General features: G+C 49.1%; 3 protein-coding genes across 3 annotated transcripts; 2 read left to right on the forward strand and 1 right to left on the reverse strand.

Annotated features, from left to right (window-relative positions):
• The first annotated feature begins 20979 nt into the window (after positions 1-20979).
• On the forward strand, positions 20980-22815 carry LOC135827249 (uncharacterized). The gene has a single exon (XM_065339776.1). It carries the CDS (start codon positions 20980-20982, stop codon positions 22813-22815), a length of 1836 nt encoding a protein of 611 aa, XP_065195848.1.
• A 4856-nt stretch (positions 22816-27671) lies between these two features.
• LOC135827250 (uncharacterized) lies at positions 27672-31967 on the forward strand. Its single transcript, XM_065339777.1, has one exon. The coding sequence runs from the start codon at positions 27672-27674 to the stop codon at positions 31965-31967; it is 4296 nt and encodes a 1431-aa protein (XP_065195849.1).
• A 5160-nt stretch (positions 31968-37127) lies between these two features.
• Positions 37128-41186, reverse strand: LOC135827251 (uncharacterized). The gene has a single exon (XM_065339779.1). It carries the CDS (start codon positions 41184-41186, stop codon positions 37128-37130), a length of 4059 nt encoding a protein of 1352 aa, XP_065195851.1.
• Positions 41187-72089: the final 30903 nt, after the last annotated feature.

Raw genomic sequence — 72089 nt, forward strand, 5'->3', positions numbered from 1 at the left:
ACCACTACACTAATTGTGCATCCCAGTCATAATTCTCTGTCGCAAACTGACAGGTACAACAAATTGCAGAAATGAGTTGCTACCATCTACTGAAGTGTACGTACGATACAATAAGCCATCTTGCAGAACCAGCCGTTTCCACTGACTCCACAGACGTAGAAAGGTTAATGATGCTCCTTTCATAGCACTATCACTGCGTTTAGGCCTGTCTAACAATGCTTGTTGCCAACCAATCATGCAGTCAATGTCACTGTCTTCCGCTTGAGCTCTGCGAATATCTTCTGCACTAAAACAATCTGCCCAATTGCTTCCAAGTAAATTGCTATCATCATTCGCATGTTCTGCAGGTTGTGATTCAACGTCGACATTACCCACGTATGCTTGATGTCCAGAATTCTGCGTCAATGCATCACCAGCTGCTGTATCCGGAGAGATTGATGGCACGGCTGTAGGGACAGGAATGGAAGACTGGGAAGGACAGACAACAGTAATATTTGGATCCATTGCTGAAGGCTCGGCAGTGGCCGATGCAGGATGCTCCGAATTGTCCGCAGGTTGGCTATGGAACCGTGATAATGCATCTGCGTTGGCATGCTGAGTACCTCTACGGTGGACAGCTGTGAAATCGAACGCTTCTAGTTTCTCCAATCATCTCGCCAGGATACCTTCCGAATCCTTGAAAGACTTCAACCAGAGAAGGGCTTTGTGATCGGTTCGCAAGGTAAAGTTTGCAACCAGCAAATAATGTTTGAAGTAGTGCACAAAGAAGACCACTGCATACATCTCACGCCGAGTTGTGCCGTAGTGACGTTGGCTCTTACTAAGTGAACTACCGGCATACGCAATTACCTGCTCTCTGCCCTGATCGTCAACCTGCGATAGAGTTGCACCAACACCAGTGTCAGAAGCATCCGTGTCCAGGATAAACTTGCGGGATGGATCCGGGTACGTCAGGACAGGAGATGACGTGAGCTTCTGCTTCAGGATATCGAACGCTTGCTGACACTCATCCGTCCACGAAAAGCTTGCCTGTTTCTGCATTAGCTTGTGTAGCGGTGCTGCAATTGTCGCGAAGTCCTTGATGAACCGCCTGTAGTAGGAAGCAAAACCTACAAATCGACGAACCTCGGTTGCAGAGCTAAGTGGTTTGAGACTGGTGACCGAACTGCAATTCTTGGGGTAAGGGCTCACACCACCTCCCTTGAACACATGCCCAAGATACGTAACCGACTTGCTCAGAATCTGGCACTTACGAGGCTTGACCTTCAAACCTGCTGCCCGGAATTTTTCAAATACTAGGCGCAGTCTAACCATATGTTCTTGAAATGTTCACACCCACCGCTCCTTCCACAGTCACGCCACTGCCATCAACACTTCGGACTGATGTAGAAATTTTGTTTAATTTTATATGCTTATGTTGTTGATAGAATGCTGAGCTGACAAACGAAATCGAACTTCCAGAATCAACTAACATGTGGACATCAGTTATGCATATTGAACTTACTTTGCCGATAACATACTGGCAACTGTCAACAGCAACGGAATGGCATACTACATCGGAAGGCGCGGCGGGCAGCACTTCCGGGCCATGGTGGTTTGGAGCTGACTCTAGACCCTCTATGCCAACTCCCGGCCGTTTCCCGAAGGGCGCTGACGTTGTCCCCGGGGTGGAGGTGCAGTCGGGCAGTACGCAATCAGATGTTCGGCACTCCCACAATGGTAACAGCGGCGCTGTTGTTGGGGTTGCTGCTGGGGTTGCTGCTGCGGTCGCTGCAAAGATGACAGAGCGGTTTCCAATCGTTCCATCCTTACTAATAAGGCATCCAAACGATCTTCCCTGGCAGCACAGACAGCCGCGGCCACTGGCTGAGACGCACTAGTAGTAGCGTCCGCTTGGAGTATGGCAAGTGCTCGAAGTCCTTGCTGCAGTGCCTGGTCAAGAGTTCGGGGGTCTTGGCGACGTACCTCCATGCGCAACTCTCTGCTGTCCAGACCTTCAATGAATTGGTCACATGCCAGCTGGCCCTTCACGAGCTGCACGAGGTTTGGCAAGGTAGGGTACGCTCTGCGAGACAATCGGCGAATCACCTCGCAGTAATCAGACAACGCCTCCTCACCTCGCTGTCGTCTGGCCTTCAATTCCGCTCTGTGGAGGTCGGTCCTGACGGGTGGAGCAAACCGACCCTCCAGAGCTACCAGTAATTGCTGAACATCCTGGCGTGTCGCGACAGGAAGCGACTGGTAGTAGCACTGCGCATTATCTATAAAGTACAACGGGATGTACTGTACCTGGTCCTGCGGCGTCCACTGATTGACCAGGCAAACTTGAGTGAAGTGGTCACGCCAAGTAGTCCAGTCCGAGGCTGCTCCACCATCAAAACGTTCCGGAGTTGCCCATTGCCGGATGGGTCGAACGGGAGCTTGCTGGGGGGGGGGGGGGCTGAACTGGCCGGGCGGGCTGAACTGGCTGGGCTGGCTGCACTGGCTGGGCGGGCTGAACTGGCTGTGCTGGCTGGGCTGGCTGAACTGGCTGGGCTGGCTGAGCTGGCTGAACTGGCTGGGCTGGCTGGGCTGGCTGGGCTGGCTGAGCAGGCTGGGCCGGACGGGGCGGCTTGGCCGGCGGTACTTGCTGGTTAGGCTGTGCTTGGGCCATTCCGAACCAGGAATCACTTCACATTGTCTCAACAACAAAAACATAGCATGAAAAAAAAACCCGAAACATCCACCGCTGCCACCAGTTGTAGCGTGGCCCAAGTGGTTGGGCACACAACAACCAACAAGTCTCACCAGAGCAAGGAGAAGTGGTTGAAGAAATGAAGGATGATCTTTCTTCAGTGACAGAGCTTTTATATGTGCCAAGACTAAGAGAGTTCAGGTTTCACATAACAACGAGCAACGGTTTAGACCAATCAGGAGATAGAGAGATGGCACAGATTCGGCCAATCAGAAGACATGTATTGGAAGAAAGTAAAGAAAAAAGGAAAGCTTCTTAAAAAGGTAGCATCGAACTTCACATGCAAAGGACACTAGTCTTATTACTGTACAGGTTTTAACACACCAAGCTACAGTGACACAGCCGGTAGACTACAATGCAACAGGTACAAGGTTGAAGAATCTGCATACTCTACACAAACAGTAAATAAATGAATAAATAAATTCTGGACAGCACAAAGCCATCAGTGGTGGAGCATACATGATCAATCTAAGAGAAGAAAAACTTGTAGTATCACCTAGGTTAGAACAATGAGGTTGCACAGACTTTCGCTGGGACTTGAAATATTCTACTTCGAAGTAAATTATCGCACCCCACGTGAGTGTCTCCATGGTTTGAGTCAATCAGCGGCCTTACTGAGCGTGCATTATTCCCCAGTACACCGCCAGTCAATGTGGATGCACTGCAGTGCGATATTGCACCCCGGCGAGTGAGCGTGCAAATAACCTATATTTGCACGCTCACTTCGAAGCGAGCGTGCAAATAATTATATTATAGGTTATTTGCACGCTGACTTCGCTACGCTCGCAATATCGCACTGCAGTGCATCCACATAGTCATTGGCTGGCGGTGTACTGGGGAATATTGCGAGTCGCTCCGCCAGGGAGTCGCTGCTGACTTGCTGCAGCACACCAAATAATAATTGGTCGAGGACGCTGTCGCGGAAGCGAATGTGGACCCGGCTTGTGTCCGCCAAGTCAACTCCACAAGCTCCGTGAGAGTCGAGACAGCAGACGCCCACGTATTAGAGAAGACTGTCGACAGCCGATTTGAGAAACTGTCCCACACCGTCATCGACAGCCTCGTTTCTGAGCAGAAAAAAAAACACAGAGCAGGCAACTGACAAATGGCTCCGCTTATTCGACGAGTATTGTAAAGACACAAGCTGGAAAGGATGGACAAAATGGCCGACAAGGAGACTGTTGCAAACCACCAGTTCTCAATTGGGAAAGGCCTTCACGCTTATGGCATTGTATTCGTCGCAATGTTGTCTTTCGACTCCGCTGTACCGCTGATGTTGCTGCATGGCATACGTTATATGCGCTGTGTGTGTTTTGCTGTATACGCTGTTATGTCCAGTTTTATATGCGTATGTTTTTGCATGCTATAAATAGCTGGTGTTATTAGTGTTCATTGTTAATTATTCGATGAAGTGAAATATACTGTGTAAAGGAAAAGAGTTGTCCTCGTGCCGTGTGGTCGTACGATCCTGACAATTTAGAGAATCTTAGAGGGTTCATAACAGAGACGCTGGTCCAAGAGTAAGAAGAGAATGTGTACTTTGTCAGCGAGATAATGTCCCATGACATACTGTGGGCAGCACGTAAACAAATTCTAGAACATTAGTAGGACACGTCGCTGTGACCTGAGTACGGTTACGGCAAGCGACCTAGCTTACATTCTGAGACATGCATACGTCGAATTCCGTCCGAAGAAAGCTGGAGTGAAGTTCTACTCTGCATCAAGCTTGCTCGGTTTCCGTTCCGTAATACATCGCAAGCTAGTCGAGTTGAAGCGGCCCATGAACGTCCGCAGTGACCCAGCGTTCAAGGACGCAAACATTGCATTGAAGGCTTTCCTCATGAAGCCAAAGAATGCGGGAGTAGTCAAAGCGGTGGAGCACAAACACCCCATCAACGACGACGACATGAGCTAGTTGTCCCACTACTGCCAGGATCTCCCGTGTATAGACAGTAGCTGCTCGAAAGAAGTCTTCCTCTAAAAATGAACGTGACTGGTTGTGCTGTGTTGTACGACTGTGAAATGATAGCAGGGTTGCATGCAGCATGCTAGGGTTGCACCAGACTGTGTCTAATGTTGTGGTGACAGACTGTGTGGCGGCAGGGGTGCGATAAATGTATTACTGCACTCGGACGCGTGCAATACCGGCGTCGATATCGGCCGGTATTGCACTGGTCCTTGTGCAGTAATACATACTTATTGAATACAGGTAACACACATGACCCTTGGCAGACAAAGCATGCTCACTTGAATAGGAAGTCAAAGTTGAGGCTTGGTTGCTCGTGAGACACAAGTAGCTGGGCCATGACGAGGTTGCCAAGAGCAGGCAAAATAAACTTAGAGTGGTCCGTGGTGAGCAGTGGAGTTGGGGAACAAATTTCATCTAGATAAGAACGATGTATTGCCCATTCACGACCAGGCCGCACAATAGTCCAACAGCTTCGGTTAGATTTAAAAAGAGAGGACCATAAGTTTACAAGTTATCCGTTTCGTCCAACACTAACGATTATAAGCAGGATATAAAATAAAATAAAAAATATTCCAAGTAAAAAATTCGAAGGGTTCGCGTACCGGGCAGGTCAAGAACAAGGAGTCATACAACTCCCTGGTCAAGAACCACCTTTCCGCTTCCGTGGAACGCCACCACCCCATGATCAGGCGTCAGATGGGCTCCTAAACGGTGGGGGAGGATAAATCAGATCCACCAACCAGAGGCCAAAGGCCTCAATCCCATTTGCCACATCCATGTATAACTCATGCCAGGCCACGAGTTCCCAATTAATTTAACTGTGGGTCGCAGCACGGTGGGAAAAAATCCTTCCGCTTAGTTCCAAGCAGGACTTGAACCTGGTACCTCTCGTTTCTCAATCATGATCTTAGACCAACCCACTGTGCCTGCCTGCACATAAGTAGGATATGGTGAGTCAAAATGTGTGACAATTAGCACAAAAATGACAGATGTGATACTGACATTCAACGAACTGGTGCTTAGCTGCATCACATCTGGAACGCGCAACCCAACAGCCTTCCAACTTGCAAGGTTCTAAGTTTTAAAATAACGTAAGAAAGGGGATGGTGAGCGCAGTGCAGAAGAAAAAAAGCTAAACATCACAGCGAACTAAGAATGTTAGCTATGACAAGATGATGAAGTAGGACAAAGGACTATTCGAAATATCGAAATAGCTTTGTCAAAATCGTACTGGTCTCGTCATCGTCCAGTAACAATCGACATTCTTTGTTCCGATGGGACTGTAGCTTTTGCTCGTTTTCGTAGCGCTTGCCTTCCCCTCTTTGGTCTTTCCATAACCTTGAACCTTCCAAGTTGGAAGGCTGTCGGTTAGCACTACGGAGATGTGTTGAAGCTAGGTGTCAGGACGTCGAATGTCTCAGTACTCTGTCAGTTTTGTGCCTAGTTATTGATAATGAGGAGCGTAGTAACGAGTTTCTTGACGTGTTAAATGGTATTCACCCTGCCCTTCGTGTCACATGTGAGCATGAACAGTCCAACAAGTTGTCATTTCTAGATGTGCTGGTGGAAAAAACGAGTAATGACGTTCTGACAACCGTTTATCGTAAGCGGACGTTTACTGGTCAGTACATTGTATATGACTCTTATTGTTCGTCTCAATATAAAGTAAACTTATTGTGTAACCTTGTAGACCGTGCCAAGCGTATTTGTTTCGTCCTGTAAGCCGCAGGAAGAGCTTGGCTTTCTCCGGTCAGTTTTCGTTAAGAACGGGTACCCTGAGTTTTTGTTGCAGAAGTTGTTGAAAGTCGAACAAATTACTAAGGCTCTTTGTTTGGTCCTGCTCGTTGTCCCGTCTATTTATGTTTGCCTTGGAAAGGACAGGAGTCGACTAAAGTTTGTAGTGCAGTCAAGTCCGTTGTTCGTCGAACATACTATGCAGCACACTTTGTGCCAGTTTTTACGACGATGCGTGTGTTTACGGTGCGGAAGGATGTCCTACCAGCCCTTCACCTTAGTCATCTTATTTACAACTTTTAATGCCGACAATGCGCTAGTCGGTGTGTTAGTAGGACTGTTCAGCACCTGAACGCACGCATCAAACAACATACACCACGTCACATACTTCCACCTTGCGCACAACAGGGCGACCTAGAAAACAACCGTACCTACACAACTTGCGGATTCTGGCTCACAGACTGTGCTTGCTCCGCCGTCGCTGGTGGCGGTGGTGGAGGAGAGCGGGCGTGGTGGCTCATCGGGCCGGTTTGTGTCGCCGCCTTTGCTCCTGCCGTCAGTGGTTCCTTCATCAGTGCTCCCGGCGGCATTGGCTGGGATGGTGCCGCTTGCGGTCCCGGTCCCACTGCCTCCTCCTGATCCTCCGCCGTCGGCTCTTGAGGCAGTGGAGCTTGCCAGTGACAGACCGCGAGCAACACCTGCAGGGGCATTGACACTACAATTGCCAACCCAAAAAGACTCACCTTGCGTATTAGCAGCTCCCACACCATCACCAACACAGCAATCTACAGCAACTACAACTAATCCACCCTCCAAGCCCACTATTGAAAGACCAGGACGATCAACAGCCAACTACAACAGAAACTACGCACTCAACAACATTTTCATCGTTTTATTGCACATTGTCTCCACAGTTTTACAATACATGAATACAGTGTACACAATTGTCGATCCAGCTTGTATTACTGATTGCGGCTAAAAAATTTCATCGTTATTTGACCCAGATTCAGAAAACGCTACAAAATTTACTCGCGAAAATACGCCTTTCTACAGTATAGTATGTACAATTCGTTCAAGTGATTTGCTGCACTGAAATCACAGCTAAGTTGGGTAATATGGCACAAACGGAAAGGGTTAATAGTGGTGTGTTTAAAGGAGAAAATATTTTTCATCAACCACCACAAAATTAATGCGCTCCCCAGCCGACCTGGACACTTTGCCACAGCACACCACCAGCAAAGCGACACATCGGTTGATACTGAGGTCCTTCATGCACCTGTTTCGAGTATAAGTTAAAAGTTTCGTCAGTGAAGGTAGATATCATAGCTGTAGAATTGCTTAGATAGTGAAAATCAGGCTTTGTCCTGCAAGGGAGTTAACACACTGTGAAAAACTAAGCTAAAACTCGGATGTTGAGCCGTTATCAGTAGTAAAGAGAAAGGAACAATAAGTTACAAGTTTTGAATAACAGTCCAGAAAGGTAACGAGATCTTACTCGGTCACATTGTTCAACAGCAAGGCACAAAAGTGACAAAACTGCCATGGATACTCAGATATTCAACGACATTCAACGACCTGGTACCTACAAGTAGCTCCAACACTTCTACAAAGCGAAAATCAGCAATCTTCAAACTTGGAGGGCTTGGGTGCGGAAAGTTCAAATAAGGGGAAGGGATGTGACATGAAGATGTGCATGAGGCATGTCCCTCGGCAACAATGAATGTCGAACATTACAGGATGATGACGACGGGATTAGTATTTCATAAGTAAGAACATTGGATACACAAGTCTGACTACACCAACTACAACTCGACGACGCAAGGCACCAGGCTGCACAAATTGGATTCTTAAAAGGTACATGTATGTAAAGTATTCAAAGAAGGCAAGTCAAGCGAAACAACTATTGTAGTAGGATATTGACTTTTGGTTTGTGACAGTTCCTCTTGGCTTGGCTTCCCCTCTTTATGTACTCTGTGTATAACTTATCAAAGTGTTTCGAGTACGAACAAGTGTTATACTCATCTCTTCGTAGAAATCAGATCTCTGCATAACGTGTGATACTGAGATGGCATAATTGTATATCTGTTCTACTCTTGTTTGTTGCTGTAGATACACAAGCAGCTTCTATAGTGTGTGACTCACACAGGTTTACATACCACAGCATCTCATTGTCAGCAGATGATGCATACTGGGCGTGTCGTCAGCAGTATGGTGGTTGGCCATTGTCTACAGACATTCAGCAACTCACCTGTGCCTCACAACTGCTGAACACTTCGCAAGTCTTGAGTAACAACAATGTCAGCCACATACCGGTATACACCAACGTTACTGATGGGTCTCGTTGCACTACCTACCAACCATCAACCAACACAACACATCAAGACTTGTGCACCGCACCACGTCCAACAATCTGTGTGTCTAGTAAGTTTCCTGCTCTGTTACTATCAAGTGATACCCTATGAATGTGTGTGCCCAACTCTGCTCAGGATTTCAACAAATGACAGTCTGAGCAATCTCAGCAGTTGTTTTGTATCACGTTATACAGAGCAATACACTATCATGGTTGTGTTTCAGTGACTGAGCGTTTAGTTGCACAGAGATCAATGTCTGCTTTTTTTCACACATACACATACATATGCACGTACACATAAATATACACGTACCCAATGCTGTAGACAGCAAGCTGTTTCGGCCATAAAGGCCTCATCAGTACAGCTACGAGCTAAATAGGCCGAGCTACCTTACACATACACATACACATACACATACATAATACACGTACATTATACACGTACGCATACTTCCGAGCTGTCTTATCTGATTAAAAGTGGCATGAGAATGGGTGTAGTCGTCAGCATACCATCATCAGTGGACATCGGGGGGGGGGGGGGGTGTAACTTGTGTAAGTGGACAAGGGGGGGGGGGTGTAAGTGGACAATGGGGGGGGGGGGGGGTGTAAGTGGACAGGGGGGGGGGGGGGTGTAAGTGGACAATGGGGGGGGTGTAAGTGGACAATGGGGGGGGGGGTGTAAGTGGACATGGGGGGAAGGGGTAAATAAATGTACATGGGGAGGGAGTGGCGGACATGGGGGTACGTGAACAGGGGGGGGGGGGGGGTATGTGGAAATGGGGAGGGGGTAGTGGACATGGGGGAGGGAGGGGGGGGGGGGGTGGAGAGGGGTGAGTGGACATTGATAATGAAATTGATTGAACGGAAAGGACGTGATTAAACCTTTCCATTCTGGCCTGGCCCCTTTTACTCCAGCAAACTGCCTTTCCAGCTCACTGACTCTACTGGTGTCGTTCTCGCACATAGGTGCGGGCGAATTTTTCTCTCGATTCAGTTTACCGTGCTGGATTTTCATCATCGTGGGCTTGTTGGAATGATCAAGAGCAAGCCAATCCATCATGGTACTTGTAGCTCTCAACTCAATATGCACAGTGGTGCAACTTCTACGTCCTCTTGAAGCTACCTCATGATGCCTCGGAAAGACACAGGAACCCGATCTAACATTCTTTTTCAGTTTCTTGCTCCAGGTCAGCCGATTTTCACGATTGAAACTGCACTGCAAAGCTGAGATCCACGTGCTTCCGCTGGTGTCCATTACACATGCGCTGTGCCCAAGGGAAATCCCTGGTACGTAATAGAAAACTGCAAACTAAGTGATAAAAAAATCACGATTGATGAGTGCCGTGAATTTCGTGTTAACTCTGTCGCTGCACGGTCAATCTTTCTCCTATCGCAAAGAACTTTATATCGTTGGAAAGCTGAGCTCAGTACTTTCCAAAGGTATAATGATCGTCGTGACAGACTTATTTTTGATGGAGTTACGAAAGTTTGTACACTGATCTATACACCGGGATGTACTGCGCAAATCTCATGACGTCTATAGACATCATTAGTTGTATGGCGCACAGCGCGCATGATGTCTATAGACGGTCATTACCGAGGAAAGGGTTTTAAAAGTTATTGAGCAGATACCAACCAGGTTCCACTTTGCTCAACATTATCTGGGTGATGGAGAGCGGTGCTTCACCAGAAAAGCTCTGTTTCTTTTTTCTTTTTTTTACTATGTTCACATACCCAACTCATAAATAATACAGAAGACAATGGTACTGAGAAGGGGCTGCACCGAGGTGCAGCAGTGATGGTGGGGCATTGATGGCTCTGCCGACCTGAGGTCTCGGCATCACGGCCAGAAACACGCACCAAAAACAAAAGATAGCGCTGTACGGGTCAGCAAAAATAAAAAGAAAGCAAGGGCAAGCAACAGCTATTCGATCTCTTCCTCTATTTCCCGCGAATATTTCACGTGGATGTCTAACCAGTTGTGCAACAACCATGCAAAATGTTTTGTTGTACACGTTGCTCACGGACACCATGGAGCTAAAGTACACGTTCAGTGCACACAATAAAGAACAGAATTTTCAGTCCGTGGTTGGTTTCACCATCACTTCCTTGTATTGGCTATTTTCATGAAGTGCAGACAGTAAATAAAATAATAACTTGTTCACTTTTATTTTACATCACCAATTGCACAGGCATGATTGCCTTCTTACCGGCCCATAGGTCCGGTTCTCACAGAAAGATGAAGGAAATTATATGAAAGTAGAAAGGAAAAGGACATAATTATGGAAACGAGTTAAGAGTAACTCTCCACCACTGTAACTAGATACTATATACAGTCAGAAAGTGCAACAACTAGGCACAAAACTGACAGAGTACTGAGACATTCGACGTCCTGACACCTAGCTTCAACACATCTCCGTAGCGCTAACCGACAGCCTTCCAACTTCGAAGGTTCAAGGTTATGGAAAGATCAAAGAGGGGAAGGCAAGCGCAACGAAAACGAGCACAAGCTACAGTCTCAACGGAACAAAGAATGTCGATTGTCACTGGACGATGACGAGACCAGTAGGCGATTTGACAAAGCGGTCTAACTACAATTCAAAGCAGCAAAGCAGCACACCACCCAACTTGGGTGGGTCAAAAATATCAAAGATAAGTTCCGTTGAGACTGTAGCTTGTGCTCGTTTTCGTAGCGCTTGCCTTCCCCTCTTTGGTCTTTCCATAACCTTGAACCTTCCAAGTTGGAAGGCTGTCGGTTAGCGCTACGGAGATGTGTTGAAGCTAGGTGTCAGGACGTCGAATGTCTCAGTACTCTGTCAGTTTTGTGCCTAGTTGTTGCACTTTCTGACTGTATATAGTATCTAGTTACAGTGGTGGAGAGTTACTCTTAACTCGTTTCCATAATTATGTCCTTTTCCTTTCTACTTTTATTATTGGCTCAATACCCGAGTTTGAAATTATATGAGGAAATGTATAGAGATAAAGACATGCAAGCGGTATAGTTGTTATTATAGATATGTTTGTTATGACATTGTGTGTATGCTGACACTCAATTTGTGTGAATTTTTAAATTGCGATAACAATTAATATGTAGTGGAAGCTATTCATGAAAATATATGTGTGAACATTGGCAGCCTTGGATGGGCACAAATTTTTGCAGTACAGGGAACATAAATTACAGCGAGAGGTGTTTAACTGTTGGCATAGAGCTTACAAGTTAAGAAGGTCAATATCAGATCGGGCTCTCTTGAATTGATCAGCAGCAGTTATCGATCTTACATCAGCCGAGAGGGCGTTCCATGCAATACTGCCGTGAAACATCATACTCGAGCGACCAGCAGGCCCGCGAAGGAAAGGGACTTGGAGATAGTTGGGGACTTGGCCCCTAGTGATGAGCTGATCGTTTAGCACAGTGTTTGGAGCAGTCGTTGTAAAGAGTTGCTGTAGGAGTGGGCTACAATATCCATTGATACAGCGGTGTACAAAAATTAGAACTTTCTGAGTGTATGTGTGTGCCAGGCTGACTATACTAAGAAGTGCCAGAAACGGTGCGGTGGGGGTGAGAAAGCGCTGTTGCAAGGTTGCACGAATGCCGGCTTTGAAACTCTTCTCCAGACGTCCAAGCAACTGGGCAGAAAGCCCAGTAACAAAGCTATTCGAACCATAGAGAGGACCATGCTAAGGAACCAAGTGCGTCTTGCGCGCAAACTGAGTCCTTGACCATGCCTCCAGAGCTGGCCAATGGTCCTAGCAGTCTTGTGGCTCAGGTGTGCAATTTGGGGCTTCCAGGATAGCTCCTCCTCGAGTATTACCCCGAGATACTTAGCCGAAGGTGGGACAGCAAGTTTGTCAGCATGGCAGAACGCCTCAGGCTGTGTGTCATCTGCGCCACGATGAAGAGAAGCTGAGTTTTTGCTGCATTCAGCAGCAAACCAATATCTTCTAGCCACATGGCGAGGCTTGTGATGGGTAACTTTTATAGTACTATTACTTCCTCCGAACACTAAAACTTCGTGACTTTTTTGGAAGGCATCACACGGCTCTGGAATTGTTCTGTTTGACTTGAAATCACACGTGTTATTGTCTAACTTGTTTACAAGCTTTATACACAGAAGAAAAGAAACTCAGACGAAGGAGATTGAGATTATTATTCTGTATGCTTCGTGTGCCTATCTCGTCCCTTGACATCCAGGGGGTTGTTTCACGACGAGCTATCTCGTCCGTGGCACTGAAAGGGTTAAAAGAAAGTGAGGTGGAACTTCTCCATGTGCGGTAGAAGCGACACCATTTATTTTGCGGCACTATTCCGGGGATGGCATTTCCCCTACATCGGAAGTACATTGTAGCAAAGAGGGCACTTGATTTGTCTAATGGGCATGGCAAAGTAAAGAAAAAAATGAATTATCATATACACCAATACATCAGGGATGGGAACACAAATTTATGACAGTACACAGCTGACTTCTTCTTGGCAATACACCCAAAAGCGGATGAAACAGATGTTGAGGAAACGGAAGATGAACGTTGTTGTGAACCCTCTGGTTCTCTAAAGTGTCAGGAACGAACGACCCCACACGGCACGAGGACAACTATTTATTCTCAACAGTATATTTCACTTCCATCGACGAACTAAACAATGAACAATGAATGAATGAATGTATGAATAACACTAAAACCACCAGGTAGTTATAGCGTGAAAATTACAGCGCATATGAGAAAAGCATACACATACAACATACAACTACAGCTCACACAGCAAACCGCATGTAGCGTATGTAGCGTATACTACGTCGAAATCATCAGCAGTACGGCGAAGTCGGGATACAGCTGCATTGAAACGAACACAATGTCACAAGCGAGAAGGCCTTTCACTCTCGAGAACTTGTGGTTTCACAACATTCCCCCTATCAAAGGGCCGTAAAACAACTCACAAGTCAAACGATTTGGGGCTTACTACGCGTTATCTGCTGCTGCGGTGGTGGCCATGGTAGAATATCACTAATGCCCACCACTTTGGCCAACTCTATTTCGCGAAGCTTGCCGCTGTGGGCTGTTGCACACGACACTGTCACCGATCCACTTCGACATGGGGCAGACGCTGGCCCAGACAACACACAACCGATAATGTCATAAAGCTCGGCGATCTGGGCTGTCACACACGACTCGGTCACTGCCCCGTGGGGCGGACGCTGGATCAGATAACATAATTATATCTGATCTCACAGTCTCGCTGCTCACTTCTTCCGTGCTAACCAGTATCGCCCTTCTCATGTCCTTAGCTTCTACTCCTTGCGCTTCTACGTCTTGCGCCTCTGCGTCTTGCGCCTCTGCGTCTTGCGCCTCTACATCTTGCGCCTCTACGTCTTGCGCCTCTACGTCTTGCGCCTCTAACTCTTGCGCCTCTACGCCTTGCGAGTCTACGTCTTGCGCCTCTACGTATTGCGCTTCAACGTCTTGTGTCTCTACGTCTTGCGCCTCTACGTCTTGCGCCTCTACGTCTTGCGCCTCTAACTCTTGCGCCTCTACGTCTTGCGCCTCTACGTCTTGCGCCTCTAACTCTTGCGCCTCTACACCTTGCGCCTCTACGTCTTGTTCTTCTACGTCTTGCGCTTCTACGTCTTGCTCTTCTACGTCGCTCGGCCGAGACTCCAACTGCTTCTGAGCGTCTCCGACAGATGTCGCCATGCACTGTACCGATGCAGTGGGCCTTGGATCCGATCCTCCCACTGGCTTCAAATACTCTTCTGACCGCTGCTTGTCTGTAAGCAAAGTCTTACACGCCTTTTCCGGCGTCCTTCTGGGCGAGGCAAGCAAATCTCGCTTTGCTTCCTCATAATATGTACTGACGGCGATGCACTCGTCCATCTTCTTGAGCTTTTCGTGAAACTCTGTGCGGAGCGCACCCTCTTGCCGTCTAGCACTGCGCTCTTCAAACTCCTCGCTCTGTCGGAGCCTCTTCTCCACGTATTCTCTCAACCTATCGCCTTTAAATCCATACCGAATTCCGCTAGCGATAAAGCTGCCTTCAATGATCCATAGTTCCTGTGCCATGCTCGCTTCGTATCCTGGCGTGGTCGCCAAATGTTGTGAACCGTCTGGTTCCCTAAAGTGTCAGGAACGAACGACCCCACACGGCACGAGGACAGCTATTATTCTCAACAGTATATTTCACTTCCATCGACTAACTAAACAATGAACGATGAATGTATGAATGTATGAATAACACTAAAACCTAAGGTAGTTATAGCGTGAAAATGACAGCGTATATGAGAAAAGCATACACATACAACATACAACTACAGCGCACACAGCAAACCGCACGTAGCGCATGTAGCGTATACTACGTCGAAATCATCAGCGGTACGGCGGAGTCGGGATACAGCTGCATTGAAACGAACACAATGTCACAAGCGAGAAGGCCTTTCACTCTCGAGAACTTGTAGTTCACAACAAACGTGTTTGGGAAATCATTGGAGGAGGGAAGAGGAAGATTCGAATGCTGACAGTTAGGAGAAACAGGAGACGGATGAGCAGGCGCGTACGCGCCGGGGGGGGGGTCCGTTGCCCGGAACCCCCCAAAATGCTCCAAACAAGCAACGTTTTGAGCATTTTTTAGTAGGCTGCGCGATCGATCTGAATAAAATGCAAACCTTCAATAGATCGTTGCTCATTCAAATCTCGCTCCAATCCAACGATCCAAATATTGAGATCAAATAGAAAACTCTCAGCTATCGGTGGAAACAATTCGCGACGCTCCGCGAGCAATGGTGTGTGAGATATACCATTTGTAAGTTGAGCCGCGATCTCAGCAATTTCCAAAGCGAGCCGTGCGACTTGAGTATCGAGAATTTGAGATTTTTCGTCACGTTGGCTTGCTCAAATTTGCGGGGGCTTCATATTGGATATTCTCAAAAGTACAAAGGAAAAATCACGTTTGTGCCTTTGGGGCATTTTGCGCACCTTTGCTGCACTCTAGCGCTGGATATACTTGTGCAGTGTCCTGGCTAGCATGGTTGACCTCATTCTCTTCCTATCCCGGATAACTTTCCACTTCCAGGAAGCCCAAGACTACGAAGATTGATTAAGTAGCACTGAAGTTATAATCGAAGGAACACGAAAAAAATTTAATGCATAATTTTGAAAAAAATCCTGGCTTTTGCGATAGGAGAAACGATGATAAAGATAATATTATGGCGCTCAAAAGTTGGATCGCGGCACTAATTAATTTTGTTCAAACTGCTCAAAATCAATTTTTTTATCGCGTGCTTCGGGGTTTTCCCGTGTATGATGTGGTGTGCAGCCATCTCATGACGTGCGGCCGTAATGACGTAGAATTGACTGATTGAGATGCAAAAAAAATCCAGAGCTGTGCGAGAAACTTTCCACTTCCAGGAAGCCCAAGACTACGAAGATTGATTGAGTAGCACTGAAGTTATAATCGAAGGAACACGAAAAATGCATAATTAAAAAAAATTCCTGGTGTAATCGCTTTTGCGATAGGAGAAACGATGATAAAGATGTGGCGCTCAAAAGTTGGATCGCGGCACTAATTATTTTTGTTCAAACTGCTCAAAATCATTTTTTTGTATCGTGCTTTGGGGATTTCCCGTGGATGACGTGGTGTGCAGTCATCTCATGACATGCGGCCGTAATGACGTAGAATTGACTGATTGAGATGCAAAAAATCCAGAGCTGTGCGAGAAACGACTGCGAAATGGCCTTGGGACAAAATTTAGAATTTCTTTCACCACGAGGCCCAACATTTGGCGATTCGCTGCGCTCTGGAGCAGGCTTTGTGGCAACCATGGAGTTGAGCATAGCCTCATTATCTTGGCAGTGGAAAGAGCGTTTCAAAGAGCCCCAGATTGTCAAAATCAAGCAAACAGAACGTAAGTTATGGTGGAAATGGTGAAGTGAACTACAATTGCATTGCACTGAACTACAATTGCATTTTTCACCCGAACGATGGACCCTCAACGGGTTCAAAGAGTTATAAACTCGTTGTTTTTGATTCGATTGGAACCCCCCCCCCCCCCCCCCCCTGGAGGTTACCCTGCGTACGCGCCTGGATGAGGAGTTGGTCAGTGAATCGTCAGCCCTGGACACGTACATGCATCTGTTGTCTGTCCTGACTTTCTTCGGGTGAATAATATCGGTACTTTTTGTCGTTATGGCAACCTGTTGAAAAATCATTGAGGCAATTTGTATTAAAAAAACTCGGATATTGAGCCATTCGTAATAAGTAAAGAGAAAATGACCTATAAGTTAGTAGTTATGATTAACAGTACACCAAGGAGACAAGGTAAAGGTAACCCTAGGTCACTTCTCCTCATTGGAACTTTCCACACCTGAGCCTTCCAAGTTGCAAGGTTGTTGGTCTACACTTTGTAGATGTGTTGGAACTAGGTGTCAGGTTGTCGAATGTCTCAATATCCTTGTCAGGTTTGTGGCACTATCTGACTGAATAATATCTCATTACCTTGGTGGACTTTTAGTCATAACTAGTAACTTATAAATTGGTATTCCTGGGCATAACTTAACTAAATAAGAATGCGAATATGAGGCATAGGGTTTACATCATTTTTTGAATAAGCAGAATCTGTGTTGCCTATTTCTCTGTTGTTGGTTACTGCTCCTGGCTCAGTAAGATATTCAGCAATAACCGGACATGGCTTATTCAAGGAAATGACAAGAAGCATCCAGTTTGCTCTTGCCATACTTTTGGGAGATTGACTTTTTAAGCATTGATCTTTCTCTGTGTACCTCCACTCCTCTACAGACCCTGTCACTGTGGAGGAAGTCAGTAGGACTGCAGTCACGTTTCGTTTGCAGGTAAGAAGCTAGTTTGGGTGTCATGTCACTGCGGGGCATGGTGAGAACTAGCTGATCACATCAGGGGTACCAATAGTTTGTCACAGACACTCACAAGACAAAAGCAGACAGGTCATGCCATAGCAAGCTAGGGGCCAACACAAGCAATGCGTTCACCAGCGTGTGTGTGTATTTTTGGTCTAACGACGTCATCCGTCCTTTCCTCGGGACATTAGTATTGTACACGTGGCTACGCGTGTAGCTCTTTGTCGTACATGCTGCTGCGTTTGCGTCTCTTTGTCGTACATGCTGCTGCTTTGCGTCTCTTTGTCGTACATGCTGCTGACCCGTGGTACACGCTGCTGCGCTATCTTTGAATGCTTGGTACATGCGGCTTCACAATCTCCTGTCCCCTTCGTATGCACTCTTTCTCGTCTTGTCCCTGTTGTATGCTAATCAGCATGCGAGTGAGTGTGAGTGCTGCAGCAACAGACAATGCTGATCAGTACATGTGTGCAGAAGGCCTGCAGAACATGTTTAAACATTCCCGGGGAAGTCAGCAGCTACTGGTGAGTATGAGCATTGACAGAATAACCACTGAAGGGGAGCAGAGTATCCACCAGAACAGAGCAGAACACTGAGCAGAAAACCGGGCAGAAAACCGGCCAGAAAAAAGGAGCAGAAAACGGAGCACAAAGCTGAGCACAAAATCGAGCAGAGAACAGAGCAGAAAACTGAGCAGAAAACGGAGCAGAAAACGGAGCAGAAAACGGAGCAGGAAACTGAGCAGAAAACGGAGCAGAAAACTGAGGAATGGAAATGAATGAAAAAAAGAGAAGAAATCACAAGCACATTCTTCTCTTTTATCTTTTTTTTATTGGCTCATTATTCCCGTAGCTATGCAAAAGACGTTACACAGCTTTAATTCCGTGTTTGTTGGTTTATGCCATCGGCATGCCTGGCGCTATCCCGTACCTGTCCCGCACCGTACCGTACCACGAAGAAGAGCACGAGCTACCCATCACAGCAACAACGAATGCCGAAAAACTTGAGCCTTCCAAGTTGGGTGGTCTGTTGCTTTGCGTCGTCGAGTTGTAGTAGGGCCAGTCTGTCCAATAGTCTTACTAGTTTCGTCATCATCCAGTAACTTTTGGCATTCTTTGTTGCCGTGATGCGTAGCTCGTGTTCTTCTTCGTTGCACTTTCCTTCCCCTCTTGGACCTTTCCGAACCTGAGTCTTCCAAGTTGGAAGGTTGTTGGTTTGCGCCTTGGAGAAGTGTTGGAGCTAGGTGTCAGGTTGCCGATTGTCTCAGTACTCCTTGTCAGTGTTGTGCCATTTTGTCGCACTCGCTGACTGTATAAGATCTGGTTACGTTAGTGGACTGTTTGTCATAACTCGTAACATTTTGTCCTCTTCCTTTCTTCATAATAACTATATTGGCTCACCATCCCAGTTCAAATAATAATAATAATAATAATAATAACGTATTGTCACGTCACGTGGTAGATGTGCGTTGCATCTGGCTGTGTTAGAAGCTTTGTATATACGTAAGTTAGATCCTGAACTTTGCGTACAGAAAGAAAATGTGTTGTCGCTACAATTGTTTGGTGTTACTCCTCGTCGAGGTGTTAACAATGTAACTTAATTTGCTCACCAGGTTGGTGTCACTGTTATTATTTTTCTTCGAGTTTTTGTGTCGTGCTGAACTTGATAATTTTCCACCTTGTCACGAGTGTTGTTATCTCATTATCTTTACGCTATATAAGTTTTAGTCTTTCCAACTTGAGCCATTCCCTGTATATTCCTTGATGAGAAGGGACCGAAAACGTTCGGATACGTTTGACAAGTGCCTTATTTTGACTGAATGTGTGTGTGCGTGGATACTTGCGACCCGAAACGTACCTTCGTTTTTAAAGTATTATCCGCCTGCCATCATCAACACCAGGCAATCAAGCAATGATTGCATACGCATCAATGGAGGACGCTGTGAGGCACAGCAGGGGAGCTCCAAGGTCCTGTTTAGTCACCACCCTCCAGCAAGACGTCAAGTTTACCGCCGTCGCATTGAAGACGAGTGGCCACCTCGAAACCCTAAGAAGTTGTGCAGTTGACCGGCAGAAGTGGAGTAACATTTGTTCTGCGGTGGTGTGAACACACATGACCGACTGTGATGATCAATGATTTCATTTCATTTATCTTATTTTATTTTATGATTTTTTACGCACGCGCAAAAATATGTTAACACAGAAGGCGCATGCTCTGTTCCCAACAAACTCTCACACGCTCATTGTTCTCCGAAGTCCACTGTTCCTGACTTCAGTTCTTGCTTTGTCCGCATTGGCAGTGGATTTCTTTCTCAACCTTAATCTCAAGGTTTACCACAGCTCACGGAGATGCCCCGTGCATGTAAGCAGTCGGCTCCCGGGCCCAGGCGTTCCAGTCGCAGGCGCGCCTCGTCGTCCCCGTATGCCGACACTCCAAATCGAGCCCCTGCGGACCATGCGGCCGATCGTTCCGGCAATGCCCGTGCGGATCGTTCCGGCAATGCTCGTGCGGAGCAGGACGATATCCCGTCCGCCGTTCCCCAGCCGGCCAGCTTACTCACAACTGGCCTAAATCCACGTTCCGTTACGGCGGCCGTGTCGACGGCCCTGCACCCCCTGCTGGCTCGAGTCGAGCGCCTTGAGGAGCGAATTTCAGCTCGCCAGGATCCGGACGGCCATGCTCAGGCGGCGGTCCCCTCAGTGGCAGATGTGGTCAAAACTGCGTCCAACACCGTCACCCATCACCCGCCGCAGGTCGACTCCGGCCCCATGGACATTTCCCTCGTGCAACCCGCGCTGCCTCCGATCGCAGCGCCCATGGCGAACACTCGTGAGTCCAGCTCTATTGTTCCCACGGTCCCGCGTAAGTTGCTTGACAAAATCACACGCGGCGAATATATTGAGCTGGAGGATCTCCTCCCAGAGAATGTGGGCGCAGGGTCCGAGCCCTTGGAGCTCAGCACCGCCAACGGAGAGGGCCGGCGTGTGTCCCTCAATTTATGTGTGACTAAGAAGCGCTCCATTGTCGACTTCACTGCCTGGCTGGAAGCCTACACAATCTACATGGCCTGCGCACTGAAACATGTGCCATTCCGAGCACTGGAACTGGTGACGTACCAGCACATTATCTGTACTGCCAACCAGCAGTTTGCGACCCCAGCTGTACTGGGGTATGACCGTGCCTTCCGTGCAGCGGTGGCAACAACCTCGGCTCGTTGAGACGCAATCGACCAAAGCCTCTGGAGCCTGCACCTGATCCGGGCACCCCGACCATCATGTCCGCGCTGCACAACGCACCACAGCCGTGACCGTTGCCCACAGTATTTGGCAGGGCCACATGCTCCAGCTGGCACCAACACCAGCTGTCCTACGCAGCCATTTCTGGCCGGGGCGGGCAGCACCCGCCAGATCTGCCTCAACTTCAACCGTGGCCGCCCATGCCAACACCAGCCCTGTGAACGCTTGCACGTCTGCTCAACCTGCGGCGACCGAGGTCATCCCGCCGCTCGCTGCACCAACGACGGTCGCCGGGGACCCCGCCAGACGGACAAGCCCGTCGCAGCGAAGGAGTCTCCCCACGCCTCTGTACATAGCCCGCCTAATGACTCTTCTGCCTCGTATTTCTAATCGTGTCCTCTCTGACTTTATCCTTCATGGCTTGCAACACGGGTTCCCCATTGGCCACTCTGGTGCTTCTGTATCTATCATCTCTGGCAACCTCCCAACTGCCATTGAACATGCTCAGTTTGTACAACAACAAATTGCTGACCGGGTCCGACATGACGAATCGGCCGGTCCTTTCTCGGTCCAGCCTTTCCACCCATTTGTATGCTCTCCGCTCGGCATAGTGCCCAAGAACAACGGGAAATTCCGCCTCATTCACCACCTGTCTTACCCTGACCGTATGTCTGTCAATGATGGAATAAACAAGGATTCGTTCTCCCTACATTATGTCACAGTGGACGATGCCATTGAGCGTCTGCAACGTCAAGGTACCGGTGCCTTGATGGCGAAGCTCGACATACGCAATGCATTTCGACTGGTCCCGGTCGCACCCACTGCATACCATTTGTTGGGTTTCCAGTGGCAGGGCCAATTCTACTATGACAAAGTACTGCCATTCGGGCTGAGGTCCGCACCCTACTTGTTTAACTGCATTGCGGACGCACTTTGCCAGATAAGCTGTGAACTGTTCCAGGTTCCCCACCTCCTGCACCTTCTGGACGACTTCTGGCCCTGTGGCCCTGCAAACTCAACGCTATGTGCGCAGCGTCTGAACGTAGTCCTCTCCGTATTCCGCTACCTGGGAGTTCCCATTGCCGACGAAAAGACAGTCGGCCCAACCTCCTGTCTCACCTTCCTGGGCATCGAACTGGACTCCGTCCAGAAAGTGGCTCGTCTCCCACAGGACAAGGTTGACGACATCCGCTCCAGACTATTGGCCTTTCGCCAACGCCAATCCTGCCGTCTACGGGAGCTCGAACAGCTGTTGGGCAAGCTGAACTTTGCCAGCCGCGTCATCACGCCGGGCCGTACATTCATGCGCCGACTGTATGACGCCACGCGCAACGTTTCCAAGCCCTACCACCGCATCCGTCTCTCTCCAGAATGTCATCTGGACCTTCTTTGGTGGTCTCACCTACTCGATGGCTGGAATGGCAAGTCATTCTTCCTCGATCTCCAGGAGACTCTGGCCAGCGACATCCTGATAGAAACTGACGCATCTGGCGCCATTGGGCATGGCGCAGTTTACGGCACGCATTGGTTCGCCGACACCTGGTCACCACAACACACTCCGCTCTGCATTACGTTCAAGGAGCTGTATCCCATCTGCATTGCATGTGCTACGTGGGACCACCAGTGGTGTCGCAAGCGTATCCGCTTCCATACCGACAACGAAGCTGTCGCCGCTGTTCTCAAGTCTGGCACCAGTCGCTGCCCTAATGTGATGTCACACCTACGGCAGCTCTTCTTCATCTGCGCCAAGGGTAATTTTATGGTCACCGCCCGTCACATACCGGGAACTACCAACATCCTTGCTGACGCTCTCTCCAGGCAAGATTTCAAGCGATTCCATTCGTGCCACCCTACCGCCGCTCACATGCCCACTCCCGTGCGTGCTCTTCCGTCCATTCCTGGGGAGACTTCGGCCGTGCCTTGCACAGCCGAGTGACGGACGCCCACATGCAAACTGCCATGAAAGCTGGCAGCACCGGTCCTGGGTAAGCGCTGATCAGACAGACTGAGCTCACTTATTGTGGGTGCCAGAGCATAACCGAATGTCACCTATGTACCGACTGTACACTCAGTAACTCAATATCACTCTACTATTGTCCACAATCTGTGGCACCCCCTCTACAGTTAACAGTGAATAGGAGGTTCTCTATTTGGGGAGTCAACCTTGCTTACCAGGCTCCTCATACGGCTCATTCAGCCTCTCACACTCAGATGGCTCACTCAGCCTCGGCTCACTCAGCCTCTCAATACGGCTCACTCAGCCCTGCCCGGCTGCCTCCATACGGCTCACTCAGCCTCCGCAGCAGGGCCCTGCCCAGCTGCCATACACACACATTCACACAGCTCTAAGCTGTCACTCACTCGGAGCCTGGCAAAGCAATTGACAAACCCTCCTATTCCCCAAACTGGTTGCTCGTTGTGTGAGTGCGGCATGCAGATGCTTGTGTTAAATGATTTTTTGCGCACGCGCAAAAATATGTTAACACAGAAGGCGCATGCTCTGTTCCCAACAAACTCTCACACGCTTATTGTTCTCCGAAGTCCACTGTTCCTGACTTCAGTTCTTGCTTTGTCCGCATTGGCAGTGGATTTCTTTCTCAACCCACCCACCCACTCCACTATTGCCATCATCATGTTTCCTATTCTAGTTCTCTCCTGTCGGTATCCATTATCATACCGGCCTACAATAACTACACCGATGCCGTCTACCGGCGAAACTCTGTAAATACATGGAGGGGAGTCAACCTTGCTTACCAGGCTCCTCATACGGCTCATTCAGCCTCTCACACTCAGACGGCTCACTCAGCCTCGGCTCACTCAGCCTCTCAATACGGCTCACTCAGCCTCCGCAGCCGGGCCCTGCCCGGCTGCCTCCATACGGCTCACTCAGCCTCCGCAGCAGGGCCCTGCCCAGCTGCCATACACACACATTCACACAGCTCTAAGCTGTCACTCACTCTGAGCCTGGCAAAGCAATTGACAAACCCTCCTATTCCCCAAACTGGTTGCTCGTTGTGTGAGTGCGGCTTGCAGATGCTTGTGTTAATTATTATTTTATTTTTCTAAGAAAGAGCTTTGCTGATGTGGTGTATTGGAACTCATGTGAAATCTACACCGTGATTGTTTTCGTCAAATATTATATCTTCTCTTTTCTCTCTCTGCCGCGGTGCTTTTTGTCACTCCATTGTCGTGAGTTCCCTTTGGAACGTAGACGAGAATTATTATTATTATTATTATTATTTACCATAGCTCAGTGGTTAGAGGATCGCTAGCTACAAGCGAGGGTCCCTGGTTCGAGTCCTGGTGGTGACAGTCAATTTTTTCTTCAGACTTTTACCGTTTGTCTCTTTCCCTCAAACTAGTGAAGACTATTATTATTATTATTATTATTATTATTAACTGGTTATTATTAATATTATTATTATTTAAAAATTCGACGAGGAGACAATAATTTTAATATGGCAATAAGTAGGACGAGGATAGTTCCCTGCCGCTGTCTGCCGCTCCCCCTCTGACATCTGTGTTGGACGGGCTGGAGCTTGGCAGCTCTTTGGAGGTGCGTGCGGAACCGCCATTGGTGCAGCCCTCGGGTGTGCCTAAGTCTGTGCCTCTGGGTGCTTTGCATGGGGCTGTGCCTCGAGTGGTGACAGCACCTCTGCCTCCCCCTGACCCTCCTCCTTCGAGGTCTGTGTTGGTGGGGAGCACCCCCGGCGGTCGATTTGTCCCACCGGAACCAGAGCTGGATCCAACAGAAAGACCAACAACCATGGCTGCAACAACAACACCAGCTGCACATCCAACAACAACACCAGGTTCACATCCAACAACAACAACAACTAATCCACAAAACAAAGCAGCAAATGACAGACCACGGAGATCTACAGCAGATTACAACCGGACCTATGAATTCACGGTAAAAATACAAAGGAAACAATCGGAAAGGACGACGACTGACGTGAAGGCAACGGCATTCAGGGTTGGCGTGGGTGGTGAAGGTGAGACGCAGGACGATGCAAGTGAGGAGGAGAGTCAAACCGCGGTGGATGACGGAGCAGGTTCTGATTCGGACAGTGAGGGAGAAGGTGAGCTGAGTGAGGGTGAGAGTGAGTGTGAGGGTGTGCGCGTGAGTCGAGATTGTGTGCGTCCGTCTCGTAATAACAAGTCTTCAGTATACAATCATTTGGTTTCTAGTACTGACTGTTGTCGTACTTATTCTGATTCCTGTTTTTCTGTTTTGTGCCGTGCTCGTCATGGTTATCTTTTGCAGTTACAAGTTTTGGAAGCTGTTTGTCAGCGCATTCATAAGCCGAATTTGTGTGTCCAGAAAGATAGTGTTATTACCTTAAAATTGTTCAAATAATGTTCTGTTGTGTAGTGTGGCAACGTTGTTGCCACTTGTGCCTAAATGTGTTTTGTCACCTTCTTGTTTATTATTGTTATTATTATCATTCGTTCTCACTTTTTTGTTTTTGTTGCTGATACACACTTGTCACGCTTAGTTCTTACTTGTATACCCTTGTTTTCTGCACACTTTTGTGAGAAATCGCACCTCGATATTCTAGTGCTGTCATTGTATCGTGTCACCCTACCTTGATTGCTATATTATTTCCTTTGTTCTCATTTTGTTCTTTAGTACAACGGTGATTCCTGAAGAGTGTTGTACGAAAACTTGTTCGAATCATCTTTTTTTTTTTCCATTGCCCTTTTTCTTCTTACATGTATTTTTCCTTACCCTTTAGGTTGTTTCTTGCATCGTCTCCATCGCTTACATTGTTAATAAAGTAGTCCACATGTCGCTTCAGCTCGTCCTACTTATTGCCATATTAAAATTATTATTATTAACTGGTTTTGAGGGAAAGAGACAAACGGGAAAAGTCTGAGGAAAAAATTGACTGTCACCACCAGGACTCGAACCAGGGACCCTCGCTTGTAGCCAGTGATGCTCTAACCACTGAGCTATGGTGTAGTCGTCATATTATTATATATGATAATCCTAGCACTAAGGTAATAACAGGAAAAACTGCGAAAGCACTTAACGAACTTGTAAGGACTACTAGTATACTGTGACACAAGATATGACACCCTGGCCAACCAGAGCCAAACAGACAGAACAAGTTGCTACTAAAACAATTTCAAACGAATAATGCTGTCCTTCTGGACACACAGATTAGGCTTATGAATACGTTGACAAACGGCTTCTAACACACTCAACTGCAACTTATAACCATGACAAGCACGGCACAAAACAGAAAAAGAAGAATCAGAATACACCTTGCAGCAAAGAGGACGAGATACAAGATGCTTATACACTGATGACTTCCTACTAGAAAACACACGCTCGCACCCACTCTTACTCACACGATCATTCTCACTCTCACACTCACCGAAGATGATATTGCCAGGTCGCGTGACTCTTTGTCTAATGCCCGTGTCCAGTTTAAGTACTTATATGACCGTTCGCGTTCGTTTTTGTCTGCCCATGACTTCCTACGCTTCTCGCTGCTCTTATCTGAAAACGATGATAGACAACGCATACGACTGATCGCTAAGTATGACAAGACCTTCACCTGGCTTCGAAAGAAAAGATATGGCCAGGTTACCTTCAATCCAAACAGCATCATCAACATGTCAGCCGTGGAATTGACTGATGTGCAAAAAGACCTCCTTTCCCGTGGAACAGACTTCGGAATTCCGCCTTCTTGTAACAACAAAGAAATCGTCATGACAGAATTTGAACTGTTTTACAGGAAAATATTATGCTTTTCGCCGATTTCCGAGGCTCAACAGTCGGTGTGCGCAGCTAAACTTAGAGCAGAGGGTGAAGAGCATTCCGAACAATTACCAGACCGAAGTTCTTTCTCATTATCCCGCGAGCATCTGAAAGCCCGTAAAGAATTGCGAGCGAATAAGGACATCATCATAACCAGACCTGACAAAGGTCGTGCTACAGTCATTATGAACAAAGCTGACTATGTTGACAAAATGATTGTCATCCTTGCTGATACATCTAAATTCCAAGCAATTGGCCCAGTAGGACAGTTTGACAGAACCATGAAAGTAGAGGCGAAACTAATCAATTACCTAAAGAAATTAAAAGCCGATAAGAGTATCTCTACACATGAATTCGACTTGACGAAGCCGGTCGGATCAATACGTCCTCGCCTTTATGGTCTACCAAAAATACATAAGCCTACATGTCCTGTCCGGCCGATCGTCTCCATGACAGCTTCGCCACAATATTCAATCTCTAAGTGGTTGTGTAGGTTGTTGAAAGTTGTTGAGGAGCACTACTGCCAACACACTGTTAAAGATAGTTTCGATTTCGTAGAGAAGCTACGGGCCCGACCTGTTCCAACTCACTCACATATGTGTTCGTTCGATGTAGTGAGTGTGGTGTACCCGTGTACATCGTACATATTTGCACTCTCATGTTTCTTATTATGCTACTGCATCTCCTTGCATGGACGTGCGTACAACCTTACAGCATACTACTCATACTATGCATGCATGTGTGTACTCCGTGCCCATAATCGACAGTGCATGTCTCTTGTTGCTGTTCAGTCTTTCCTTGGTAGTTTCCTGACGAGTCGTCCTCTCTCAGTCCTTCGTTGCATTATTCTATTTCAATAACTAATCATCACATAGACTTGATGATACCACATGGCGCAGTGAACTTGTTTTAGTAGCAGTTTCCATTAGTCTTTCTCAGTCCTGGGTCTTGCTAGTACTTGTACCTCTGGCGTTTCGTCTCTCAAATATAGTGAAATAATTATTTGAAATTTCCGTTTCGGCATGGCGGAATCAGACACACCAGTACTCAGCCCTGACATTGCTGCCCTCACCCAGCTCATGAGACAGCAGATGGAGACCGCCGCCACCCGCGAGCACCACCTGACACAGCTCGTGGAGCGAACTTTGAGGAGCATTTCTCAACCTCCACCACCGCAACGTCCACCCCCAGCCCCACCGGCACGAGATCATGTACCTGCGGCGAGACCAGTTTCGGTCGATCGCCCTATGTTACTTGCCTCTGCCTCTCTCGCAGAGTTTGCCGCATGGGAAGGTCTTTGGCGGGACTACGCCCGGTGCCAGCACCTGGATTCCCAGGACAATGCCACCAGAGTGGCAACGGTTCGTCAGTGCCTGGACGAGGACCTCCGGAGATTTCTTCGTGAGGGCACAATTCCTCTGGCTGACAACCACGACGACGACGATCTCATCAAGGCTGTACAGGCATACATTCGCGGCCAGCGTAACCCTCTGCTGGACCGGATCGCCTTCTATGCCCGCCAACAGCAGCATGGAGAGTCCTTCGATCAGTACCTGACTACCCTCAGGGAGATCCACAATTGCTGCGATTTCAGCGAAGCTGCACTCTGCAATTTCTGTTCAAGCCGAGTATGCCGCCAATGCCAGCAGGGACAGCGTACCAGGTACGACGAGACCATGCGTGATCGCCTGGTTACTGGCATTCTCGACACGGAGACACGCCATAAGCTCCTTGCCACTACCGATCTAACGTTGGAGAAGGTCATTAAATTGTGTCGAGCGGAGGAGGCAGCCTCTCGGACGAGCAGCAGTATCCCCGGCACTAGCTCCGTCAATGCCGCTCGGAAAACAAATTATCAGCGGTCAAAACACGGCAATAACCCGCGACAGCAACAGGCGTCCGCCACGCCATCGCAATGTCCGAATTGTGGTCGCACTCCCCATGCCAGCAAGTCGCAGTGTCCTGCACATGGCAAAAAGTGTAGCGGCTGCAAGATTATTGGACATTTCCAAGCGGTGTGCAGAAAATCCCGCAAACCGGCTGACCAGTCCTCGCAGCGCACGCTGGGACGACTACAGCTCCGCCGCGCTCAGTGTGATGCATCTCCTACGGTGCCAGTCGACACGCAATTGTGCACTGAACCTGACGCTACCTCCCTGGAATGGATCCCCGATACGGGAAGTGACATTGACGCTATTGGCGTCGATCAGTTAGCGCATCTCGGTGGTTTTGTGGAGAATCTGGCCACAGACCATGATCATGTGCATGCTGCCAATGGTGAACGTCTCGTTTCAGCTGGCAAGATCTCTGCCACCCTCACCATTGGCTCGCTCAAGCATGATAGCACCATCCATGTGTACCGTGGACTGCGTGAACCCCTGTTGTCACGCCAATCGCTATACGCCTTAGGCCTCTTACCAGACGGCTGGCCCAAGCAAGTTGCGCGTGTTTGTACCAGCAGCACACCACCTCCAACGGCTCCCGTTGTGACGACCGGTCTCGTGAACACACCCGACCCTAGCAAGCTGGCGCAGATCCGTGCTGACCTACTGCGAGAGTTCGCAGACGTCTTCGACGACACGACATTGAAACCCATGTGTGGCAAGCCAATGGACATCATTCTCGAAGATGATGCGAAACCTCACCGAGTCTACACAGCTCGTCCTATCGCACATGCCTACCGTGAGCAGGTGAAAACCCAGCTCGACAATATGGTTGAGGAAGGCATCATCGAGACAGTGTCAGAGCCGTGCGACTGGTGCCACCCCATTGTTGTAGTCGACAAGAAGAATTCTAGTGAGAAACGTCTGACTGTGGACCTTCAGTCTCTCAACCGACAAGTGAAGCGTCCCACCCACCCCATGCAGAACGCACGTGATGCTCTCTCTGGCATCGGCACAGCCCGATGGTTCACCAAGTTTGACGCCCGTCATGGCTATTGGCAGGTGCCCCTGTCTGAGTCTGCCAAGTCTCTCACTACGTTCATCACGCCGTGGGGTAGATACCGATTCTGCCGGAATCCACAAGGTCTTGTGTCCGCCGGCGATGAGTACAACCGCCGCACCGACGCAGCTTTCGACCGTTTGACCCATCTCATCAAGGTGGTGGACGACGGTCTCGTTCACGATGAGTCATTCTCGGACCATGTCGCTCACGTCCGTGCCGTCCTGACCCGTGCACGCGAACACGGAATTACTCTCAGTCAAAAGAAGTTTGTCTTCGCCGCTCCTGAAGTCGAATTCTGTGGGTTTCATGTGTCGTCCAACGGATACACCGTGCCAGCTGACAAGACATCGGCTCTTCAGCACTTCAACCTACCCACCAATCGTACCGACCTCCGTTCCTTCCTCGGTCTGGTGAATCAGTGTGGAGAATTCACCCCACGGATATCCGAGCTCGCAGCTCCGCTACGTCCGTTATTGAAGACCACGAATGAGTTCGTGTGGGATGATGTCCACACCGCGGCTTTCAACGCCACCAAGTCTGAACTGATATCGCCGCCGACTCTCTCGTACTACCGTCCTGGTGACGACCTTCGGCTAGAGACCGACGCCTCTGCCCTGAACGGACTTGGGTTCGTGTTATGGCAACGCCAAGATAACCAGTGGCGCATGCTGCAGTGTGGCAGCCGCTTTCTCACCGACGCAGAGACACGTTATGCCGTCATAGAACTGGAGTTACTTGCTGTGGTTTGGGCTGTCCACAAGTGCTCCCTCTTTCTGTCCGGCAGCCGATTCGATTTGTTCACTGACCACCGTTCATTGGTCCCGATTCTGAACAAGTACACCCTGGATCAGATAGAAAATCCACGTCTGCTACGCCTCGCACTGAAGCTCCGGTCGTTTCAACTCGTCGCGCACTGGCGCAAGGGCAAAGAGAATGCGTTTGCTGATGCACTGTCCCGTAACCCGGTCGACAAGCCGACCAGTGAGGAAGAATTCGGTGAAAGCTCAACGCTCTCAGCACCAGCCATCAGAGCATGTCTCCGCCAGGACGAGGATGGCCGAATTGCAGACCTCCGGCACTGCGAGCTCTTGGACGCTGCCCGTGCCGATGATGACTATCAGGCCCTTCTCCAAGCCGTTCGTGAAGGTTTCCCTGATGATCAGCGCGCCGTCCACTCAGCTGTGAAACCGTACTTCACTATCCGCGAGCATCTTTCAGTCGACGGTGATCTTGTCCTGAAAGGCCAACGTGTTGTGGTCCCGCGTACCCTCCGCCCACGTGTGCTCCAGGATCTTCATGCCTCCCACCAAGGCCTCAACCGCACACAGCGTCGAGCTCGACAAGTCGTATACTGGCCACACTTGTCTAATGACATCGCCCAAGTCGTTCGCAGTTGCGAACAGTGTCGCTTGCACGCTCCGTCTCAGTGTAAGGAACCGATGCGTGTCACCGCTGACCGCCGTCCCACCCTGCCATTCCAGTCAACCAGTGCCGACTTATTTTCCTGTCAAGGTTGGGAATACCTGGTTTACGTCGACCGTCACACTGGCTGGCCTTGCATTGCCAAGATCGGCCGCACTGCATCTTCTGCCGATGTGATCCGTGTGTTCCGTGGCTGGTTCGCCGACGTCGGTGTCCCCAGCATCCTCACCACTGATGGTGGTCCGCAATTTTCATCGCGTCGCTTTGCTGAATTTTGCACCCGATGGCAAGTTCAGCACTCCACGTCTTCACCTCATTATCCTCAATCTAATGGCCATGCCGAAGCCGCCGTGAAAGCGATGAAATCACTTGTGTTGAAGACCACGTCCGACGGTAACTTGGACGTCGATGAGTTCAGACGCGCATTGTTAGAATGGCGCAACACCCCCCGAGAAAATGGTCAGAGCCCAGCCCAAGCACTGTTTGGTCGACCATTGTCCTCCTTCGTGACAGCTCATCATCTCAGCTTTGCTCCTGATTGGCAAGCAAAAGCCACCGATGTTGACAAGCGCTCTGCCGCTCAGTCTGCCACCCAAGAACAGCATTATGATGAGTCTGCCAGATCACTGTCCCCACTTCGCATTGGTATGCGGGTTGACATCCAAGATCCGCGCACCAAACTCTGGCGCACCACCGGCGTGGTCGTCGCCATTGGTCGCAACCGGGACTATATGGTGAAGTTACCCAGCGGCCGTGTTTACTGGCGCAACCGTCGCCTTCTCAAGCCTGCCCCTGCCGTAGCCCCTCCCGCTCCGCCTGCAGACACCTCCCCGGCTGCGCCCGCAGCACCGCAGCAACCTTGTGTGCAGCAGCCTCGTCGTAGCCAACGGTCTCGCCAGGCACCAGAGCGTTTGAACATTTCGTCCACAGCATCTAAGTCCTATGCTTGACTCTACATACCTGTACCTCACACTCTTGCTACAAGTAGTTGGGATTGGTATCACGCTTCATTAGTGTTTACTTTCTTTTCTGTCACTTCTGTTTTCTCCTTCTCATTTATGTGAGATAAACAGCTCCGATTTTTCGCTTGTTTATCTCAGAAGGGGCGTGTGGTGTACCCGTGTACATCGTACATATTTGCACTCTCATGTTTCTTATTATGCTACTGCATCTCCTTGCATGGACGTGCGTACAACCTTACAGCATACTACTCATACTATGCATGCATGTGTGTACTCCGTGCCCATAATCGACAGTGCATGTCTCTTGTTGCTGTTCAGTCTTTCCTTGGTAGTTTCCTGACGAGTCGTCCTCTCTCAGTCCTTCGTTGCATTATTCTATTTCAATAACTAATCATCACATAGACTTGATGATACCACAGTGAGTTTGTTCACAAACGTACCGCTGGAGGAGATAATTGATATTTGCGCGGACCGTGTTGTACCGTGTTGACGAAGTTGACACTCCGTGGCTACCTGAATGTGCTTTTCGACGTTTGATGTTGTTAGTCACAACTGGCGTCGAGTTTTCGTTCAATGACGTGATGTATAAGCAGATAGATGGAGTAGCCATGGGCTCTCCATTGGGTCCCGTGTTAGCTAATGTCTTTGTCGGTTACTGTGAGTGTAAGATTGATGCGTCTCTATGGCCGAGTCTGTATTTCCGTTTCGTTGATGACTCGTTCACATACTTTGATTCCATAGGAGACAGCGAGGTCTTTCTTGGTGCTCTCAACACCCTTCACCCTTCCCTCCGCTTCACATGTGAGCACGAGCAGTCAAGCAAGTTATCCTTCCTCGACGTACTTGTTGAGAAAACCGAATTTGGTAGCGTAACATCGGTGTATCGTAAACCGACATTCACCGGACAATACATTTCCTATGACTCGTACTGTTCATCTAATTATAAAGTCAACTTAGTAAAGAATCTCGTGGATCGCGCCAAACGGATCTGTTCACCTTGTAAACTCAGTGGTGAGCTCGAATTTCTCCGTTCAGTTTTCACCCAAAACGGATACCCAGGCGACATTTTGGCAAAACTATTGTCTACAGCCCCCACGCCGAAACATGAATTGATAGGGCCTGCTCGTTGTCCTGTCTTTTTGTGCTTACCATGGAAGGGCAAGAAGTCTGACAATGTGAGTCGTGAAGTTCGTGCGATCATCAAACAAACCTACTATGCGGTACACTTCATACCCGTCTACACAACGATGCGTTCGTTCACGGTGTTGAAGGACGTCCTACCAACCCATCATTTAAGTCATGTAATCTACAACTTTGAATGCCGGAATTGTGCTAGCCGGTATGTTGGTAGGACTGTTCAGCACCTGAGCGAACGCATCAAGCAACACACTCCTTTACACATTATCCCACGTAGCGCACAACTGGAGCGTCCCACGCGGGGAAGACCCCGTAAACAACCACTACCTCCGCCAACACAGGACCTAGCGTCTCACTCGACAAGTCCACCATTGGCTCCCGTGGCCATGACCAAGTCACTCCCTCCACCAGCGGAGGTGGATGTGGCTTTGGCGACGCCACGTGTGTTGCATGCAGACACGTTTGCATCAGCATCGCTTGCTGCATCACCGGCAGAGACGACAACAATACCTACCTCAATATCAACGAGACCCAGAAGAACAACTGCTAATTACACCATGACCTATTTCAGTACGGAAGTACCGAGCCAACGGAATACACAACAGGAACGTGAGACGAGGGATGGGAGGAGACGGGACCTGATTGCTCCGAGGCAGGAAGTCGTTGAGGAGGATTCGGCCAGTGAGTCCAGTGATTCCGGTGAGTGTGAGAGCGAGAATGATCGTGTGAGTAAGAGTGGGTGCGAGCGTGTGTTTTCTAGTAGGAAGTCATCAGTGTATAAGCATCTTGCATCTCGTCTTGATTGCTGTAAGGTATATTTTGATTCTTCTTTTTCTGTTTTGTGCCGTGCTCGTCATGGTTATAAGTTGCAGTTGAGTGTGTTAGAAGCCGTTTGTCAACGTATTCATAAGCCTAATCTGTGTGTCCAGAAGGACAGCATTATTCGTTTGAAATTGTTTTAGTAGCAACTTGTTCTGTCTGTTTGGCTCTGGTTGGCCAGGGTGTCATATCTTGTGTCACAGTATACTAGTAGTCCTTACAAGTTCGTTAAGTGCTTTCGCAGTTTTTCCTGTTATTACCTTAGTGCTAGGATTATCATTTTCATAGGTGTTGTTTCTTCTCACTCCATTTCTCTTTATTATTATTATATATAGTGAAGATGCAAGGTACGTTCGAACCTGATTGGAAATTTTTATTTCCATTGCTATCAGGTTCGGCCTCATTTCCTCTGTGCTGCGCTGATGAGTTCAAAAAGAACGAAACAGCATGCTGTCCGCAGATTGAGTATAGTGAAGATTATTACTCAATCTGCGGACAGCATGCTGTTTCGTTCTTTTTGAACTCATCAGCGCAGCACAGAGAAAATGAGGCCGAACCTGATGGCAATGGAAATAAAAATTTCCAATCAGGCCCGAACGTACCTTGCCAGAGTGCTCAAACTGACAAGTCAGTGAGCTCTGCATAACGCAAACAGCAAAGGCACTACCCCACGCAAGAGTGCTCAACTGCTACAAGAGCAGGAGCGAAATAGTGAAGATTATATATATGTTTGTCTCTTTCCCTCAAAACCAGTTAATATTATTATTATTATTCAAAGTATCAGTCGGGGAAGTGAACTGCCTGAAAAGAGAAAAAAAACGCCAGACCCACCAGGACTCGAACCTGGGACCCTGCTTGTCATGAGCAATGCTCTAACCACTGAGCTATGGGACCAGGCTGAACCTAGAAGGCGCTGACAAGTTTTTCACTCCAAAGGCAGCTCACAACACGTGCCACACATACTGATGGCACTTGGGTCTTTTTCCCTCCCCCAGGGGACCAACCACGGTCAGTTTCTGGAAACTACCAGAGGTGAAAGAAAGTGATTTAATTTGGAAAGGATTGGGAGAACTACAAATTCAAAGTATCAGTCGGGGAAGTGAACTGCCTGAAAAGAGAAAAAAACGCCAGACCCACCAGGACTCGAACCTGGGACCCTGCTGCGTGTTGTGAGCTGCCTTTGGAGTGAAAAACTTGTCAGCGCCTTCTAGGTTCAGCCTGGTCCCATAGCTCAGTGGTTAGAGCATTGCTCATGACAAGCAGGGTCCCAGGTTCGAGTCCTGGTGGGTCTGGCGTTTTTTTCTCTTTTCAGGCAGTTCACTTCCCCGACTGATACTTTGAATTTGTAGTTCTCCCAATCCTTTCCAAATTATTATTATTATTATTTTGAACGGATTGGGAGAACTTCAAATTCAATGGATCAGTTGGGGAAGTGAACTGCCTGAAAAGGGGGAGGGAGAAAGACCCAGGTGCCATCAGTATATGTGGCACGTGTTGTGAACTGCCTTTGGAGTGAAAATCTTGTCAGCGCCTTCTAGGTTCAGCCCGGTCCCATAGCTCAGTGGTTAGAGCATTGCTCATGACAAGCAAGGTCCTGGGTTCGAGTCCTGGTGGGTCTGGTGGTTTTTCTCTTTTCAGGCAGTTCACTTCCCCAACTGATCCATTGAATTATTATTTATATTATTATTATTATTATCCGCCTCCGACCTCTTGTTTGTTTGTTTTGTTTGTTTGTTTTTTATTATTTCAGTTCGTTGCCTCAACAGTACAAAGTACAAATATCAAGAGGGACGAACAAAAAGAGAAAATAAAACAGAGCAGAGAGGAAGATGCAACTGAAAGGAAAGGAAAACTGAGAGAAACGGAGAAGGAATGTGGACTGGGCGGATTCATGAACCATTACTAGAGAGAAACGGAGAAGGAATGTGCACTGGGCCGATTCATGAACCATTACTAGAGCAGGTCAATGCATGAACAGAAGGGGCAAGTCCGTCGATATTCATGTTTAAAAAATTCCAAACCTTATATTATTGGTGAAATACATTTTCAAAAAGGAGGGGATATAGGGATATAGTCAATTTGTCGTCATTTAGAGCGTGCAAAAGTTCTGTAGAAAATGATCTAATGTCCTCACTTCCTTTCAAGTGAGCAGGGAGGGCACTCCACATAAGGGATGCTCTGGAGGAAAAGGAATTGTACCCTACCATGGATTTATACAAGCAAATTGACATATTGTTTGTTGTAGTTCCACGAGTTGACCGCTTAGAGGTGGGCAAAGGGAAAAGACTGCGTAAGCATGATGCACGCTGAACAATATGACAAATAAACATAAACGTAAGAAATTGATAAATGTATCGATATTCAAGGTGTTTTATTTGAAGAGAAGCAAGAAGGGGTGGTACAGCAGCATGATATGAAGCACCGCAGGTAACTCGGACAGCTCTACGGAACAAGGTAAACAATCTCTCCCTGGACTGTGCTGATCATTGAGATGCGTAAACAGGGAAACAATACTCAAAGTCGGGATGAATCACACTAAGCAGGTACTGGCGACGGGCATGTTACTGAACAAATCAATGACTTCTCCAATCAGACTGTATTCAATATTCCATCTTCGGACAACAAGCACTAGCTCAAAAACACCAGCTTAGAGTTCAACACAACCGTTTCCAAACTCATCTGAAAACATCGTAAACACATCTGAACCAAACAAAAAAATGCAAATCACGAATATAGAACCAAAAGAACACCGTACGCACAGGTACGGGAGCACGCAGCTAGAACGATGATACATGTGAGACAATGGTGTAGTGATCAGCCAACAACGACCGCAAGTGCATTCATGAAACAGACAACTAGCCTAGCGGCAGACGCGCACTCATGCTTATGATACAAAGAACCAGCCACTGAGACAGTGCACAAAATAGCAACAAATAAGTAAACTACAAATGCACTACTGCACTAATACAAGGCAGAAACATGATGCACAAATTCGAACACACTAAATCGAACATTTCCTCCCTCTCGAACGAAGTCAACTGAGAGAGAATTCACACAGATATACGCTAGAGACTAGTAGCTAATTATCATATGAAAGACAACAAACTAATCTGCATTCCTAAACACTAGTGCCATAAGGAAACTCACATCAGAGTTCGTCATGCTCATTATCACGCTCTTTTCAGTGTGATGTCATACTACGGCAGACACTTCATCGACACCTTTAGAGCTGGTGGCGGGTACACTGGCCGGTGTAACTGCTTGCTCATCATCTGTAACTTCCAGTGGTATGAGGTTGTGCACCGCGCGTCGGTAAGTCTTCCCCTGGATCACGACATCCACGACTCGCACTACGCCGTCCGGACCCGGGAAGACTTCACTCACGCGGCCAAGAGGCCACTTTCCTCTAGGCGTATCTTTCTTCACAACGAGCAGCACGTCGCCAACTTCCACCGTGCGCTTGTCGCCACGCCACTTCGCGCGTACATTCAGCCGCGGCACGAGCTCCTTCAACCATCTTCGCCACACTTCCAATACCAGCCGTTGAACGTAAAGCCAGCGACGCCGCGGGTTGACCACCTCCTGACGATCGGCATTCTCTTCCATAGCTGTCCTCACATCCATGTGGCCGATAAGGAAGCTCAAAGGAGTCAATGGCCGTAAGTCGGTGGGATCTGATGACACCGTGGACAAGGGTCGGGAGTTGAGGAATGCTTCGGCGTGAACTAGCGCTGTCATGAGTTCCTCATCGGTAATGTCGGCACGTTGCAACACGTTCTGCAGGGCTCTCTTCACCGACTTGACAATCGCTTCGAACACACCACCGAAATGCGGAGATGCTGGCGGGTTGAAGCGCCAAGTCGCTCCGCGATCAGCCAGATTCGATTCAATCTTGCTGTTGTCCAGGGCAACAACCGCCTCCCTCATTAGCCTCTCCGCAGCCACGAAATTCGTCCCGTTGTCCGAAACCACTTCCATTGGTACACCTCGGCGCTTCACAAATCGGTCGAATGCCATCAGGAAGCCATCGGTGTCCAATGACGTTGCCATCTCGAGATGACAGGCTCTAACTTGCAGGCAGGTAAACACACAAACCCAGCGTTTCACCTGCGGTCGTCCACGGCCTTGCTTTGTGTAGAACGGGCCGCAGTAATCCACTCCAACCTTTGCAAATGGTTGAAGAGGTCCGCTTGTGCGGAAGTCTGGTAGCTGGCCCATGATTGGATGCGCAGCCTTGGCCCATGTGCGCTTACACCGCACACAATCATTCCGATGACGCTTCACGGCTGACTGGCCCTTGACAATCCAATACTTGACAGACAAGTTAGACAGAATGTGATTGAGGCCCACAACATGGCCGCATCGGTCATCTTCGTCACTGACGATCAGCTGCGTGACGCGGTGCTTTGACGGTAGAATGACTGGACTCTGAACGCTCGTTGGAAGGTGATGGGCTGTACTCAGACGTCCACCAACCTTCATCATATCGCTCTGTGCATCGAGGTACGGCTTCAGCTTCACGAGGGCACCAGTGCTGATCTCTCTGCCATGACGCAAGGCATCGTAGGACTCGGAGAAGGCTTCCCTCTGCGCATAGCGAATCCAACAATGCTCCGCTTCCTGAAGCTCTGACACGGTGAGCGGCTGAACGGACACCTTCGGTGAATCCTTGGTTCGCCGATAATGGAGGGAGACCAACGTACCGTCGCATGCTGCTGATTGTGCCGATGTTGAGGACTCCTGCGCACAGTGCTTGCCTCTACTAGCACAACGCACAAACCGTCTACCCCAGGCTGAGACTCTCTTCAGACGCGTCCAGTTGGAGTAGTTGTCAGGATGGAGCCTCGGCGATGCTGTGGTGTTAGCAGTGAGACAAGTCGCGCGCTTCAGCTGTCCTGGTAGCTCGCCAGGAACAATGATCTGTCTCTTCGGCCAGTCTACTTCAGACGTCCTCAAGAATGCCGGTCCTGTCCACCACCCCTGTTCTTCAGACAGCTGCTTGGCGGACGCTCCACGAGACGGAAGGTCGGCAGGGTTCAGTTTGCCCGGTACATGCTGCCATTGGCTTGGTGACGACTCCTCCTGGATCTGCGCAACTCGGTTCGCGACCTCTATCTTGAACTTCCTGCTTGATGATCTGATCCAATAAAGGACGTTCATAGAGTCTGTCCAATAATGCCGCCGTTCCACAGGAACGTCAAGTGCCGTAGCTACCTCACCAGCTAGTCGAGCTCCAAGCACAGCACCCCGAAGTTCTAACATGGGAATCGTCTTCTTCCTAATGGGTGACGGACGAGCTTTTGCCATGGCCAGGGACACTCTTGCCAATCCATTTGACAGCTCTTGGCGCGTGTAGACCACCGCCACATACGCCGAGTCGGACGCATCCGTGAATATGTGCAGTGACAACGGCTCATCTGATGACGGATCCTTGAAGCAGCGTGGAATGGTGATCTTGGCCAACTCCGGGAGCTCGGCAAACCAGCGCTGCCACTTTGCTGTCAACTCATCTTCCATGTGCTCATCCCAGCCTGTGTCCCGGATGCAGGCCTCTTGGAACAGTACACGAGCCCGTACCGTAAAAGGAGCCAGCTGCCCACGAGGATCGAAGAGCCGGCACATCTGCGACAACACACCGCGACGCGTGAACTCAAACTCCTTGGGTTCAGCATAGTGGAAGGTGAAGCAATCCGTCTGGCACGACCATGACACGCCGAGAGTCTTCTGGGTTGGCTCCGCTCCTGCCTCACGATCGGTGATGGCAAGTTCGGTGTTTGCAGCTCGGTCGGCTTCAGGAACAGTTTGGATGACGACTGACGAGCTGCTGTTCCACTTCCGAATGTGGAATCCTCCTTGAAGCAGAAGCGCCTGCATATCAGCTCGCAACTGAATCGCCTTTTCGTCAGACTTGCAGGACTTCAAGAGGTCGTCGACATAGAAGTTGTCTGCCACACTTCTCACGGCTTCCTTGGACGTTGTGTCAGCAAACCTATTCGCTGTTTCAAGCAGTGCGCGTCCTGCCAGGTATGGCGAGGCTTTGATGCCGAATACGAGCCTCAGGAACTCGAACGCTACGAGGTTGCCGTCCTTCTCCCACAGAAATCGATGATAGCACCTGTCTTCAGGTCTCAGCCTGACCTGCAAGAACATCTCCGAGATGTCTGCCGCAAGAGCCACGGCATCCTTGCAGAACTGGAGCAGAACATGGACCATGTTATTCTGCAACTTCGGCCCAGCGTACATCAGCTCGTTGATGCTGGGATGGGTCCCGTTTCTAGCCGCTCCGTCGAAGACGATTCTCACTTTGGTAGTTGCCTTGTCTTCTCTAACAACGGCGAAGTGCGGAAGGTAGTTCTGGTTGGCGCTGACAGACGGCACGTCTTCCAGAAGTCTGATGTAGCCTTTGCTAAGATAATCCTCCAAGACTGCCGCATACCGTAGCTTGACGTCTGGCTTCCTCTCCAGCATCCGCATGAGGCTGGTCAGCCGGCCATTTGCCAGTTCGAAATTGCTCCGAACCTCTGGTCCAGGTCCACCGCCGTGCCACGGTATGCCGATCTGGAAACGCTCACCGTCATGGCTCAATGTTGCCGCTGTGAGGTCGTCCGCTGCCTTCTCGTCTGGAGTCATTGCGGGTGTAGGCGGATGTGGCTGCATTCCCACAGCCTCCAGACTCCAGAACTTCTTCACTAGCTCATCCAGCTCCTCCTCAGCTCCGGAGCTTTGAGAGACGCCGAGTAGAGTAGTGCTGCCATTGCTAGACTTGTTGACAGCATTTGGGCCAAACAGTACCCAACCGAGGCGCGTCTTCCGGGCTGTCGGGCCTCCCTCCGTGGGGCACGCACGCTCCTCAAGAGACGCATGCATCTCTGCCGCGTCTAATCCGATCAACAAGTCGACGGCAGTGCTGGGATCCACCATCGGTGGCAAGCTCTGCAGGTGGCTCCAGCTCGCCTTCTGCTGCTCCCACTCGACGGGTGGCACGGCTGCAGTGATTGTGGGTAGCACCCATGCCTCCAGCTTGCCTTCGTAGGAACCGTCCAGGCTGGCGATAACAAGGCTGGCCTTTTCCGTTTCCCCGACGATAGAGCTGCCTCCGAGCACCGTCGTCTCCATGCGACACTTCTCTGTCGTGATGCCGAGACTTCGAACAAGACCCCCAGTGACATAGCTGGCTGACGAACCCGAGTCCAACAGTGCTGTGGCTTGTGCTGCCGTACTGTTTCCGTGGACTGTCGTCTGAATGGTCATGAAGGCTATGGTGTGGTCGGCACTGTTTGTACAGGCACTGCTGCAGGAGTCTTTCTGCGTCTTCTCATCAGGTTGGCTGGCCTTCTTCTGCTTGTCGTAGTGCAGCAGACTGTGATGGCCACCTGGGCACTTCTTGCATCCGGCGCTCTTGCACTCCTTCGCAAAAATGACCAGGCTGCAGGCATCGCAAACATAGCCCCACCAGCTTCGCCAGGTCCCATCTCTTCTGGACGCCAAGGGTCAGGAAGTTGGAGCAATCTGCAAGAGCATGTCTGCCTCGACACTTCGGGCACGTCCTCCTGTCAGAAGCTGCGGTTCTGGGCTGAGCATAGGCAGCTCTTGATGGTTCAGGCTCCGTCGGCTCGGCTGCCTGACTGGCGTTCGACACCAAGACCCTGTGCTTGCGCTGCTCTCTTTGAGCTGGCTGCTGATCACCGCCAGTTGAGAGGCGTGCATCAACGTGCCTCGACTGATTCACCCGTCTCATCAGCCATTGTGACAACTCCTGGGCATTGCTCCTGTTGTCGTCATGGCAATCCATGTAGCGTGACAGCATGCCACGTGGCAACTTCTGTGTGACCGCTATATACAGCTCCCTGCCTGGCTGCATTCCAGCAGTTGACATGTTCAAAATGACATTGCGGAGCTTGACAGCGAGCTTTTGCAGCGACTCAGTGTCTTTCTCCATGACAATTCTGGGCAGACTCATGAGTTCCGTCTGCTGACGTTCTAGCTCGCGCTCACTGCTTCCGTACCAAGCTTCCAACTCCTCCAAGGCCGCTCTATATGCACCAGGCCCATCCAGCACCTCGCATATCAGTTCCTCGGCCTTGCCACCATCTAGCGCCTCTCGTAAGCGAGCCATCTTATAATCCTCGGACACGGAGTAGTCATCATCCACCAGTCTCATAAATCTCTGGCGCCATCTTACGTAGCTCCTCTGCATGCCATCAAATCTGGGCAACTCCAGAGGCTTGACCTGATGTTGATTTATTCCTGCTGGTACTGGTACCTGCACTCTGTCAACCCAGTCTTGCACTCTCCTAGCACTGGCACACTGGTTGGCAGAAGGCGCCTGCAGTCTGGGATCAGCAGCCCTAGCAGTAGGAGTCTCAAAGTATGCACCACGTGCAGCGGCAGCCTCCCGTACAGGTTTGTGTGAGCTGGCAGGCTTGGACCTAGACTTGAATGCAGCTTGCACAGTGTTGGGTGCATGCCTGCTGTCACGGACACTTGAACCTGTCACTCCTGTGGTCAGCTCCGTGCTCTTGTCTGCACTCCGACTTGCACTGGTCTCAGCTGGATCACGAACATGTTCCCTGTCCCCCTTGTGCAACACAGCGGAACTCGGATCTTGAGCACACTGCAGTGACTGCACACGGCTTTCAACAACTACTTTTTTCTCGTCGCTTTTCACTTCATCAGCTCCGTTGGCTGCATGTTCTTCAACGACAAGCACTTCTTCCTCTACGTGCTGCTCTACTAGCACATCACTCCCCTGTAGTTCAACAGCTGCCATAGCTGCACTATCCAGCGGAGCTTGAGGTTGCTTGGGAAGCCCGGTGACACATGTTTTGAATGTCAATCCCGAACTTTCATCGACTGGTGAGCTCGACCGCGATGTCGATGAGAGAGAGACCTGCGCAGCCTCCATTTCCAGACGAAATATCCTTCTCTCTTGCTCCATTTTTTGCTCCAAGAAGGCTCGCTCCATGCGAGCCATTCTCAGCTCTGCCTGTACAACACTTGCTCGTCGCAACGACGACGCAGACGAGCTGATACTACTGCCAACAACACTGGCTCTGGTTGACACACTGCTTTCAGACACGGAGTCCACGTCCGACAGGCTTCCTGGGCTCAGACGACTTGCGGGTTCATTTCCCTCGTCCTGAAACCGTACAGGCAAGACACCTTGGTTGGATCGCGAACTTCTTCTTGGCGCAGCCATGTCAATCCGGCTCGAAGGACCATATGTTACTGAACAAATCAATGACTTCTCCAATCAGACTGTATTCAATATTCCATCTTCGGACAACAAGCACTAGCTCAAAAACACCAGCTTAGAGTTCAACACAACCGTTTCCAAACTCATCTGAAAACATCGTAAACACATCTGAACCAAAACAAAAAATGCAAATCACGAATATAGAACCAAAAGAACACCGTACGCACAGGTACGGGAGCACGCAGCTAGAACGATGATACATGTGAGACAATGGTGTAGTGATCAGCCAACAACGACCGCAAGTGCATTCATGAAACAGACAACTAGCCTAGCGGCAGACGCGCACTCATGCTTATGATACAAAGAACCAGCCACTGAGACAGTGCACAAAATAGCAACAAATAAGTAAACTACAAATGCACTACTGCACTAATACAAGGCAGAAACATGATGCACAAATTCGAACACACTAAATCGAACAGGGCAAATGCTGCCATTTGGCGCAAGGTGCGTCGCAACGCGCCTATCTTGCGTGACACCTTGCTGGTGAGGTGATCTACGTGTGGAGCAAATGAGAGCTTGTTATCGATAAGGATACCAAGGCAGCGAATTACACTCACTTCCCTTAAGGTAGTGCCGCCCAGCTCAACAAGAACGGGTCTTTGTACGTCAGGAGCATTCTTCGGCAAGATCCTCATGACCACGGTTTTGTCAACATTAACGCTCATGCCCAGTGATCTTAGTTCATTGTGTATCTTAGCGAGAGCCGAGGACACGACATCGGCGCATACTATTGGATCTCGTGAGGAAGCGTACAAAGTCTTGTCATCGGCAAACATGAGGAGCTTTGCACCGCTCCCTGCAGCCAGGTCAGGTAAGAGTCGCACATATAGGTTAAAAAGGGTGGGACCTAAGATTGTTCCCTGCGGAACCCCTCGGGTTACAGGGAGAAGAGATGATGTTCCAGAGGCTATACATACACGCTGGTGCCGGCCGTTCAGGTAGGAAGCGAACCATTTCAGGGCAGAACTATGAATGCCTAAGCTGTGCAAAGTAAAGATAAGTTCCTGGTGCACAACTCGATCAAAGGCCTTGCTTAAGTCAATAAATGCTACAACGGTTGTATGACCCACATCTCTAACCAACGTCCAGTCATTTACTGCCAAGGTCATGACCTGCACTGTTGATCGCTGGGGCCGGAAGCCAAATTGATGATCGTGTAGACAAGTATACAGGTCGAAGTCCCGCACCAGTTGGTCAAGGGCAAGACGTTCGAGCATTTTGCTGAGAATGCTCGTAAGCGACACTGGGCGATAGTTGGACGGAGAAGTGTGATCACCCTGCCGGGATTTAAGAATGGGGGTGATATTAGCGATTTTGAAAAGATGAGGGAAAGTCGAAGATTGAAGAGAAGGATTGAAGATGGCTGATATAGAAGGTGCAATAACATTGGATGTGGCCTTCAGGATACTGGGAAGAAGACAATCGGGTCCTGGTGCTTTGCTGCTGTCGAGGGAGGCAAGTCTTGCCCTGACGTCTGTTACAGTGACTTGCTTAAACATACCAAATGCAGATTGAGGCGGGGGTCCATCTGGGATGTCGTACCTGGGGTTTGGATCAGTCACTATCTTATGGAAGAAGGTGTTCAACTCGTCAGCTGCAACCGCAGGAGGGATGTGGGAACGACATCGATTAGTTATGTGGTTGAGAGTGGACCACAACAGCTTTGGGCTCTGTTTATATTTTAGGCACACGTTCTGGAAATTGGAATTTCTAAGTCGACAGTAGAGATTGTTGCACCGAGTTCTCAGAGAGGTAAAACATCGCTGTAATGTAGTGTCAATGCAGCCACTGGCGCGATATCGACGAAAAGCTGATTTCCTCTGGCGGATGAGTGCCAAGAGCTCTGGGGTCATGAACGGGCAGTTCTTCTTGCGCGGTCTTGTGCATCTACCAGGCTGTTTGTACGGCGCTACCACATCTAGAGCAGTGTTGAATTTACCCAACCATTCGTCGAGCATTTCATCGACGTTTGTAGACGAGAACGAAGACAAGTTTGCATGCTCAAGCAGACCTATTAACTCTGGGAAGTTGATGTTCCTATAGTCGCGGGTCTTCAAGGTAACATCGTAAGCAGGCAGTTGTGTATTGGACTTTACATCCAATGCTGCATATACCAGGTCATGATCGGAGAACTCGCTGGGAGACACTACTCCGTCTCTGACTGCAGCCAGATTTGTGAGGATATAGTCAATTGACGAAGCAGATGAGGGGGTGGTCCGTGTCACAGAACAAACTTTGTTCAGGAGGTTAAGGGGAAGAAGTAGCGACGAGTGTAAGCTTTGATACATTGGCCTATTGGTCTGGTATGAATCAATGTTCAGGTCGCCTAGCAAGATAATATCCTCGCCCTGGATGTGGTGGACAAGCTCCTGAACACAGCTCCAAAATTTAGCATCGGCTGAAGGAGGACGATACAAACAGCCAAGAAGAAATGCTCTCCCAGTTATCTTTGCTGTAGAGCGCAGCCAAATCATCTCCATTCCATGGACCAGGATACTTGCTTTGCAGAAGTTTAAGTCAGAGCGGCTGTAAAAGGCAACTCCTCCTCTTTTCTGACACGGTTGGCCACTTGTACAAGAACATCGGACCTTGCAAGGTCGATCACATCGAAATAATGTAAAACCTATAATTGCTAATTCCTCATCCGATACACTGGAATCCAGCCAGGTCTCAGTGACTGCGAGTATTTTTTTTTTTTTTTTTTTTTTACTAAGTACACAACCTACTCGTCAGAAGGGGAGAAGACAACAGAGTATACAATGACAAAACAGCAGGGAGAGTAGGGGCTGCAAAGCAAGCCTGTGCTGGTGAGGCAAGCCCACAACACCGACCTATGGTCTCGGCGTTAACGTGAGCTTGCGCACCATAGCCTAAAAGAGGGGGGTGATTTAGTGCGATAAAGACAAGAGAAGGTGAGGTAGAATGGATGAGGAGAAAGAAAGAGAGAGAGAGAGAGGGGGGGGGGGGGGTGGAGTATGTTTAGGGCGTTATCAGCAATGAGTTTCTTAATGACGAAAACTTTGTTGCGCAGGCTGCATATGTTGATGTGGCCGAATGCAAAAATAATAATAATAATAATTACGTATCTATCTCCCATAAACGGATTGATCAATGCCTTTTTTTCTTTATTATAAACCGGTGCTGCTGGTGAAGCCCGAGTTCCACGCGGAGGCAGTCTGGATGTTTACAGGCACTAGTGTAGCCAATACTGATTAGTACCGGCATCCGTCGGTATCTTGGTGCAGCCATAGGTTCTGCTACATTCTTTGGGCAGTACATCACCACGAAAGTGAACGATCTTGGTGCAGCCATAGGTTCTGCTACATTCGTTGGGCAGTACATCATCACAAAGGTGAATGAGTGGGTGGCTCAGGTTCTGCAGCTTAGTGAATTTGCTCACTCACAGCCATAAGCAGCTTACTCAGCCTTTGTACACGGTCTACGCAGCAAGTGGCCTTTCCTTCGTCGCACTATGCCAGGCATATCGACCTTCCTCAGGCCTCTCGACACTGCCATCTCGGACACCTTGATTCCCGTCCTCATCCGTCGCAACGTCTGTACCACTGAGCCCGAGGTTCTTGCTTCGCCCTGCCGGCATGGTGGTCTAGGACTCCCCCACCCATCCTCTCTTGGCGCGCAATACAGATCATCTCGTGAAATCACCGGCCCACTGTCTAGTCGAATTCTCGCACAGGACAGGGACGTGGGTAATCGAGGTGCGTGCCAAGAAGAGAGAAGTGAAGGCCAGCGATGCCAATTCGGCCCCGGCAGCTTCCGTCACTCTCTCGGCCTCGCTGGACCCTGACTTCCAACGGGTTCCAGCTCTCGCTGGTAAGCTAGGAGCCTGAAGCTGGCTAACCTGCAGGCCCATCCGACGTCACGGCCTAGTCCTGTCGAAGGGTGAGTTTCGTGATGGCGTCCACCTACGCTACAACTGGCTGCCTCCGCTCTTGCCGTCTAGCTGTGCCCGTGTCTTCCCCTTCTCCGTATGCAATGCTCTGTCATGCCTGGCTGGGGGCTTCACATCCATTCGGCATAATGACGTGCGGGACGTCCCTCTTGAGGCATGTAGCGCACAACGTCTTTGTTGTGCCCCATCTGCAGCCGGTTCCTGGTGAACAGTTCCGCCATCGATCCGCTATCACGGCTGACCAAGCCCGCCTGGATGTAGCTGCGAGTGGCATTTGGGGTGTTCGATTTGAAAACACCTTCATTGATGTACGGGTTTTAGCCCCTTTGCGTCTTCAAGTCGTACCGCCCCACTTGCCTCCGCCTAGACCCGGCAGGAGAAGGAAAAGTGCTGCCAGTATGAGAGAAGAGTCCTTAATATTGAGCACGCGTCTTTCGTCCTGGCTGTTTTCACAACTATTGGTGGAATGGGTCATCAATGCGCAGCCCTATACAAGAGGATAGCTTCCCTGACGTCAGATAAAACCCAGGAGCAGTACTGCGTTGTAATTGCCTGGGTTCGCTGCCGCCTTAATTTCGCTCTGCTTAGATCAAGTGCAATGTGTCTTCGTGGTTTGCGTTTCCTCAGAGTGTCTCACGATGTTTCCTCACCAGGGTCACTGGTGGCTGTGGAGACTGCACTTGAATGCTAGCTAGCCATGCACCATGCGTTTAGCTGTTGAGGTTGCGCTTGTGTTCACTTCCCTTCATTTTAGCGCCAATTCCTGCATGTTGAGGTTGGGCTTGTGTTCATTTCCCTCCATTTTTAGCGCCAATTCCTGCATGTTGAGGTTGCGCTTATGTATTATTTTGCCCGTACAAGAGGCTTGGGTACACTGTTTAACTCTTCTAGGACAAAGGTCAACCTGAAATAAAGATTATTATTAAGGACGAATATATCCGTTTTTTAAGGTATAGCTGGATTCCTAAAGACGAGAGTATATCCGTTTTTGAGAAAATTGCGATATCGATATTTTTTAATTGCTTGAAGTCGCTCATACGTTGCTCAGACGAGTACGATCTGATTCTTCAGCAAGGTGAGGCATGTCGCAGTCGATCCGCATCTATCCCGTGGAGAACCGGCCGCATTTGAGTATACAATGTACTCAGAGAATGCGCCGATCGAGAAATAATTTGGAATTCGAAACTAACTTGTTACTTTGTTGAGAGTGCCGATGGCACGTAACCTGTCAGGTGTCTGCTTGTCTGAGGCCCTCGACATTATCTTTATGAGCAGCGATAGTGAGGATGAACAGTGTGATCCTTTTACTTTTCTGAGGATGACAGTTGATGTCAATGTCTCTTTAGAATCAAACTTTAGGATACTATATCGACATACACCTATTTTGAATTGACCATTCTGACATCTATTGCATATATGATGTAGAAACATTGGTTTTTGTTGCCTACTGATGTCTATGTCTCTTTGGAACCAAATTTTATGAACCTAGATCAATTTTTGAGAATACCTATTTTTCGCCTGAAAATGGTAGGAATCCAGGTGGTTGTGGGTAGTCCTCAAAGGGTAAAGGTAAAAAAATAATATATAATATATTTTTACTTGTAAGCAAGGGTTTGCTCCCCACACCGGTGCTCGCGCTATTCCGCCGACTTTACTTGACACTTGACTGACTCACGACTGCCATCCAGAGCACACGAGAAGTCCATCGAACCTTCGACTCGGCAAACCTGCAAGAAAGCACCTGAAGAGCACCACTTATATAGTGCTCTCCAGGCACAAACATCACCAGGGATACAAACTTACAGAGACGCTCCGTTTCCAGCGCGAGAAACACCTCGTGAACACCAGATAGCAGCGTGAGTCAGTCGGCGGAATAGCGCGAGCTCCGGTGTGGGGAGCAAACCCTTTCTTACAAGTCATCGCCGAAGTCGCAACCACTACTTCGTTATATTTTTACTGTTAACACAAACAATTTTTTTCTTTTTTTGGTGAATTGTGTTTTGTTTGCCCATAAAGGGGGCTTGTGTACTTTGTACGAGTGAAAAATAAAACATCATAAAATGATAGCCATTGTCCAAGGGAAACCAAAGTTACGTTCAATTCAAATTCAAAATTCAAAAATTGCTACCTCCACTTCGGCACATTAATGAAGTGACTGCAGTGGAACCTGTGCTCCCGTCTTGGGCAGTTTAAATCCAAGTACAGTTTTTATGGTTTTTCATCGATCACACTCAAACTGGTTTGTTGTCCTAAGCAAGACCCTTGTACTGAGGACGGGAGTGTGCGACAGCCTGCTCAGGTATCTACACGATGTACTTATGTGTGTGTCTGTGTGTGTGTGTGTGTGTCTGTGTGTGTGTGTGTCTGTCTGTCTGTCTGTATGGTGTGTATGTGTGTGTGTGTTTGGTCCTGTTTGTCTTTGTAGTTAGCAGGTTCTTTACTCAACAGGTACAATGTTGGACTGAAAAGAATTTCCGTGACCTACCAACGATTGACGGGCGGAACTGGCAGCAGCCACAAACAAAGGACTGTCATAAACACAAAAGCAAGGAGAAGCGTTTTCCGTATCTTCAACCTGAAAAGTGGCTCACAATATTCCTTCAAATTCGACTTTCCCGAAAAAGGAGAAATGACTCTCAGTAGCGTTCAAGTATTCGCCACAACACGTAAGTGCAAAAGCAATAATTTGTAGATGTTTTCTGATCCTATATTGCTAAGAGGGTAGATAGCATGTGTTCTCTGGTCTACGTCAGTCACCACACCAGCCACTACAGCAGTTATAGCAAATGAGGTCGGCCATAAAAAATTACCATGGAGATTGAGCTACATGTAAATCTCTGATCACAAAGCTGAGTTGTCCAAAAAATTAAAGACAGTGTCTAGAAAACCCAGACAAGCTCTGTTATTCGATCTCTTCCTCTATTTCCTGCGAATATTTCACGAGGATGTGTGTAACAAGTTGTGCAACACCCATGTAAAATGCGTTGTTGCACGCGTTACTCACGGACACCATGGAGCTAAAGTACACGCGTAAGTGGACACAATGGAGAACTGAATTCTCAGTCCGTGGTTGGTTTCACCATCACTTCCTTGTATTGGCTATTTTCATTATGTGCCATGATGCGCAGACAATAAGTAAAATAAATAAGTTCTGGACAGCACAAAGCCACCATTGGTGGAGCATACATGATCAATCTAAGAGAAGACAACTTGCAGTATCACCTAGGTTAGAACAATAAGGTTTGCCCAGACTTTCGCTGGGACTTGAAATTCCTTCCGCGGCACCGCGTTCACCAACACTCTTGTACAGCGATGTTAATAGGTTTACAAATTTCGATCCAATTGTGCCGAGTGGCACATCGTACAGGTTTGCTGCGAAGTGGACGGTCTCCTCATAGGCAGCCGCTACCACTTGACGGGTGTCTGTGGCGTCCAGTCTCCCAAGGGTCAACGACCCTTCCGCTGCTGTAAACGGTGGTAGACTACATGTATTTGTGGGTGTGTCGACTTCGACATCTAGCATATCCCATGCCAGCTGTTGGGAGCTGGACACTGGGCTGTGCGGTGCGCGCGGGTCAGCGGGGCCACTAGTATTATGATGATCCTTTGCTCCTGTGGCCGTAGTAATACCAGCTGACTCGGTAACTGATGGCGTATCATGGCTGCTTGCCCCCCCTGCACGCCTCCAACAGTGCATCAACACTGGCGTCTACATCACCCGCATTCAAATCTGGCTTGCGCGTGCCTGTGCCGCTGGTACAACTTCTGCTGGACGGGGGTTCACGTGCTGGTCGCAAAGAGCTAGAGCTAGAGGAACCAGTGGCAGTTTGTAGCGAGTCCGCACTTGTAGCACTTGGCGGCAGTACGGTATGCTCAAGTGACGGTTGGACTGACTGAGGGGCGGATGGTTGTTCCCCGGTTGTATTTTCGGCTTGAACATCGATCTGTACAATGCTCGACGATGGGATTGGGAGCTGGTGGGACGTTGTTGGCTTGCTGGTATTCGTCAACTCTGGCTGTGAGGCAGCGACTCGAAGTGCGATCTGATTACTGCACCTGCCAAAGCTGCCAGGCTGGCAGTTCGAGCATTCTCGACCCTCCGTGGAGCAGATGCATCTCTTGCACGAGCCGTGCTTATTACAAGTACAACACTTCATGACTGAACATACCGAACACTAGCTTTGGATTTGACGGCTGCACTTCGGAAACCGGTCGGTCTTCGCGAAATGTATACTCCTACGTATACAGCTGGACAGGATCCACTTACAGCATGCACGCTGAAGACCCTTTGTCAGCTTATGTCGCGATACCACTACCGGGTTCAGTCAGCAGTCTCAGAGCTCCAAAACTTGCATCTCGACCTTTGCCTTCAAATTTTTTATTATTATTTTTTTTTAGTAGTAGTAGTAGTAGTAGTAGTAGTAGTAGTAGTAGTAGTAGTAGTAGTAGTAGTAGTAGTAGTAGTAGTAGTAGTAGTAGTAGTAGTAGTAGTAGTAGTAGTAGTAGTAGTAGTAGTAGTAGTAGTAGTAGTAGTAGTAGTAGTAGTAGTAGTAGTAGTAGTAGTAGTCAAAGAACTTTATTGAAAATCCATGATAATGTGATCGGAAAGATGATGGAAGAAAAATCCGAACTCGAGTCAAATCCAGGCAATTATTAGCAGTCACTACTATCAAAGCAGGTCATTATTCACAATAGCGCAACTTGGAAAGCCGGCCAAAAAGGAAGATATTGAAATTCACCGAAGGCCTCCGCGCACAGCACATGGAGGGCCTTATAATTATATTCCCACTCACAACTGGAGCAAACGGCATTGGTCCAGGAATGAAATTGCTACACGCTTTCGGCAGTATGAAGCTCTGCACCCACGAAAGCAAGTAATCAGCCAGCGGAGCAAAATAAAAGAAATCCTGCAGCGCAAATGCGACATTACCATTGCATAACTAAGCTCCGGCTGCTTCTCGACAATGAGCTGAACAATGTTCTTTAGAGCACGGGAACATTCGGAAGCGCACATACCATTGGTCGCGAAAACCAAAGGTGTGAAGGTGCCTCGCTCAACATCAATCACACGTTGTAGATAGGCCCGTTTCTTCTGTGCTTCGTTACGAGACAACTGGGCAAGTACATCCGATCTCGACAGCAAGGACGCCGAGGGGTGGGTGACCCTCACATCAAAAAATGCATCTTGCTGTCGAGACCAGAAGCCCCTTGCACAAATGTCCAAACGAGCCTCAGGAGAACGATTGGCGGTGGCACAATCCAATGACTCACCAGTCAAAGGCAGCAACGTAGGCTCTATCCTTACATCTGAAATGACAGCCGAAAACACCTCCGCCAACAGGTCCCGAATCTCATTATGGCGTAGACTTGGGTAGCCCCCTGTTGGACATACCGCAGCGTGATCAATCGTCATGGCCGCTCCACATACGCAGGATGATGGTAATTCATCAAGTGGCCAGCCGTAACGAATTGCCACTGCATCACGAAAGGCGGACTTGTTCAAAACGAATCCACAGGAGGCAAGCGGCTCCGCCGTAAGCCAACTTCCCACACCGGCATCTCTGGAGGTTTCCAGCAGAACACGCTGAGGGCCACTTAGGGCAGGGGCCAGCTCTGACAGCTGGGTCCTATGCATAGCAGCACGTTGATTGTTTTGATGTCTCCGGAGAACGCTGGTGTCGGAAACAATCCGAGCCGGCGTCAACTCATTGGACCCCGACCGCAGCATTCGCACGACGGGCCCGGTGACAACTTCACTTATCCGGCGCTGCACCTCTGCGTCCTCCGACACCACAGGAATAGCGAGGCCACCATATCGCACTGGTAATGCCATCAGCTTCCGCTCCGAATCAGAAACCTCAGTCCGGCCAGTTAACGTAGGGATATATTTATTATTTATGACATCATCCAGTGGTCTGTACGAAGAAGCCAACCCTGGATGACTTCGGATGTGATAATTCCACTTGCTCTTCATACCACGGACAAATGCGGAATATGCGGCGTGGGGCTGTGTAAGCGAGATGTCAGCCAAGAGGCTCATCTCCCGCACCCAACTCGCAATGTGGCTATCGAGATTATCGGCAATGAACGTCGACTGGCCAACAGCACCTCCCAGGTACCTCACTCCACCAGTTCGTATTGCAATACCGGTGGCATCGAACATGTCAACGGCCGCCCGCTCCAAATCCGGCTTGACAAGGAGTGTCGTCTTTGAGGCATTGGGGAAATAACCATACTCCGGTCCAATGTCAGACAAAGCCAACCAAAACTTGTGCACGTCCATCATCCTTCCACCAGCCTCGCCGTCATCCGCATACCAGCACTGGCCAATAGATGGGTGGTCACTTGACAGGCGTCTGATCATAGGGCTAATAGCCAGCGCAAACAGTGCCATGGCCAAAGGATCGCCCTGGCAAGTACCCTCTCGAGACAAGATCCTGTCACCACCCGGCAGAAACAACGATATTGGAGCGCCATATGTGTTTTGGAAGATTGTGGATACGGCAGGACACACTCGAGGAACGTTATGAAGCGCTGCCTGTCTGTTAACAGCATTAAATGCATTAGACGCATCTATGAACAAAATAGCCTCTGTTTCCGGATCCAAATACTGGCTCTGCACAGCAAGGACCGCAGCCTCACACGCAGATGGCATGCCCACACAAACCTGAAATGGGGCTACAGCCGCAACAACATCAGTGGAGACGCAATCCAATATAGCTTTAGCGATAATACGGCGGTGTACTTCACCAACAGCTATCGGTCTCACACCTATACTGGAAGTAGCGCCAGCAGCATCACCAGCAGACTTCTCCAAGGGAACAAGGCGAGCTGCCACGAACGCTGACAGAATCTGAGGATCGACAACCTCCCTGCAGAGTCGCTTCGCTGCTGCAGCCAACGCCGATGCAAGGTTCGCCGATGCCCCCTTGAACACCGTGAGCATTCTCTGCCAGGCAGCGACGTCCAGTCCCGATGGACCTCCCGACCCAGAACTCTTCATGCGGCCAGCTGTCTTTTTGATTTTTTCTGCTGAAATCGTTTCAAACATAATCTGGTTGGGCAGATCCGGTTCACAGTCCAACAATATTCCCTCGGCTGGATCCACAGGAGCAGGGTGCTTCTTCTGAAGCACGTCACGGACCGTCTCACCCGAGGATTGCACCGCAATATCATCAGCCCGGAGAGGTTTGCCACACCGCCCCTCTGACAAACCAGACAGAGCCTGACCCAGCCGACCACCGTGCACAAGCTTGGCAAAATCCGTGTCCGACATCCCACTGTCTCCACCACCGCCAGCAGACCCCGAGCGGGGACGCAAGTGAGCCTGGACGCAACGGGACTCCTCCAACAGTGGCTGCAAGTCACCAGCAGCCCACATGTCCATGCGCCGCTGCAGATGCTCTGTATTCTCCTTGCTTCTGCTGTGCGGCTCAGGTCGCTGCAGCAAGAGGTGACTAGCAACCGCCACACACTCCCAAGCGACACAGGCAGCTGGACCACCAGATGCAAAAGTGTTTATGAAGTCCGCGATAATGTTAACGAAACGCTTGCCAGTGGAACCCGAGGGGGTCATAAAAAGGTTCCGCTGCCAGCACACAACCTGTCCATATGCAGTCCGCATCCAAATAGCCAACTCCGCATGCCGTGACCATAGAGGAGCAACTAGGGGAGCATGAGCAACCCCAGCAACGACATGGTCGCCACCATCCCCAGACTGCACAGGGCGACTCCCTCCCGAACATCGTGGGGGCGGCAGATCCACACGCAAACACTCCGAAGACACCGGCGCAGGCGCAGGAGCAGACGCATGAGTATCTCCTGTTGTTCGATCGCGGGAAGACTGAGGCCCGGAACTTGGTACATGCCCAACCATGCCGCGGCGAGGCAGCGCAGATGCAGAGGCAGGAACAGACACCTGAGGATCTCCTAATGCGCCATCACGGGAAGACTGATGTCCGGAACTTGGCGCAGACCCAGCCGTCACCGCCGAGGCAGAGCTCCGAGTTGCTATTGTGCGAGAGTGTGAGCCACATGGCGGAGGAACAGAGCCCAACACATCCCGGGAACCATGGGGCACCCAGCCAGGAGGTCGAAAAGGTGGAGCGCTACACAACGATTCGTCCACACCCATTCCAACAACTGCGGTCTGCAGATTCACGTTGCCAAAATTCGTACATTTATTGTCTCTGCCAGGGTAACAGTTGCTGCAGCAGCGTCCATCCGACGCACACGAACATGACTTGCAAGTCCCAGACGCTCTGCTGCAAGCGCAGCACGGTCGACCGCTCACAGCGCGTGACCGCGACATCCTATACTATAGACACAGCACGGACACACTTAGCCCTAGCCTTAGGTGTAAACAGTGCGTCTACATGCAATGAGGAGTGTCAACTCGACTCGTCCCATACCAAGTATGCATCCAGAGCGCCATTGCAGGCAGTACAGGGCCAAACCACAACGTGTGCACAGCACAGCAAGCCAGCTCAAACAGGGCCCAAGGCCCGCACGCTCAAACGTGCCCAGCACGGACCAACGGCTATAATGGCCGATTCTCAGCGCAAGAAACCAGCTGAATGAAGGACTGGCGGGCCGGACGAGCTCAGAAGGAAGCAAACTACTCGAGCCGACTCCACATGTCACAAAGAAAGTAATTGAAAAGGCTTCAAACCGATTGAATTGAACAGTGGAGTAGAAAATTAGAGAATAACGGAGGAGCAAAAAGCCCAACCGCCCAGTGTACCAGTAGTAGTAGTAGTAGTAGTAGTAGTAGTAGTAGTAGTAGTAGTAGTAGTAGTAGTAGTAGTAGTAGTAGTAGTAGTAGTAGTAGTAGTAGTAGTAGTAGTAGTAGTAGTAGTAGTAGTAGTAGTAGTAGTAGTAGTAGTAGTAGTAGTAGTAGTAGTAGTAGTAGTAGTAGTAGTAGTAGTAGTAGTAGTAGTAGTAGTAGTAGTAGTAGTAGTAGTAGTAGTAGTAGTAGTAGTAGTAGTAGTAGTAGTAGTAGTAGTAGTAGTAGTAGTAGTAGTAGTAGTAGTAGTAGTAGTAGTAGTAGTAGTAGTAGTAGTAGTAGTAGTAGTAGTAGTAGTAGTAGTAGTAGTAGTAGTAGTAGTAGTAGTAGTAGTAGTAGTAGTAGTAGTAGTAGTAGTAGTAGTAGTAGTAGTAGTAGTAGTAGTAGTAGTAGTAGTAGTAGTAGTAGTAGTAGTAGTAGTAGTAGTAGTAGTAGTAGTAGTAGTAGTAGTAGTAGTAGTAGTAGTAGTAGTAGTAGTAGTAGTAGTAGTAGTAGTAGTAGTAGTAGTAGTAGTAGTAGTAGTAGTAGTAGTAGTAGTAGTAGTAGTAGTAGTAGTAGTAGTAGTAGTAGTAGTAGTAGTAGTAGTAGTAGTAGTAGTAGTAGTAGTAGTAGTAGTAGTAGTAGTAGTAGTAGTAGTAGTAGTAGTAGTAGTAGTAGTAGTAGTAGTAGTAGTAGTAGTAGTAGTAGTAGTAGTAGTAGTAGTAGTAGTAGTAGTAGTAGTAGTAGTAGTAGTAGTAGTAGTAGTAGTAGTAGTAGTAGTAGTAGTAGTAGTAGTAGTAGTAGTAGTAGTAGTAGTAGTAGTAGTAGTAGTAGTAGTAGTAGTAGTAGTAGTAGTAGTAGTAGTAGTAGTAGTAGTAGTAGTAGTAGTAGTAGTAGTAGTAGTAGTAGTAGTAGTAGTAGTAGTAGTAGTAGTAGTAGTAGTAGTAGTAGTAGTAGTAGTAGTAGTAGTAGTAGTAGTAGTAGTAGTAGTAGTAGTAGTAGTAGTAGTAGTAGTAGTAGTAGTAGTAGTAGTAGTAGTAGTAGTAGTTTTGCATGTACGCTGTTTTTGCATGCTATAAATAGCTGGTGTTATTAGTGTTCATTGTTAATTCTTCGATGAAGTGAAATATACTGTGTAAAGGAAAAGAGTTGCCGTGTGATCGTACGATCCTGACAATTTAGAGAATCTCAGAGGGTTCATACCATTTGGCGACCACGCCAGGATAGGAGCGAGCATGGCAGAGCAACTACACAATTTGGAAGCCAGCTTTATCGCCAATGGAGTTCGGTTAGGATTAGAAGGCGAGTTGTTGATGGAACATGTGGAGCAGAGGCTCCAACAGTACGAGGAGCGTGAGGAGCGCAGTGCCAGACGGCGAGAGGAGGCGCTCCGCACTGAGTTTGACAAAACACTAAAGGAGATTAACGAGCGCATCTCCAATGCGTATGAGGGTGATGGTAAAGCCGCGATGGGAGGTACAGAGGAAGCTTCCTGTCACAGCGGGGGGCGTCAACCGTTGATGAAAATCCCCTCATATGATGGAACGCAGCCATTGGAGCGTTATCTTGACCTGTTTGAGGACATCTGTTCCAAGAACGAGTTCGAAGAAAGCGAATGGCTGCTGCGACTGCGCATCGCGCTAGCGGGTAGCAAAGCGGAGAGGATATGTATTGGATGCAACAATTACGAGGAAGCAAAGCGAGAGTTGCTTGCCTCGCTCGGAAAGACTCCGGATAAAGCGTGGAAGACATTGTTGACAGGCAAGCAGCGGTCAGATGAGTCGTTTCATCAATACGTTGTCCGTGTTTGCCGAGAGGTAGAGGTGTGGGCCACACTCGCTATGACAGAAGATGGCGAGGTGGACACCAAGTATAGCGCCGATATAGGCAAAATGGCCCCGGTGCTGCAAGCAATGGCAAAGCAGGTAATCTTGGAGCAATGCGGACCTGAGATGAAGACGTACCTGGTCGAACGGCAGTGCTACGGGATGTCTCTGCGCCAGGTACAGGAGCACGGCGCGTCTTACCAGGTCGCACACGGACGACAGGGTGATACTGCCAGGAAGCCAGTAGAACGATCCGTGCCAAGGCCCACGGCATCGGCACAGTGCATGGCGATATCGGTCGCAGATGCAGAGAAGCAGCTAAAGTCGCAGCCACAGGAAGGGAGAAAGGGTTTTCTGCAGCGAGAGAGGCTCTGCTGGAACTGCCTTATGTATGGCCATATGGCCAGAGAATGTCGGTCAGGCGCGAGATGCACCAAATGCCAGAGGAAACACCACCTGCTAATACATGATGTGTTGGATAGAGCAGGTTACAGCCGGGAGAAACCGACTGAGATAGTAACGGAGAAGAATATTGGATCGTGCTGTCTACACTCGCCAAGTGTGCGGCTGATGACCGGAGTGGCACGAGTTGTAGTCCGGGGGCCAAGTTAGGAAAAAGTCACGTCTAATAGATTTCGTTCCGATAGAGAGGGCACCAAGTTTTTGCGATTTGAGTGTCAAGTATCTTCAAAATGCTGCAAGATGGTATGCCATTCAATCAAAATTTCCATCGGGAAGGTCATACAATGAAGGTGGAAAGAATTGATGATGGTTGCCATGGCAACAAATCCGTTAATTCAAATTTACAGGAGAACTATGCAATATTTTGACAACATTCCTGCTGGATGTAAACATATCCAATACGCATGACTGGTTGGCCAAGTTTGACTGAAAACAAATAAACTTCAGGGCCTCAAAGGTGAATTATAAAATCAGATCTACTGCAACTATACATTACTGTACATACGTAATTAAATATGCATGCATACACCGACAATTGTACAAATATATTGGTGACCAGTGTACATGTGACATCTATAAAGCCTTTTAGAAAAGAGTTAGAAATGAATAGAGCAATCTGTGACCAATGGTGATCTAATGGATATACATGTACATGTATGTATGGCGAAGAGGAAAATGTAGAGGGAAACAGAGCATGCCAAAGCAGTTCTCTCTAAGTACCTATCAGTTGGTAGCAACAAAGAGGATCTTGTGGCATTCTTTGGTGGTGAAGTGGCAGCTCCCGGACAACCTGAACAAGGTGCCCCCAGGCAAGGAACTGGTTGTCACTGCGGGCCAAGAGTGCATAATAATTATTGTAAAAGTCGGCTGGTGCAAGCATGGTGTCTACTGCTGTGGAGGAGTTGCTGTTAACCCAGGAAGAGGCTGACACCAGACTGCTCCTTCATGCAAGGCATGCAGCTGTCAGTGGGTATGAGACCGTTCTGATAAGAACACGAGATACCGATGTTGCCATCACCATCGTACTCGTACACAGCCTGGACCTAAATTTCCAAGCCATCTTCAAGATTATGGGCTGGTACGAAAATAGCTCCAGGGCCCTGGAGGGTTGTGCTGCTGCGTAAATCGCACAATACGTGGTCCAAGCGTCGAGCCAGATGCCAATGTCCTCGACTCTCCTGGACTGGAGTGCCCGCTTACAGGTGCCAGAACCACTGGGCCATAGGAGCTGTAGTGGTCAAGTTGTTAAACGCTGCGGCTGGTGTCCCCTTGGGACTGACTAGTCTCTTGGCAATAAGGAACCAAATAAGAGTCAACGACTGGCCAATCACTACCTTATCATGAACGGGTTTCGGCACCGTAGCATAAAAAGGTTTTCTTACCTGCGGGATGCAGTGGCGTTGAGGTGACCGTGGCGACAGCTAAAGCACGCAGAGCGCCTTGCCGTGCGTGGGAGAGCTCCTGCGCCGCACGAACGTTGCGCGAATTGCTGGGGCTTGGATCGGAGGCGCCGGTGTGTGGGTTGTCAGCACGGCTGGAGCTGCAGCCCCAGTTCCAAGGGCAGAGCGAACCTCCTCCCGACTAAAGTCTCCCAGGGATGGGGCTGCAGTTGCCCCGGCTAGGTTCTGCTCCGCTGCCGGAGCGGCCAAGTCCTGGCGTACAGTAGTCTGGAGCCAACTTCAACTCGAGCAGGCGAGTCAGCAGAGTAGGTTTTGTTCCTATTGTGTCTAAATTGCGGGATGCCAGTTCGTTTCGCAGCTCAGCAGAGCGCATATTGGCTGGACATCGCTCACTGACTGAGACATGGCTGATCGGATATTGATGAAAAAATGGCCGTGATTGTCAAACTACAGCAGGGAGAATTGGAGTAATGCGCATGCTCCGCACAGTCCTGTGTGGAAGCGCGGGAATTCGGAGTGCATGCATGTTATGCATGTACAAGTATTGCTTATGGCAAGGATGTTGGTGTGTTGCTAACTCCACTTACCGTGCCATGCACGGAAACTTATATTTTATTCCTTCTATTTTCATTATTCTATTGTTTTGGGGAGACTCCTATGATAGGTCTTTGTGGTACACTCTCACAACACCAACACACAGAAGTCTCTGCTGAGAGCATGGTGGCTCGGCAATGGCCTTTATTTAGAATTTTTTCTTTTTTTTTCTTTCTATAATTATTTGTACATTCACAAAAATATTTTTCTAAGCACTCGCAGACTCCATTGCAGCCATTCACACATTATAGGGTACCTCACTTCAAACTCTCCAACTACGGTCTCTTCGCTGCATACGTTCACTTCACTGCCAAAAAAAAAAAACCAAATTGTCGGGCCTGGCCCATCTTCAGGGTGAAAAAAAAAACCATTCAACCATTTGAATGTTTTTTTTCACCCTGAAGATGGGCCAGGCCCGAAAATTTGGTGCATTCCATTTACATCTGAAGTGAAGTGAACGTATGCAGCGAAGAGACCGTAGTTGGAGAGTTTGAAGTGAGGTACCCTATAATTCACAAAAAAATATATACACGATCGATACAGCAGTCAATCAAAAATGCTGATAATTCCACAGCACACAACACGCCAACAACGGCATGACAATAGGGAAATTTAAAAAACGCACACCTCAGAAACGCAAGAGAACACCCTTGCACATCATCTTCACACCGGCACACCACACTGGCCATCATCCAGCTTCAGTTAACACAATGCCTTGATGACCCCTGAACAATCCCAAATTCCCAACCCTTCAATTCGATCTTGCAATCTGCCCCATGCCAATTCATCTCCTGTCAATAACCCTCTGAAGCTGAATGTAACCATACAACAGCCCACGACGCGCACACCACCCCTAATGTTTTCTAAAAGACCAACAAAGAAAAACACCGCAGTCGTAACTGCCCTAGGCAAACCACAAGCATCAACACAATGTCTATAAACACCCTTCAGGCCGGGGTGGGGGGGGGGGGGGCGGGAACAAACTGAACGGAAGAAAGGCCACTGCGAAGTCACGGAAATGCGGTCAAGGACTGCATCTTGTCGGTATCACATTCTGTGGAATGAAATCCAAAATCGGAGCGATTTTGCAGCGTCTTAGCGCAAATTGTTTCTAGTTATCCACAAAGACACAAGCTTTCCAACTCTCTTCGGCCGTTGGAAAGCGTACCGTATCCATTTACCTCTGGAGAATCCGTAAATAAGCAATAAAATACAAAATGAACTCGGATGGAGAGCCAAGGACTATTTACAAAAAGGAAAAAGGACCGAGGAACTACAAGTTACACTATAATGTCCACTAACACCACCAGTTACTAAACAATCAGCTCATGTGATAACATTGCACGACACTGACCGACGATACTGACGTTCTTCAACTAACTGGCTAACAGCTCTAGCAAATCTTGGATGCGCTGTTTACTGAGGCGTTCAGTTATGCATGATGAGTATTGTTCGCAATTTCGCATAGCTTCCCCTTTTCTTGATCTTTGCATCTTTTGAGCCACGCACGTTGTGTGGGGTGTTGCTTTGCATCCATGAATCGTGGTTTGACAGTATTAGCCAAGATACACAAAGGAATCGACACTTTCGATCTCCTCTGAACCAACAAAGAGCAGTAGTCAGTCAGCACATGATGACTTTGCAACAACTGAGTTGCTTCAAAACTTTGCAACAACTGAGTTGCTTCAAAACCAGTTGAACCACAAACACACACACACACACCTGTCCTGTCCTGTAGAGCAGTGGCGTGTCCAGGATTTGGCTGAGGGGGTTGCGACCGGGATGGGGTGAGGGTAGATGACATCATGCTACTGTCCCAGGTCAGCCATTTTGAAAACCGATGTCAAGGAGCCGTACATCTCACAGACCACGAGCATTATTTCTGTACATGCAGCAACATTGTACACTGCAAACTTCAAAATTAATTTGCCGTTAAATGAGTGAATCAACTGCAATTTATGCGAGTCCAACATTGTCTCACCGCTCAAAGCATCCTTTTCATAGGCAGCGGTAGTATGTCCACTTGTCACTGTGCGCTGTTCTTCATGTTCTGGCTGCTCGCTGACAAAAGGTGCTTCCACGTCTGGCGGAGTGTGACTGTCAGTCCGCTCCGAAAGTTCAACTGGAATAGCAGCGACTTCATCACTCCCACTGTTTCCTGTTGGAGGGCCAGCAGGAGTTGCGCCGCCACAGGAACGCTTTTCAAAAAATCCATCCAGGCTCTGCTGGCTAGAGCTTGGCCTTTTGGGATGTCGCTGAGACATCGAAGAAAAATCTTCGAGTCAACCAAAACACGATTCGAACGAGAATGATGTCTTGAGCCCTCGGCATTCGAATCGTGTTTTGGTTGACTCGAAGACTTTCCTTCGATGTTTGTACGTTGAAGACGCGTCGAGCGCGTCCCAGCACTGGGATCACACTGTGCAACAGTGCAGTGTACACAGTCAGGACACCGACCGTGCAGCATGTTTCTGTAGCCGTGCATGCTCACTGTACTCTGTAGACTGTGATGTGGACAATCCACACCAGCTCGAGCACCGTACCATGCAACCGCTTTTGGACGATACATCTGATCGTTTCAGGCCGGCCCCGCGCGCTCAGCCTAGCCTAGCCAGCCCCTGCGCCCTGTATTCAATTTTTCGAAACCTAGGTCGAAACTTATGAGGGGGGGGGGGGGGGGGCAAGGTCTCGTGATCGGAGGTCTTTTACAGCACAGTCTTTCCACCACCAACGTGGGCCATGTGCCGGGTGCCGAGGTGGCAGGGTGTCGAACAGCAACTGTTTGGTCAATCCCACGTCGTCCATGCGGGCGACATGGCCTAGCCACTCAAGGCGCCGATGCTGAACCTTGGTGACGATGGTTTCAGAGTCACCCCACCACTCAAGCAGCTGGTTGTTTTATATGTGGTCTTCCCAGCAACGAAGGCGTGTGATACCCACTATCGACCGCACGCATCGCATATGGAAAACAGACATGCGACGAAGGTCCTGCTTCAGCGGCGTCCAGCGCTCGGACCCATACAGGAGCACGGACAGAACACAAGCATTAAACACACAGCGTTTAATATGAAGATATTAGTTCTTATCGGAAAATATCTCCATTGCACACCGTACACAACTGACTCTCAGCTGCATCGAATAATATTTCCTGATGCCAATATTTCGCCCATTCAGCATCCTCGGGGCATCCATGCAAAAGAAGAGGCAAGCGCCAACATAATATACTCAGCAGAGGAAAAATAATAGAGACATTCACACCTACAAAAATCCTGAAATTCACGTATTAAGTCCACACATTTGGTAACGCTAAACATGTAGATATTCAAGAAGTATTAATTTACTTGTAATGTAAATTTCATCCAGAGGGTGTGAAACCACACGTAAGAGAGCCATAGAACAGTGAAAAGGGCCCTTATGGTGATTTTCAACAAAATTCAGCTGATGGCATTTTCAGGTAGCCAGTGATTGTAGAAATCGAATAAAAAAATTGACTCAATTTGGCCAACTCTAATCAAAGTTACGGCTCCTGCCGTGGGCTCGTTTTTTACGGAAAATGCGGACATGTAGATAAGGGGGTAAGAACCTCCTAGACATTCAGCCAGAGTAGACTGGTTGCAATAGCCATGGAGAATATCTCAGCCAAAGTACAGCATTTGTACACAGTTACAGTCAAAAGACAAAATTGAAAAACAACCTGTTGAAATCTTTGTTATGTACACAGTAACTAGAGAGTCATCCAACATGGAGTACTACGCAAGAAGCGGACCCAGAATGTGGCTTGTGGCAAATAGTTGCAACGGAAGTTACAGTGACAGCAACAAACATTGTTCCCCAAGCACCAGGTGACCGGGTTCATATGCACTCTCTTCTCAGTTTCAAGGCGAGAGCTGACTAGAAGCAGCGGGGGCAGGGCAGAAAGTGTCTTGATGCTCCACAGCAACAAACGGCCGTATCTCCTTGTGCAAATACTCCTGGCGTGCTTGCGACAAGCCACCAGCAGGCAGAGTTGCGGGAATACCAGCAGCCTTTACCTCCTCACCAGTCACTTTCAAGATAGGTACAGCCACAGCATCACTGTCACCGTTATGTGCTCTTCCAAATTGCGACAGGCGGTCAGTTTATCGGCTTCACCCGCAGCAGAAACAACTTTGCGCAGGAGGTCCTCACAAACTGCACAAACATCCATTCGCGGCGTCATGAAGCGGATGTGTGGTAGACACTGATGCCAAATGCTGCGGAAAGTAGACTCCGCTATAGCTCTCCATCCCTCTGACTTACACAGTGCCACAAATTCTGCATGGACTTCTTTGTATGTCTGGTGAGCTGGCAAGAAAACAGGAGGTACATCATCACGGCCGCGGAGAGGGGCTGGGTGTGGGATACCATAGACATCAGCGTGTCGCTTGATGAAGTCAAGGCAATTCTTGACATCAGCAAATTCCAGTGCATTGGGCGGCCTTCGCCCACGGTTACCATGTACTCTTGCTGTGACACCATGCTCATGGAGGTGCTTTCTCAAGTTCTTTAGCCGCTTCTCACTGATGTCGTACAAAGTCCTGAATGCAGCAACACAAATTTCCACTCCCTGGAACGAATAGCGAAAGCGCTGTCGCTGTCTCTTCTCTCCTGGCTTGTGGGACAAAGCAGTTTCGTGTCGACCTGACTCGAGCAGTCCCAGTATAATCAGGTCACTCTCAGGTCGCTCGAGCTCCTTCATGTTCAGCACATTCACTTCAACATCTGCCTCGTCAAACTTCCTAAAACAATTCAGGCTGCATCCACACGAATAATTGCGATTGTGTTCAGCCGCTTCACCAGTCTGCATGGCTTCAGAGGGGCTACTGCTACTAGAAGTTGCCTGTGGAGCGGCGTGCGAGCTGTCCAAAGACATTAAGTCCATTGCTGCACTAGCTGTGTCGATTGTCGCAGCAAGGAAATGTTCTCGTTCGTCATCGCTGCTGTCAGAACTATCTTCACTTTCGCTCCCTGCGCCATCACTCGCACACTCGTCATCGCCATGAAACTCAGCTTCATCTTCTCTGAGAAGAAGATCCAGCGTAGCATCAACAGTGAAGCAGGTTCTCCGGCTCATGTTCAACTCGAGCATCCACTGATCCAGCTAGTGCAAGAAGAGCTAGAGAAGGGAACGGCAAGTGAAGCGCAACAAGAAAGAAGTACATGTACTTTGCCGTGCCAGCAGCTAGCTGCCCACGCGCGCGCGTGCGAACCCACGAAATCAAAATCGCTGAAACTTTGGCTTCCGTAGCTCAATTTCATCGCGGTAACTTGCAAATGAAAGCTGGTGTCGCATCCCCGGCTCTCAGTGACCGGACCCCGAAATCACTACGAGCGGCGACTGAATAGACGCGTGGCCTCACGACAAGCCCAACACAACCCAGGGACCAACCAATATAGCTGGCTTGGTCCAAGTTCAACCCCACACGATCAACAGACAAAGACTGTTAGTTTTACGTTGTGAGTAGTATCAAATCCGAGCTCAAAGTAAACGAAGACAGAGAGCTGAGACCGAGTCTCGACTGCTAGACTAGACTAGACCAGACTAGACTAGAACTGAAGTAAAAGAGAGAATGAGAGCTTCTTTTATAGGCTGCTTCAGAGATATATGGCGTGATCATTGCGAGGTAATTCCAGGAAATAGCAGAACAAGTCAAACCGGAATGTGCGCAGCCAGTCAGCAGAAATGCAGAATATACGTACGGTGATCATTCGAGAAGAAAGAGAAAGAAAGACATCGAGAGAAGAAAGACCAAATTGGGACGTGGGGAGCCCGCTCACCCACGTTAGAGTACAATGTGAGTATATGAGGATCACGTTGGGGAGCCCGCTCACCCAACGTGCCATAGTTCAGCGGCTTCTTATGGTAAGTTCTGCTGCATTCTTGGTCTTGCTTGCGTGATACTCTGACCTCTTGCGCGGTGACGGTTTTGGTTCTTGTACACGTCTCCTGTCTTGCACTTAGCTCTTGTTATACAATGTCATATCAGTCTTGGCTCTTTGCACGAAGCGCCGAGGCATCGTGGAAACCTGTAGAACGTCGTAGTGACGTGGTTTTGCACAAAGCCTGGAGTCACATTTCCAGGAAGTGAAGTACTTCCAGGAAACGCACAACGCGAGAACCCACCTGACCAGGTTCCGGCCTTGGATGACATGATGTGTCATGCCAAGAAGGCATGTCACCTACGTGGGAAAGCGCGTGTCGCTCAACCTACATGCTAAGCACGTGGGACAAGACACTGGCCAAACCACGTTGTACTAAAAAGGGCGTGACAGCTCAGCACAGAGCTGCTCACTACGTAGATCCTGCTGTCACAAGACTATCAGGCAGCAGTTGTCTTATTCTGGGACGTGACATTTCCCCCGCCGTTGAAGAATTACGTCCCCGTGATTATCCTCGACCGATATGGTAGTCGGTGAGATACCGCGACGTTGCCAGTTCCGGACGTGTCATCCCCAGGCTCCGCGACGGATACAATAGGTAAGTCAACTGGAGATGCAGGATGCAAATCCAATCCACCACAGGTTTTGGTGCGAACACTATTGTCATTAGCCGAATACAGCATACTTAGCACTTGTATCGGGCTCATACGACTTAACAATATCACTGACTGCTCACGAGAAAATACAATTCCTCGCCAGGTGCCAGGCACATAAAGCATTCACTCAATCCGATGGTGCTACACAGTTGTGACACAAGATCGGTAAAGAGCTCGTAGTAAAATCCATCCGGTAACGAGCAAATTGGGACCTCAGGCGCAACAACTCATCATCCCCAGATGAGTCTCGCCTACCAGGCTCGTCGACACAGGGCGTCCCCTGATCAGCCAACACTGTGCTCGAGGGATCCAGATCCAAATCATCCTCTCCCACCACAGCCTTTCCACTTCAGTTCTAGGACCTCGTCCTATATGAAGCGCAGACCATACTTCTTCGGCCCCAGGAATCCCATCCTGGCCTGTATGGTCACCACCGTCCCCTTCTCCGTTGCTCACTACGCAAGCTCATCACCACCAACCGAAATTGGCTACAACTGACCGATCCGGGCGCCTCATCCACAGAGACCAACTGACTCCTCTGAGCAGTACACAACCCGAACCGGTGCACAGTTCAGTCATTTGTTGCGGATGCAAAGGCACCCATCAACATCACACTTTCACAGGACACAGTTCCTTCCGCAGGAATCTGGTCAACTTCCATCAAGGACAAGGACCGCGGCGAGTAACGACTATACTCCAGCACAGACTAGTAGGTCATGTACTGTCCGGCCATCCTCTCCACAAACTTTTTTTCACAAACAGAACGTCTGGAGAATGAAGATCGACAACAAGGTCAGAACTCGCTATCCTCGCGACATGATCGTCAAGAGCATTCGCAGATAAAACTGCTTCTACCAGCACCAAAGCTGGGCGTCACAAATCTTCGTCTGGTGCATCGACACGCAGAACGAGATTTGAATTTGTCAACGACCAGCGACGTGGTCTACATCCTCCCATCGTTTCAGCCATGAAACAACCGGGTCTTCAAACAGCACTCATGGCGACTGAGAACAAACTGAGTGCAAACGTCAGTAAGGCCTCATCGTTCAAGAGACGACTTGTCAAGCTTCAAGAGCTTCAAGCGGTCTCAACAAACACCATGTCCGAACAGTGGCGTTTTCTTGTCGAAACTTGAAAACTACACTGCACTACTCCGTGATCCAGTCGTAGTGACTACTTTCACAGCGCTCCATAAAGAGGACCCAAGTCCTGTTTACGGCTCACATGGTACACGGGTTCACGAACCCTGCCATATCTGAAACTGAACAAACGCGCACTGCACTCGTACTTGAGAACTGCATGAATGCAAACAACTCCTCGATCGATCGTGCAACTGACAATAAATTTCACACCTTGTTGTTGTTGTTGTATACTTTATTTATAGTGGAAATCAAAACAGGCAAAATGCCTAATAACATTGGACCTTGGTGTCCGCCATGTAGTCCGCGGCAAAGCAAGCTCGTCGTGCACTACGAACTCGCACTGCAGCGCTACAGGAACACGAGATGCGCAACGAAAGCCAGTGCTGGATACGAAAGAGAAACGCACTCGGAGTTTTCTTCGTACCAAGTTGGAGCGTCCAACACTGCTGTTGCTCTGCCACGTCTATCGCCAAGAACCTGCCATCAGAGACAAGGTTGTTCACGAAAGACTGCTGTGGACATCGCGTCGTTGCAGTTACGGAGTGAGGAGAACTTAGACCATCCTGGTCACAGCACCAAATGTCGCATCCCCGGCTCTCAGTGACCGGACCCCGAAATCACTACGAGCGGCGACTGAATATAGACGTGTGGCCTCACGACAAGCCCAACACAACCCAGGGGCCAACCAATATAGCTGGCTTGGTCCAAGTTCAACCCCACACGATCAACAGACAAAGACTGTTAGTTTTACGTTGTGAGTAGTATCAAATCCGAGCTCAAAGTAAACGAAGACAGAGAGCTGAGACCGAGTCTCGACTGCTAGACTAGACTAGACCAGACTAGACTAGAACTGAAGTAAAAGAGAGAATGAGAGCTTCTTTTATAGGCTGCTTCAGAGATATATGGCGTGATCATTGCGAGGTAATTCCAGGAAATAGCAGAACAAGTCAAACCGGAATGTGCGCAGCCAGTCAGCAGAAATGCAGAATATACGTACGGTGATCATTCGAGAAGAAAGAGAAAGAAAGACATCGAGAGAAGAAAGACCAAATTGGGACGTGGGGAGCCCGCTCACCCACGTTAGAGTACAATGTGAGTATATGAGGGTCACGTTGGGGAGCCCGCTCACCCAACGTGCCATAGTTCAGCGGCTTCTTATGGTAAGTTCTGCTGCATTCTTGGTCTTGCTTGCGTGATACTCTGACCTCTTGCGCGGTGACGGTTTTGGTTCTTGCACACGTCTCCTGTCTTGCACTTAGCTCTTGTTATACAATGTCATATCAGTCTTGGCTCTTTGCACGAAGCGCCGAGGCATCGTGGAAACCTGTAGAACGTCGTAGTGACGTGGTTTTGCACAAAGCCCGGAGTCACATTTCCAGGAAGTGAAGCACTTCCAGGAAACGCACAACGCGAGAACCTACCTGACCAGGTTCCGGCCTTGGATGACATGATGTGTCACGCCAAGAAGGCATGTCACCTACGTGGGAAAGCGCGTGTCGCTCAACCTACATGCTAAGCACGTGGGACAAGACACTGGCCAAACCACGTTGTACTAAAAAGGGCGTGACAGCTCAGCACAGAGCTGCTCACTACGTAGATCCTGCTGTCACAAGACTATCAGGCAGCAGTTGTCTTATTCTGGGACGTGACATTGGAAACCCCTAGATCATTTTGGAATAACACCTATTTCATCAGTCAAACCGTGGAAATAGTGCAAAATCGATCACGGTGGCCTGTCAAAATCCTACGGTAAATTTGACCCACTGCACTTCAAACGCGATTTTCTCAGTTCGCACGTGAATCCCATAAGGGCCCTTTTCGCGTGCGCCGGCTCGTATAGTGATAGCGTAAAGTGTAAGTGTAAGTGGACAAGTCCGGTGGTAGTTCAGGAGATTTCAGGTGATAGGTCGCAGTGCTGAGTGGTAATCCAGTAACTTTGCAGTGATTCAGTCAATTCGGCGCCATCCGTCATCGCAGTTAACTGCTGCCTTGCGATTCCTGATCTCGATGGGTAGCGAAGCCTCCCTGCCAAGAACCTTTGCCTGGTGGAAGGGCAGGACGTTGGGCGACTTGGAAGATTCTTGATGCTTAGTACGGTAGTGGAATCCCCAGGGAGCCTTCGCTACAAGAAGACAACCCGAACATGTGGTCTGAACCTACGAACACGTCGTGAGACACGAGCGGCAAGTGAGTCGCTGATGAATGGCAGTTTAATGATGGACTTGGATTGCTTGCTGTAGTGGCGCTCATGGCCAGGCCGTTGTTGTGGGTGAGAGATAGTGGCCATGCTTCTGTTTTCCGCCTCCGGTGTGGACGAATTTTGGATGGCCCGGGAAAACTGGTTGGTGGCAACGGCTTTCTTACACGACAATGGCAAGCAAGAGTTGTACGATAGATGGACGCCGTTATGGGAAGGCTTGACGTAGAGTTCTGTCTCAATCCTGCCGCCCTGTAATGACAGCGTCAGGTCCAGGAATTCACCGATTGCTTTGCGTTAACAGTATATTCCATTGTGAATTTGATCTTGTCGTGCTGTGCATTGAAGTGATCGAGTAGTGCGTTGAGTCGGCTCCAGCCATATCTCCACAGCAGTAGGCAGTCGTCGATGTATCTCTTGTATACATCAGGCTTTAGTGCATCCATCTGGAGAGCCTTTTGTTCCAGGGCGTCCATGAAAAGAATGACCAAGGGAAGCGCCAGATGGTTCCCCATGGCTATGCCTTGCTGTTGGCGATACTGCTTGTTGTTGAATTCGAAGTAGTTGTTTTCGAGAACTTACTCTAGCATGAGCTGGACCTCCGATACCATCAGGCCAAGCATGTCGATTTCATGGTACTGCAGACATCTCATGGTGGAAAGATCAGATGACTGCAAGGATGGGGGGAGGGACACCAGCAGCACACACACACACACACACAGACACCGACACACACACACACACACTCACGTACACCATGTACTCTCCCCCCCCCCCTTACACAAACACACACACACACACTTGTACTTCTACTTGCTCACTGCCAAAATTGGCCACGTAGGTCTTCCCGGGGGAGGAGAGAGAGAGAGACTCAAAAGGATCTTACAATTGGCTATTGAACCCCCCAATGGCCGACACTGAAATACCCAAACTCTGGGTGGACTTGGAAATGATTCCGGTTATTGGCTTACCATACCGCAGTAAGTGGGTGAGAACAAGGTGCAGAAAAAGCAATGACACACACATACACACACGCACACAAACACACACACACACATACACACACACACATACACACGCACACACATGCACACACACACACCTTGACCTTGACCTTTGACGCCCATCGCCGGAGGCGATGATAGCAATGCTACGGCAGAAGCCATAGCAACTTGTGCTGGGATTACACCATTCAACAGCTTGCAAGGCTGAAGAATTGACCGGCACTATTCAGCCTGGTCTACACCATACAGCTATTTGGAGTGACATTTTCTGGCCAGTGAATCCCTTTTTTGGTCTTTTTCATTTTTTCTTTTTTTTCTTTTTTTTCCCGCACACACATCACACCACATACTCCGGCATGCACCGGCTGTTGGTAACCACCCAGGAGAATGAAAGAAAAGTCAGGAAGAGTCTGAGAAAGAGAAGAAAGATGTGTGTGACCATAATCGTCGGGAATCGAACCCGCAATCTATCGATTGGAAATCGCTGCACATACCACTGCACCATATGGGACACACACACACACACGCACACACACACACACACACACACACACACACACACACACACACACACACACCTGTCCTGTCCTGTCCTGTTGACCCACTGCCGTAAAGGTTACATGGTCCCATTGCGGGAGGAGGGAGAGGAGCAAACACGCCGGTGCCGGGTCAGGTCCCTGGACTGCCGAAATCTCCGAGAGCAGTGCTGACGGAGTAGTGGAAACTTGGCACGTTCATCCGTTGTTGGGCGGTTCTGGCGAGTCTGCAAGGAGCGGGACCGGGCTGGCTAGCGATTGAGGTAGGCTGACATTTGTGCACAGCGAGTCTACCCCTGCTATGATACCATGATAAGGAACTGGCCGCAGCAGCCCCCGTTGAGTACACACACACACGCACACACTCACACACACACACGCACACACACACACACACACACACACACACACACATGCACACAGAAACACACACGCGCACACACACACACACACACACACACACACACACACACACGCTATCTCCTCACAGTGCGCATATTTGGCAT

This window comes from Sycon ciliatum, chromosome 11 (assembly GCF_964019385.1).
Source record: "Sycon ciliatum chromosome 11, ocSycCili1.1, whole genome shotgun sequence".
NCBI classification, from domain to species: domain Eukaryota; kingdom Metazoa; phylum Porifera; class Calcarea; order Leucosolenida; family Sycettidae; genus Sycon; species Sycon ciliatum.

Coding starts and splice junctions, on each gene's coding strand:
- LOC135827250 (XM_065339777.1), top strand. CDS start 27,672: ATGGCGGAATCAGACACACCAGTACTCAGCCCTGACATTGCTGCCCTC.
- LOC135827249 (XM_065339776.1), top strand. CDS start 20,980: ATGCTCCAGCTGGCACCAACACCAGCTGTCCTACGCAGCCATTTCTGG.
- LOC135827251 (XM_065339779.1), bottom strand. CDS start 41,186: ATGACCATTCAGACGACAGTCCACGGAAACAGTACGGCAGCACAAGCC.